The 63,682-nt window shown below is 33.8% G+C and overlaps 4 protein-coding genes across 4 annotated transcripts; 1 reads left to right on the top strand and 3 right to left on the bottom strand.

Annotated features, from left to right (window-relative positions):
* Nucleotides 1-3,539: 3,539 nt before the first annotated feature.
* LOC142626875 (loganic acid O-methyltransferase-like) lies at nucleotides 3,540-6,344 on the top strand. The gene is made up of 3 exons (XM_075800582.1): nucleotides 3,540-3,650; nucleotides 4,690-5,352; nucleotides 5,921-6,344. Exons 1-3 carry the CDS (start codon nucleotides 3,555-3,557, stop codon nucleotides 6,254-6,256), a joined length of 1,095 nt encoding a protein of 364 aa, XP_075656697.1. The 5' UTR covers nucleotides 3,540-3,554; the 3' UTR covers nucleotides 6,257-6,344.
* A 9,356-nt stretch (nucleotides 6,345-15,700) lies between these two features.
* LOC142626975 (putative RNA-dependent RNA polymerase 1) lies at nucleotides 15,701-33,560 on the bottom strand. Its single transcript, XM_075800746.1, has 5 exons — nucleotides 33,439-33,560; nucleotides 30,961-31,513; nucleotides 28,291-30,185; nucleotides 27,394-27,544; nucleotides 15,701-16,774 (listed from the first exon to the last, which is right to left on the bottom strand). The coding sequence occupies exons 2-5, from the start codon at nucleotides 31,480-31,482 to the stop codon at nucleotides 15,944-15,946; spliced, it is 3,399 nt and encodes a 1,132-aa protein (XP_075656861.1). The 5' UTR covers nucleotides 31,483-31,513; nucleotides 33,439-33,560; the 3' UTR covers nucleotides 15,701-15,943.
* A 10,586-nt stretch (nucleotides 33,561-44,146) lies between these two features.
* On the bottom strand, nucleotides 44,147-47,224 carry LOC142626853 (geranyl diphosphate phosphohydrolase-like). Its single transcript, XM_075800560.1, has 2 exons — nucleotides 47,072-47,224; nucleotides 44,147-44,564 (listed from the first exon to the last, which is right to left on the bottom strand). Exons 1-2 carry the CDS (start codon nucleotides 47,205-47,207, stop codon nucleotides 44,266-44,268), a joined length of 435 nt encoding a protein of 144 aa, XP_075656675.1. The 5' UTR covers nucleotides 47,208-47,224; the 3' UTR covers nucleotides 44,147-44,265.
* A 13,805-nt stretch (nucleotides 47,225-61,029) lies between these two features.
* LOC142627108 (geranyl diphosphate phosphohydrolase-like) lies at nucleotides 61,030-62,676 on the bottom strand. The gene is made up of 2 exons (XM_075800907.1): nucleotides 62,459-62,676; nucleotides 61,030-61,488 (listed from the first exon to the last, which is right to left on the bottom strand). The coding sequence occupies exons 1-2, from the start codon at nucleotides 62,595-62,597 to the stop codon at nucleotides 61,190-61,192; spliced, it is 438 nt and encodes a 145-aa protein (XP_075657022.1). The 5' UTR covers nucleotides 62,598-62,676; the 3' UTR covers nucleotides 61,030-61,189.
* Nucleotides 62,677-63,682: the final 1,006 nt, after the last annotated feature.

Raw genomic sequence — 63,682 nt, 5'->3', positions numbered from 1 at the left:
ATACCCTAAAACCTAACAATGACCAAAATACCCCCGAAACCAATCAAATGACCAAAACACCCCTGAAACCTAAAAATTACAAGAATACTCCTGAAAGATAGAAAATGACTAAAACACCCTTGAAACTTAAAAAATGACCAAAATACCACTGAAACCTAAAAATGACCAAAATACCCCCAAAATAAAAAAAATGTCCAAAATAGCTTTGAAACCTAAAAATTAACTGAAACTTAAAAAATGACCAAAATACCCCTAAAACCTACTTATGACCAAAATAACCCGTAAACCTTAAAATGACCAAAATATCCTTAAAACCTAAAAAATGACCAAAATACCCCAAAACCTATAAAATGACAAAAATGCCCCTTAAACCTGTAAGTCAATAAAAATACACCCTAAACCTAAAAAATTTCCAAAATCCCCCCTAAAACTAAGAAATGACCAAAATACTCCTTAAACATAACAAATGACCAAAATACCTCCTAAACCCCTATTTTGGTAATTTTAGAGGCTTTGGGTGTATTTTGTTCATCTTATAGGATTAGTGGTATGTTGGTCATTTTAGATATTTTAAGGGATATTTCGGTCGTTTTATAGGTTTAGAGGTATTTTGGTCGTTTTAGTGGTTTCAAGGTATTTTTGGTAAGTTTAGAGGTTACAAGTTGTTTGTAGCCATTTTTGAGGTTTTGGGTTTATTTGGGTCATTTCAAAGGTTTAGGGGAATTTTCGTCACTTTATAGGTTTGAGGGTACTTTGATCATTTTTTAGGTTTATGCGGTATTCTAGTCATTTTTTAGGTTTAGGGGGGGGTATTTTGGTCATTTTATAGTTTTAGGGGGGTAATTTGGTCATTTTTAGGTTTCGGGACTATTTTCCTCAATTTTTAGGCTTCGGGGGGTATTTTGGTCATTTTTAGGTTTCAAGGTTATTTTGATCACTTTTTAGGCTTCGGGTTATTTAGGCTATTTCTTAGGTTTCAAGGGTATTTTGGTCATTTTTTAGGTTTCGGGGGGTATTTTGGTTATTTTTTGGATTTCAGGGGTATTTTGGGAATTTTTAGGTTTTGGGGGTATTTTGGTCATCTTTTATGTTTCAAGGGTATTTTGGTCATTTTTTGGATGTCAGGGGTACTGTGGTAATTTTTAGGCTTTGGGGGTATTTTGGTCATTTTATCGGTTTCAGGGGTATTTCAATCAATTTTTTTTTTGTTGGCGTTTTGGGGGTATTTTGGTCATTTTTAGGTTATATTTTGGTCATTCTTTGGACTTTGGGGGTATTTTGGTCATTTTTTGGGTTTTAGGTGTATTTTTGTAATTTTTAGGTTTCGGGAGTATTTTGGTCTTTTTTTTTTTTTAGTTTAAGAGGTATTTTGTTAATTTTCTAGAAATTTAGATTTTACGTTATTTATGTAAATTTTAGATGGATTTTAGTGGGCATTAGTGGGCTTATCAATTAAGACCCATATGATTGAATAACTAAAAAAATATACTATAGGTGACCTATTCCAGCGCTTCAAAAAAGCGTTGGGATAGGTCTCTTTCCATAAGGGAATGGAGAGACCTATCCCAGCGCTTTTTGAAGCGCTAGAATAGGTAGACCCTATTCCAGCGCTTTTAAAAGCGTCGGGATAGGTCACTCCATTCCCTTACAGAGAGAAGCCTATCCCAGCGCTTTTTGAAGCGCTGGAATAGGGTCCACCTATTCCAGTGCTCCAAAAGCGCTGGGATAGGTCTCTCCATGCCCTTATGGAAAGAGGCCTATCCCAGCGCTTTTAAAAGCGCTAGGACAGGGTTCACCTATTCCAGCGCTTCAAAAAGCGCTGGGATAGGTCTATCCATCCCCTTATAGAGAGAGGCCTATCCCAGCGCTTTTTGAAGCGCTGGAATAGGTATACCCTATTACAGCGCTTTTAAAAGCGCCGGGATAGGCCTTTCCCAGAAGGGAAATCAATAACCCTATTCCAGCGCAATAGGGCATCCTGTACCAGCCTTTTTTAAAACCGCCGCTATATATAGACCTCCTATTGTAGCGATTTGTAAAACGCCGGTATTGAGCTGCTGTAATAGGGTTTTCTATACCAGCGTTTTCAAAAAACGTTGGTACAGGCTCATCTATTACGGCGGTTTTTAAAAGCGCTGGGAAAAAAACGCTGGGACAGGACGATTTTTTTGTAGTGTATAGTATACTAATAAAACCAATAAAGTAACGGTGATTTAAAATAAAATAAAAACATATAATCCCGTAGGACAATGTCTATGTAAAAGAGCCCATACTCTTAGGGTCAGATAATGATTGTACATGTTACATATTACTATAGACTACATAAGCATTATTCATAAATAAATAAATAAAAGACTACACAAGCATCGACAGTGTCAAAATGTCAGATTCCTTTCAATTACCGGGAAAAAAATTAGAAGGGGAATAAGATAATTGGAAGTTACTTTCTTCGATACTTGTAATTAAATTTGTTAGTAATTTTTTAAATAATTTACTCTTGTAATTCAAAGTTGATGTCTTGACTCATGAATATAATAATAATTTTAGGCAAAGAGACAATGTATTCATGTGGAGGTAGTATACCATGCATCGGATGTGTGTTTCCTCTTTCTCACATGAAAATAAACCTGACACGTGAGGTCCATTTCCATATGAGAGGGAAAAAACATACATCCGATGTATGATATATTTTCTTGTTTATGTGGGTGGGTCTGATGTTAAACCAATCCTTACCTTTTAGCCAAACGTGCAAATATAAATGAGAAAAATATTAATATTTTTTAATTGGGAAAGCCTGTCATTGGATTTCTGTACAATAAAATACTATGAACAAAAAAAAAATGTCTACAATTATTGCCACAAATCGTTGCGTGGCAAGATGTGAATGGTTGAGATCAAATAGTAGGTCTACACTTTTATCATTTACAACTTATAACATGGAGAATTATGTCAAAAATTATAAAATTATGGGTCCTTAACATCATTGTTCGGTAGGGTTGAGAATGCAATGAAAATTAACTACTACTTAAAGAATAATTAAAAAAAATTAGTATTAGATATTTTTTTGGGAAATGAAAACATTTGTCCTTTTGTATTTGTCATGGCTGTCATAAAAAATAAAAATAAAGAAATAAAAAATGGCCCTCTTCCATCACTTTTTTTTTTTTTTTTTAAGAATGCTCTTTGGAGTCCTTTTAGTACCACATAAAGTGACACAACAAATGTCATAACTCGTCTATGTGGTGAGTTGTGGTTGGTGGAAAGATGTCTCCACATGGACCCACTACCACCCTTCCACCAACCACAACTTGCCACATAGGTGAATTATGGCATTTATTGTATCATTTTATGTGTCATAAGACTTATTCCTTCCGTGAAGTTAAAACTTGAAAGCGCATAAAATTCTATAAAACCAGGCTACTTATTAACATTATTTCTAGGCAATGGTTATTAAATTGTTGCTGGCTAACCCAATCTCAGAGTACAATGTTAAGAATACAAAGCAAATAGCTCCTATCAGCTGGCATAACTTGGAGAGAGAGAGAGAGAGAGAGATGAAAATGAGTAACAATACAAACATAGTGCCTGAATCTTATCCAATGAACGGCGGAGATGGCAGTAATAGTTATACCAAAAACTCCTACTTCCAGGTTTCTTAAATTTTATTATCTATTTTTCTCCTATATCTTCCTCTCTTCTAATCTTTTCTGGCTAGGCATGTTGCATACTAATGTGTATATCATTTGGTAATGAATTTTTACCAGCCATATGGCTAGGCATGCTAATAAATCTCTGGGCTGCAACATGTTGCTATCAAGCCCCAAATGGAAGAAACCCCTTTTAACCAATAGAATATATTTAATTTATTTTTTTTCCAAAGTAAAAAAAAAAAAAAAAAATTATATATATCCATAGATTCAAGTAATATAATTTTAAGAAATGTTATACCTACCAATATTTTTTTAATTAGTGTGAATTTTGACAAACTCATTGTTAAATTTCATTATCTATTTTATATGCTTGCAAAATTCCAAAATGATCAAATATCAATAGTCATCTCATCAATCAATTGTTTAAATTTGAAATTTTTGTAGATTAAAATAATTCATAAAAGATGAGTTTATGGATCGAATGGTAAATAACATCTGATTGGCATGAAAATTGGCATGCATGTTAAAAACACATCAAACATGTAATTTAACGATGACATTTTTATAATATAAATTCAATAACAAATTATTGAGTGATATAATATTGTTTAGAGTTATACTATATGTAACTTGAACTCAATCCAATTATAAAATATTAAGACCTCCTTTTTCGAAAATTTATCATTTCTTCATATGTTGTGTATTCTATTAACGTGTTTTAGTCATAGTTGTCAAAAAGAAAGAGAAATGCTTCCAATAAGCCAGTGGATTCATTTACAAAATCAATTATAAGTTTATAACCACAACTTAACCATACCAATGATTCATGCTGTATACTTGTGCATATGTTAATAATGACATACTTAACTTAGTGTCCATTTAGATAAACTAATGTCCATTTGGTATATCTTATTTTTCAGTTTTTTTTTTTTTAAAATAGGATTGTTTAAAAATAGAAAAGAAAAGAAAAACTAAATATAATAAAAAGTGACATTTAAAAAAGTCGAAAACTACTATGATTGACATACCTAGTATGCAGAGGGCAGGTACAAATGCTATGAAGGCAATAATTGATGATGTAATTGCGGAGAAGCTTTATGTAGAAAAACAAATTTCTAGTTCAAAGAGCACATTCCGTATAGCAGATTTGGGATGTTCAGTTGGGCCAAATACCTTCATTGCTATGCAAAATATAATAGATGCTGTGCAACAAAAGTACCAATCCCAAGGCTTTGCTTCTCATATGCCTGAATTTCAAGTGTTCTTCAATGATCATACATCCAATGATTTTAATACCCTCTTTGCCTCTCTCCCACCAGAAAGGCCATATTTTGCAACTGGAGTGCCAGGGTCTTTCCATGGTCGGCTATTCCCTGATTTCTCTCTCGATTTTGTACATTCATCTTATGCACTCCAATGGCTCTCTAAGGTGCCAGAAGAGCTGCTAAATAAGAACTCTGCTGCATGGAACAAGGGGAGGGTTCACTATGCAAGTGCCCCAGACGAAGTAGCTCAAGCTTATACAGACCAATTTGCTAAGGACATAACAATCTTTTTAGATGGTAGGGCTAAAGAGCTTGTTGTGGGTGGACTAATGGTTCTTATTATGCCAGGAATTACAAATGGGATTCCTCATTCTTGTTCAGCAACAGGATTGATGTTTGATTTCCTGGGACACTGCCTCATGGATATGGCAAAGGAGGTAAGCTAGCAATCAGCTATTACTTTTTGGACTACAAGCTTTTTCAAGTCAAATATATCACTGCAACTAAATTTATTGAACTTACACTAAATGTCAGCATATGAACTTAGAATTTGGACCTTAAAAATACAAAATATTGTAAAACTTAAACTTTTCGATACTCATCTGATAATAGAAATTTGCTAGGACCATGGAGTACTTTAACTGGTCTATATAATGTACACGCAATTTGCCTGGCAAACAACTTAAAAAGAAAACCACTTCATGAGGATCTCTTTTGTAGGGGTTGGAGTTTGTCACATCTCCTAGTCATGCATTGTCCCAAGAATGATTTATGTTCCATATGTGTTAAAACGAAACTAATGATGTTAGAGATAATATAAATTTTGTTACACATGCTTTGCAAACTAATGTGTTTTCAAATCATAATAATTCAAATACTCATTTATTATGTTATTTAAATAGGACCAATTGCATCCACTACCACGTCAGGTTGTAGGCCTTTTCTAGTAAAATCAGAAATAATTTTAGTATTTTCTAACCAAAATGCCTACTCTTACCTTTGCAGGGATTAATTAGTGAAGTTCAGGTGGACTCCTTTAACTTGCCTGTTTATGTTGCCTCGCCCAAGGAGATGACGCAACTGGTGGAAAGAAATGGGTGTTTTAGCATTGAAAGAATGGAGATAACACAACCTTGGACAAGAGTTGATGACCTCAGTGGCCAGGCATGCACGATGCACCTAAGAGCTGGCATGGAGGGTATAATAAGCAAACATTTTGGAACTGAGATTATTGATGAACTATTTGATCGATACTATAAGAAACATGGAGAGTTTATCGGCCTATTGGAGTCAAAACGCAATGAAGGAAATCAACTATTTATTATTTTGAAACGCATATGATGCGGCTTTGGAAGCAAACATAAGACTTCTTTTTGTCACAAATTTGCATATGTATCAACACAAATTTTATTTCATTGTCACAAATAAAGGTTCATAACAATAGGGACTTAACCACTTTTTATATGTTCCAATTTTTTTTTTAAACCTCTTTTATATGAATAATGTTTAGTAAAGTCATAACTTAAAGAAGAAAAGTAACAACAATTGGATGTAATTAGATGATGTTCCGCATGATGCGCGGTGTATTTTACAATTTAATTTGAAATCATTTTTAAGTATATCAAGACCTACATATAATAGTTATGTTGTTGTATAATATTTATGTTTGCCCACAATATTGTTGAATACTTTGAAACTTGATTTTCTTAATTCATATTTTATTAACAAAAATTGGATAACCCTATAACACTATAACATATTATAGTATTTACTATTAAAAATAGATTTAATTTTTTAAACTGATTAAATGATTTTGAAATATATAAATAAGAATTGAAAGCATAAAATACTTGTACATCCTAAAATTACATAAATTTAAGCAATCTTCCAAACATTTTCTCAACCACTCTATTCTCACAACCAAATATATATGGAGACTTCAATCGCAAACATTCAATTCATTATCTCAATGAAATTAAAGAAATTATTTGTAAGTATTAATATAAAGGGAACGTGATTAAACAAAGAGAAATTGTTTTTATTAAAATTTAATTGTTTTTATTATGGCTTTCATATCCTTAAAAAATGGAAAATACTTTGAAATCATCATCGATTTTTATTTTTATTATTATGGCTCATACCGCACAAAATAGCAGTAAAAAAAGACTAACAAAGAAACCTACGAATTATGAGTTCTAACACAAAATAAATATAAAGAAAGCTAACTTCATAAATAATCAATTAGAATGTTTCTTTTTCTTTCTCTTTAACTCTAAAACAAAATATATTTATGACCTTCCCAAACCAAAATCCTAAACACCTAAAGACTCAAAGCGAATTAAAACCTTCACAAAATCCACAACGTCCAACTTCAACATCAAAATCGTAAACTGTCATCATTGAATAAAAAACGCAAGTCCCCTTCCTTGGTCATAGCCTACTCATATGGGTTAGGATCAAATGGTACCACAATGTTAAGTTCTGTAGGTATCATTGAAAGGTTGAAGGTAATTGACATCGTTTTTTTTTTTTTTTTTCTTGAGTGTTTTTGAGATGGAATAGCATGAAGGGTTGTAGGCATGTATATATAAAAGAGTAAAAGTGAAAATGTTGGATGGAAATGCAAAGAGTTTTTTGTGTGTGGGAGAGAGGAGAAGTCTTTAAACATTGAACCAAACTAAACAAATAGTAGTCTTAAAACATTAAATAAAAAATTTAACAAAAAGCAGTCTTTAAACATTGAACCAAACGAAATAAAAAGCACATATTTTTAAATTTGTTCTTATCTCTAATGTAGCTTAAAAGTATTTTAATTCTCTTCATAGAATGCGTCACATGGCAAAATCTCATGTTCTCCCACATGAGGTCTCTACTTTTACATGTATGTGTGTGTGTGTGTGTGTATATATATATATACGTTGATTGATGCTAGTGGCAAGTACAAACAATGCTCTAATATATTCAATTCATTGCATTGTAATGAAATGAATTGCACTCGAATTCACAATTCAATTCATCAATTGGTTGTGTAATTCAAAACAACTAGATGATGTCCCGCGGAGTACTATACAATTTTATTTGAAATCATTTTTATGTATATTAAGACCTACATATAATAGTTATTTTATTATATAATATTTATGTTTGCCCACAATATTGTTGAATACTTTGAAACTTGATTTTCTTAATTTATATTTTATTTAAAAAAATTATAACCCTATAAGACTATAACATATTATAATATTTACCGTTAAAAATAGATTTAATTTTTTAAACTGATTAAATGATTTTGAAATATATAAATAAGAATTTAAAGCATAAAATACTTGTACATCCTAAAATTACATAAATTTAAGCAATCATCAAACATTTTCTCAACCACTCTATTTTCACAACCAAACACCCAATTCATTATCTCAATGAAATTAAGGAAATTATTTGTAAGTATTAACATAAAGGAAACATGATTAAACAAAACGAAATTGGCTAAAAACACATCAATTTATCAAAATTTAATTGTTTTTATTAAGGCTGTCATATCCTTAAAAAAAATGGAAAATGCTTTGAAATCATCATTGATTTTTATTTTTAGGGTAAATTTCACAAACCTACCCTAAGGTTTGTGATAATACCAACTAGGTCTAAAACATTTTAAAATCTACCAATTTGATCCTCAAAAAACAACTTTGTCCCTAACATTTATTCTCTCTTTCTTTCTCTTTCTCTCTTCTTTCTTGTTCCTCTCTTTAAACTCTCTTCTTTCTTGCTCCTCTCTTTAAACTCTCTTCTCTAAGTTCTCTCTAAGATTCTCTCTCTCTCTTCTTTGAGGCCTTCAATACTTTCTTCGTTATTCATTCTAAGCCACACTCCCATCTCTCTCACCGTGCCTGTCATCAATGCCACCACATTTTTAGCCACTGCCATGTTAGGGGAAGAGACCCCTTAGGCAATGCCTTGTTTTGTACGGCCCTCATTGTTATTGGGGTTTGGCTTTGAATTACTACTCCGCAATGACTGTGTAACCTCCAAAAGGGTATTTTTTATGATCCATGTTATTTGGGGTTTTCAAAATGTAAATTCGTGTTGGGTATTTTTGTTTCAGAGTACAATTGGGATTCATTTTCCTTGTCATGTGTTTGTGTCTGTAATATTAGTTTCTATAATTTGAGGATAGGGAAATAGAAATCTGGATCATATGGTTTTTGTTGAATTGGTTGTGATAATAAGTAGACATGGCAAAACGGGTCAGAATTTTCTGACCCGACCCAAAAAATACCTTACCCGAACCCAATTTTTTCGACCCAAAGCAAAAAGGGTTAACCCATGACTTGACCTGATTTTTTTGCGGGTCAACCCGACTAGACCCGGATAACCCGTGAGCCAACCCATTAAAAAAAATCGCTAAAAAAATATTTAGACTACCTCCTGCTACTATGTGCATAAAGCACAAAGCACCAAAACCATACCAATAGTCAATAAATTATAGATATAGACTAAGACAACAGACGAGACAAGACAATAGATTCACATTCAATTTGACTATTTGAGCTTCACAACCAATAAAGTTTCATAGACATGAGAGAATGAGACAAGACAACCATTAAAAATAAAAAATAAAAATCTCATTCAATTGACTAGCTGACTAGCTTAGCTGTAGTCCAAAGCCGAAGGCACAAACGTGAAAGTGTGAAACGTGACAACCACAAGGGCCAAAACAAAAAAGCTTCCTCAGTGAGTCAGTTCCTCTACTCTAGAGACTAAGCGCACGAATTGTGCTTTTGATAAGTTCACATTAGCACCGTAGTGTTCTTTGGTGAGGAGCAAGGGAAATCCCAATTCTTTAATATTAGTGTACAATGCAAGTGCATGTTATACATGTTGGTAAATTACTTTATTGGATGTATGCATCAGTTGGTTGTACTCCATTATAGTTTGTCATTCTTTACTTGCCACGTTCATTTTCTCTTGCTACTTTGAACAGATCTAAGATTATACCAAAATTAGCTTCCAAAAAGTTGGAACAAGAATTGCACCAAATTCGGGTATCAAGTGTTTAGTGGTAATTGGTAACAGTATCGCCAGTGAGAATCTAATCACAGTTGAGGAACTTATAAACAATTGACAGATTGCATCTATTTCAAAAAAAAAACAAAAAAACAAAAAAAAAACAAAACAAAATAAAACCAAAAAAAAAAAATCTTGTTTGAAAAATACAAGTTAACCCGACCCGCCCTTTTTGCCACGTCTAATAATAAGGGTAGTATATGTTTTGTTGTGGGCCATGTGGTGTGGGTTTTGCTTTTATTGGTAGAGTTTGGTTTTTACTTTTCATCCAGTTTTTGTTGATTTGGTTGATGAAACAATATAATGGTTAAGTGAAGGGGAGAAGAACAAGACGATAGAGAAGAGAGAGTAGAGTTATGGGCAAAGTTGTCTTTTAGGGACCAAATCGGTAGGTTTCAAAATGTTTTGGACCTAGTTGGTAAGAGGGTAGGTTTGTGAAATTTACTCTTATTTTTATTATTATGGCTTATATCGCATAAAATAGCAGTAAAAAAAAATTAAAAATTAAAAAAAACTTACAAAGAAGCCTATGAATTATGAATTCTAATACAAAATAAATATAAAAAAGCTAACTTCATAAATAATCAAATAGAATGTTTCTTTTCCTTTTTCTTTAATTCTAAAACAAAATACATTTATGACCTTCCCAAACCAAAATCCTAAACACCTAAAGACTCAAAGTGAATTGAAACCTTCACAAAATCAACAACGTCCGACTTCAACATCAAAACCGTAAGCTACCGTCATTGAATAAAAAACGCAAGTCTCCTTCCTTGGTCATAGCCTACTCATATGGGTTAGGATCAAATGGTACCACAATGTTGAGTTATGTAGGCGTCATTGAAAGGTTGAAGGTAATTGACATCGCTTTTTTTTTTTTCTTTTTCTGAGTGTATTTGTGATGGAATAGCATGAAAGGCTGTAGGCATGTATATATAAAAGAGTAAAAGTGAAAATGGTGGATGGAATTGCAAAGAGTTTTTTGTGTGTAAGAGAAAGGAGAAGTCTTGAAACATTGAACCAAATTAAACAAATAGTAGTCTTAAAAAATTGAATAAAAAATTTAAGAAAAAGTAGTCTTGAAACATTGAACCAAATGAAGTAAATAGCTAATATTTTAAAATTTGTTCTTATCTCTAATGTAGCTTAAGAGTATTGCAATTCTCTTCATAGAATACGCCGCATGGCAAAATTTCATGCTCTCCCACATGAGATTTTTGCTTTTTTGTATACTAGTCGCTAACCCATGCGATGCACGAGAATAGCTACTGAATGAGTTTTAGAAGGGAAAAAAAAAAAGTAACAATGTTGCTTTATTTATTAAATTTTTTTGTGGAAAGTGATAAAAGACATAATGTTACGTCTTTAGTTTATTTTGTGTTATATATATATATATATGTGTGTGTGTGTGTGTGTGTGTGTGTGTGTGTGTGGTTGTATACAAGATATGTTATAATATATATACAAAAAGGTGTCTATTGAAAGGTCATAACCATTCAAATTGGATATACCAAAAGGTAGCTATTGAAAAGTCATAACCTTTTGTATTGGTTATGTATTAAAAGTGCATATTGAATGAAAAAAAATGTCTATTGACTGAAAATGTGCCTATTAAACAAAAATGTACATATTGAATGAAAATGTCCCTATTAACGAAAAATGCGTCTATTGAAAGGTCATAATCTTTTGGGTATAATTAGTGATTCATATATATTTGGTAATTTCTTCTCTTTCATTTTTTTTTAAAAACACAATAAACCTATGGATTTTTTTCAAAACTGCTATTTGTAAGTTTTTTTTTTGTTAAATACTAAAAAGTTCACATACCAGTAGTAGCAACAATAATACTGAAAAATTTCTTTACATACCTTACGACTGCTATTCTTCTCAAATTTCTCATTCAATTCCCTACTATTGTCTTTCGCAAAATTTTATTTGAAAATGAGAGTAGGACCTGCAATAAGTAATTTTAAGTTATTAATATGAATAGAAAATAATGTAAGATATCCAATATGACTCAACCTATTTTATAATTAAAAAAAAAACAAAACAAAACAAAACAAAGACACTTAAGAGTACGTGAGAGTGGGTAAATAGTTGGTTAAAAAAAGTTTTTTCTTGTGAGATAAGAGGTAACTTTATTGAAAATAACCAAATAATTTACAAGCAAAGAGAATACCCTGTTTAGCCACAGCCCAAATAGGGGAAAGATTACCAACATAAAAAACAAAAGAACCCATTCAAGCCGAAACTTTTTCATATCTTTTCTTTTTTTTTTCTTTTTCTTTTTTCTTTTTTTTGCAAAAACTTGGTTTGGCCGAATTTAGTTGTTCGGTTGTGAAAAGGTTTTTAAATTCCTATACTATTCAAATTTCCCAAGTTGATTCCGTTGTTCCTTCATCTTTTTTCTCCTTTTTTTTTTTTCCTTCTCCGCAGTTTATTAAACCTCTAATCTTTATCTCTTTGTTTTTTTTTTTGTACTCCTATTTTGAATTGTTCCCATCCATACATTTAACGTTTTTTACTTTCCCAAGGCCTTATCTTTTATTTTCCCAATCCTAAACAACTACATCTTCTCCGCTCTCTCTCTTCCTCATAACCTGCTTCTCTCCCCCTTCTCAGTCTCACTCACAGAAACAATAAAAATGTTACGTTTTTACAACAACAAAAAAATGACAAAACTACATTATTAATCCATGAAGTTTATCCTGTGTGCGCAATTAGTCCCTCAAGTTTAAAACGAGCACAATTAGTCCCTTAAGTTTTAAAATTAAGTTGTATTGGTCCTTTTACTAACTGCTATTAACGGTGTTACTTACATGACTAATGAAATAATAACTTGACATTTTTTTTAATGATGTGACATGTCTTTAATTAAAATCTTTTATTTTCTACAAAATCTTTCGAATTAACGATTAAAATGGGTCTAGTTGTGTAAAATCTTTTAAATACATATGGTCTCTTCTGCGAAATTGGTTTGGGCATATTTGGTTTGCCTTTGAAAATTCCTGGTTTATAACTTATAACTCTGTGTTTTCACTGTAACAGAGAGTCTCAGTCATTCATGATCGGAATGAATTATGGCCAAGTCGCCGACAATCTTCCACCACCAGCGGCAACCGCGAGTCTCCTCAAATCGACGGCGATCGGAAAGGTTTGACTCTACGGTGCCGATCAAGGCACTCGCTAGCACCGGAATCGGAATCGTTATTAGAGCCGCCAACGGCGACATTCCGACTCTGGCTTCCGATCCGAACGCGGTGACTCAGTGAGTGAACTCGAATGTGTTGCCTTACTACCCGGCCAGTAACATCACGCTCATCACCGAGATCAGCCACTTCAACCAGAAACCCCAACTGCAAGAACAAGCCTTCCCCACCACCACCGAGATCACCATCCTCTTCCTCGACCCGGTCCACCCCAACAACATGCCGTTGGGTACAGGAAACCCCAACAACCCCTCGCTTCCTTCTCTCTCGTTGTGGGTTTTTACAGCGAATTCTAGTGTCAACAACCCCATCAATTCCTTTGAATTTTGAGTTAAAGGAACAAGAAAATGTGGGAGATAGAAGAAAGAAGTGGGCACTTGTTTACCACTCAGCCTACTCTTTTCCTGGATTCTTGTCCCGATTTTTCTTTGACCAATTTATAGAAACATACTAAAAAATATTAATCCCTTTTAGTTTGTAATTTTTTAATTAAAAATATGTTTCATCGTTAAAAAAAATTAAAATCATTGTTCCGTTAGCCACGTAAATAACACTATTAATGGTAGTTAGTAAAAGGATTAATACAACTCAGTTTTAAAACTTAAGGGACTAATTGTGCTCGTTTCAAACTTAAGGGACTAATTACGCACGTAAGATAAATTTCAAGTACCGATAATGTAGTTTCGCCACAAAAAATTTTGCAGAAGCATTGGGCCAGTATTGTGCTTCTATCTTTCTCTTGTTCTTTTTTTTTTTTTGTCAAAAGATTTTGCAAAAGCATTCATCTCAACGTCTGACAGATTTCATGGAGGTTGAAGCTTTAGCAATGGTGATAAGGTGCTATCAGCCTGTAAAATACTTCTTTTTTATAAAATAAAACCCCTCCCTATTTTTTTTTCATAGAACGGCTTTTTATTTTTCCCACCATCAAATCCTTTGTCATCATTCTCTTATAGGACTGCTCTTTTCTAGGATTGTTCTTTTCTATAATGATCTAAGTATCAACATAGTAGGCATTTCAGGGGCAGAAACAATCTTTCAGGTCTTTAAAAAAATGTCAATGTATCTGTTGTCTTGGGTTTGAGATGGCCATAATTTGACTATTTCTTTAAGTGGAGTTTTTTCCTTACTCTAGAAAATAGAATCAATTGATTTTTGTAAGTGATTTTTACTTACTCCTTTGAGTTTATGATACAAATTCTATGCTACATTAATCTATACTCCACTTTTTTAATTACCATACATTTGAGGAGAGGTATCTGACCTTTAAATTTGTTTTGGAACTTTGCTGGCTGGTGTTATCAAAAAGAGAAGTCCTCTTAGAGGGAGAGAGAAGGGAAAGAAGAACGTTCGGCGAGAAAAATAAAAAAATGAAGTGATGTTTTATTTATAACTACATCCCCAAGAGTCGTGTCTCTAGTTTGTAATAATAGGCATTTTTTTTATTAAAAAAAAAAAGGTGAACGTTTAACTGAAAAGATACAATTGTTTGTGATTTTAATCATAGATATGTCAATAATTTATGTAGTCACGTGGCGTAATGAAACGCAGTCAACAAAAAGTTAAACATTTCGATTATTAGTTATTATATATATATATATATATATTGATTGTTTGAAATAAACATGAATTGAAATGGCATTCATTTTGTGTAAATAAATTACAAATACTTTTGGAAGGTGGCACAATGTAAAAGTAAATTAAGATGGATTAACATCGAATCAAATTAGAGAAAATAGGTGCGACCGGGCGACTAGAACGTGGTACAATATTTTTCACAACTACCAAAAACATTAAGCAAGTTGTGATAGGCAGGGCCAGAGCTACGTTTTCCTATGGGAGGGCCATGACCCCCCCCCCCCCCCCCCTCTCCCCCCAAAAAAAATAAAGCTACTAAAAAATAGGTTCTACAAAATTGTTTTAAGAGCTGCCCCTCCAAATGAAACTAACTAGCCTCCCATGTGTCCTTGTCTACTTGTTTCATTGAAATTTACATAATTACTTTGACTCTTTTTCAGTCTTTCCTCCATCTCTCCTCCCCCAACACATCAACAAGCCCACAACTTTTATAAGTTTTACAGGTTTACTCACTTTTACTATTAGCTTCTCTTTTTAATATGTATTTTCCAATGTTCTACTTTCCAGACCCTTCCAAAAGAACTCATCTTTCAGTGCAAATGTTCTCATAGTCTTGCACTAACTCTCCTCAATCTCTTTACAAATATTCATTAGAGCATTGATGAGTGGGTCATACATACATAAATAGAGACACATTTTTTGTGAATCAGTATGACTATTTAATCTAGACCAGCCCCCCATAGATAAATTTCTAGCTCCACCCCTGGCGATAGGTGTTGACAATTTGCCATACACGTAGACATCATGCCTCTTATCATATTCTCCTAAAGTTGGAATGAAGTAGCTGGTGTGTCATGCCATCAACCATAGCTCATAACCCTGTACTTTGATCACCAACCCTTTTCAAGTGAAGGTTCAGCCTGCAGAGTTGACTGTTGCCAAATATAATGAGGGCTTCAAAACCACTACTGTGGGTTAATAGCCTCTATAAAAGGAAGAAACCATAGATCTATATAATAAAATGATCAACTTATACACCACTAAAAGAAGCAAACATCAGGTACCAAAGTTAAATTCTGCACTTCCTGTTTACATTATTACATACACATGAGAAGAAGGAAAAGTTAAGCTATAGAGATCATCAAAAGTTCAAGAGGGGACAACAAATGCAAATTTCTCAACTCATACGCAATCCATGGCTGAACTGGAGTTCCAGAGAAGACAGAGCCATCCTTTTTCTCGCTTTTTCCTTCTTAATGTGGACCAGCTTGTCATAAACGCACCATGGAAAGCTAAGGAAATGATCTCGATCCATACCCTCATTGTAGGTACCCCAATAACTAAAATGATATGTGACATGGTACCAAGCTGAAGCTTTTGCATATACATCTTCAGCTTCAGAATCTAAATCACTTCCCCTCTCATTGAACCAGGCCCTAGCTTGCTTTCTCAAGGACTTTACAGCCATAGTAATTGCCTCTGCGTCTCTTCTCTTAGTGGAAGACTTGCCCATTCTCATGATATTCCCACTCAGTATTTCAGCCTCAGTTTTGAAGCCATAATAGTCCATCATGTTTCCCAACTTGTTATCATAATTTTCCTTGTAATAAACGGCATCATCAATGAAATCCTCAAAGCCATCAACTTCCATATCAGAGTCATATGACCGCTTTGCAACTTCAGCAGTGAAGGAGTCAAAATCACTAGTATTTGGTTTAATGTCTTTCACCTCGCGGAAAAGCTTTCCAATCACATTGTCTGATATATAGGTGGGTTTGTCAAGCTTCTCCATGAAATCTGGATATTCTTTGACATGAAGTTCATGCGGTATTTCAGCTGGTACACCAGTTTTCGGAAAGTCAACGGCAATTGAAAATAGCTTTGCAAGCTCTATGCAGGGATCACTCATTGCTTTTGTAGGCTCTTTATCTGCAAATGCTGTGTGGGCATTGGCAATAATTCCTAAGCTGTCATTGACAATGTAATTGGTAAAATACTCCTGGACTTCCTGTTACAGAAAAAATAAACACCGCTTATAATGGAATTTGTGGAAAATAGAACCTTTTTAAGTTGTAGGGCATGAGGTTAGAAATAAAATTGAGCAGAAAATTAAAATTCATTGAATTGACAATAAATTATGACATATACAGAAATGCAACTCATCAATTCAATGCTTTAAAGGATTTTCATGGAATTCCAATCATGTAATGCTGAACAAACTAAGCTACTACACAGCCAATGTTTGAGTTTCCATGCTGTTTGTATATAAAATTCTGCCTCTCTAGTACAATTTTTACTATGCTTAAATAATACATAGAAAGGCTTGTATAAAATCAAAAACCAAATAAAGTGTTAGATAGTTCTATTTTAGATGACCAAACAGACAAATCCCTCAACAGATAAATATAAGACAAATCTCTTGACCAAACCCACAACTCCACAACACAGCTTTGAAATCCCCACCACGCCAGCGCATCATTGGCAAGTATAAGGTCACTTATTAAACAAACAATTATGCATTGGCTATTAAACAAACAATTCTTTTCCTTCTTTTCTAACTCAAACATGAACCTGTGATTCTCGAGTCCTTCCTCTGCAGTAAATTGTGCCTATTAAGCATGGTTTTCAAACCGAACCATTCATTGAACCATAAAAAAAGAAGAGTTTCAAGGTTTTTGAGGTCAACCCGAGGTTGAACCGAGGTCGAACCGTGATGACTTCATAATTAATTTAATAATTATTTTAAATATAAATAAAATATTAAATTAATAAAAATAATAAAAAATTAACTAAAATAGTCTAATTTAATATAGAAATCTATCTTTCAAATATTTTTTTTATCATAACTTTTACAAGACAAATAAGAAATGGCAAATCCTAAGCAAATATAAATAAAGTATATCTTTATTTATTTACATGTTAATTAGTAAAACTTGTAATAATAATAATAATAATAATAATAATAATAATAATAATAATAATATAAGAATGAGAAGGACACTTACCTCAAATAAAATAAAATATTTAAATTATCTAATAATATAAAAATTAAAATAATAATTTAATAATTTATAATTATAAGTATATCTATTTCAAAAAAAAAATTAATATTATAGCAATACTATTATTATAATATTTCACACAACTTTTGCTACAACTCGTTATATAATAAATTGTGAGCAGTGAAAAAAACTGTGAATGTATATAAGTTTATATTTTTATCACTCACAACTTAGGACAAAAATTGTTTAAAATATTGTTAAAATATAAATTTGTTACAATACTGTAGCAATCTGGCAATAGATGTACATTATGTCTCTCAAAGGCCAAAGCTAAAAAGAAGGAATGGAGAGCTTTCACGTGGAGACCAGAGAGTTCATCTTTTATTCTAAATTTAAAAGCTTTCAAATTGAACCATTGAAAGTTTAGAATAATGGTACGATATTCTGGATTGTTGGACTAGCTGAAAGTTTCAATATTTCCAATGCTAGTGTCAATGTACTGTGGACACGTGGAGGCTTAGGAGCTTTCAATATTTCCATTTTCCAATGCTAGGCAGTAGTGTGTTGTAACAAATACAAAGAAAGAGAAAGTGAGAAATCAGACCAAGGTCATAATTATTTTACAGAACAAAGTTCAACAAAAAAAAGAGAGTGGGAGACGGACAGAGAAGAAGAAGAAGAAAAAAAAAAAAAAGAAGAAGAAGAAGAAAAGCAGAAGAAGAAGCAGTTGCTTCATGGCGCCACCCCTGCTTCGTCGCCGTCTTCTTCCTTTTCCAGTGTTTTTTTTTTTTTTTATGTTCAGATTCAATGGGAAGTAGGGAACCTTGAGGAGCGGTCTGATTACGGTTCTCAGAACCATGAGGTCCGACCGCGGTTTACACGGGTCCCTGTTTTTTTCCCATAAAGTGGTTCTTGAGGCTAAAAGAACTGCAAAAATGAACGGTTCGTGATTTTTCTGGTCGGATCGTACGGTCCGGTCCGGGTTTCAAAACCATGTTATTAAGTGGGCGGCTTTGATTGTCCCTATAAATAAAATGGTGGCGTAACTTTCAGAGAATTTTGTGTGAGAATTGCAAAACAAATCTTTGTCTATATGTTAGTATGATATTGGGGTTTTGGGTTAGTAAATGTTTATTTTGTGTTTGGGAGGTTCATAAGCATAGTTGTAATTTGTAATTCGTATCATTATAGTAGATTTTGGTTGGGGCAAGAAAAAATAATTAGTTCCGGGAAGCTAATAAATAAGAAGAAATGCAAAATCGAATTCACCAACAATCTATGACAAGTAGTGTGCATAGCAGCAGAATATTAAAGAGAGGAGATTGGGGGGGGGGGGGGGGGAATGTACCTCAATACTCAAAACATTCAATATTTTATTGATCAACTCCTCATTTGATTACAATAACACACTTTGTAAAAACCATAAATCTTAACTTCTCCTAATAGAACTAGGACTCCTACTTTGACTAGTAAATCAAACCCTAATTGACTCGGACCAGAGCACACACATAAAGGCCAACATGCCTCAATACTCAAAACTAATGCTGTTCATTTTTAAAGCTAGTAGTTACTAGTGTTTATGTTGTATGATAAGTAGTTCCTTTTACTTGTAATAGCCTTTCTCACTTGTAACAGAAAGCTAGCCGATAGGTTGTTAGTGATAAGTACACTAGCCTATTAGATAGTTAAAGAAGTTTGTTAGGCTTTGGCCAATCGCATGGCAGCCACAAGTGGGTTCTTGTAATTAACTCAGCAGCTTGCCTATGTAACTACAAGGTTGCCCACATTGTAACTAGTAGAATTTGAATCCGAGAAATCTCTACCTGTGAGGTATTATTCGAAGAGTGTGTCTTGAAGAGCTAATTTATTCATTCTTTTCTCTAAGAAACTTAAATTTCTAAAAAAGCTTTCCATTTTCACCAATTTCCTCCATCATAATTTGGTATCAGAGTTTGAAATCCATTTGGGAATTCAAGTTCTTTCTTGTCCTTTCAATTCTACACCATATAGCCTATTCAAGATTGAATCCTTGCATTCATTTTCTCATCCTCTACCAGTAAGCCTAAAGATTTGTGTGGATGACACTAGAGGGATACAATTGAATGAACAAGAGAGCTTCTGCAGCACATGAACCTGAGGTACAAGTTCATCCTAGGCAGTGGCCGCAACCAAACCAAGAAGTGGAACCCTAGGTGACATTAGAGCTAACTATAGAGTTGCTAAGGGGGCAGTTTGCTGCCTTGAATGAGGAAGTGAGAAGAAATCAGCATCATCATCCTAGAAATGATGGTGAACCTACTAAAGATGCTGAAGCTGACAGCCACAACCATAACCACTTCAATAGCCCAATTGGTCAACTTCAAGGAGGTGTTCCACGGCAAGTGCTTGGTGCTTTGAAGGGAGAACCAAAATAAGAATCCAACTTCAAGATTAAATTACATGAGTTCCATGGTAGCTTGAATCATGAAGCATTCGTGCACTGGCTTAACCAAGTGGAAAGAATATTCGATTTCCATGAGGTACCAGACTCCAAGAAAGTGAAGTTGATCTCTATCAAGCTGAAAGGGTAAGCTTCAGCTTGGTGAGAACAACTCCAAGTTCAAAGATTTAGAAGAGGCAAAAGAAATATTCAAGATTGGTCCAAGATGAAGCAGAAAATAAGAAACCAATTTCAGCCTTTCAATTATATGTAGTCCTTGTACAAACAACTATATAATTTGAAGCAACATGGCAGTGTGGGAGAGTATACCGAGGCATTTTATCAATTGGTAGCTTAAGTATACCTATATGAGAGTGAAGAAAAAATGGTTGCAAGGTTCTTAAGTGGTCTTAAACCAATAATTCAAGATCCCTTATCTTTGCACCAACTTTGGTCTGTTTCTAAAGGTTACAATAGGGCCTTGATGTTTGAGAAGCAACTTGCAAGAAAAACTTTTGTGTAGTTCCAAGCTTATGATGGTAGCAGAAGTACCCAAGTCAACACTCAAGGAAGGTCAACTACTAGCAATGCACAACCTTTCAAGATTGGTAGTGCAGGTCTACATTCAACTCCTAATGCAGTCAAACCAGCCCTTAAAGCAATATAAAGCTTTACATTTACGTGTTACAAGTGTGGAAAAGTTGGGCACAAGGCCACAAATTGCAAGAAAGGGGGAGTTAATGCTCAAAGCAAGGGTAAAGCTTGATGATTGAAGATTGTGAAGACCAAAAAGATGAAGAATTTCCAATGTATAATCCCAGCACAGAAGAAATTGTTATGGGGACTCAAATGAGGAAGAAGGTTTGGCTTTGGTCATGAAGAAGTTCCTATTAGTTCCAAAACAAGAGTATGAGGATTGGTTAAGGAGAAAAAATTTTCACACCAACTGCAATATTGGTGGCAAGATTTGCAGCTTGGTTATTGATGGGGGAAGTTGTGAAAATATGGTTTCTGAAGAAGTTGTTGATAAACTTGGATTAAAGACTAAAGTTCATCCTTACTCCTACAAACTGATATGGCTTAAGAAAGGCAGTGGCAGTGATATAAGAGTCTCTAAGAGATGCATGGTCTTCTTCTCAATTAGGAAGAAATTCCAAGATTCAGTTTGTTGTGATGTAGTGACTATGGATGCATGTCATTTACTGTTAGGAAGACCTTGGCAGTATGATAGGCCCACCAACCATGATGGAAGGAAGAACACCTACAGCCTATACAAGGATGGATAATAATACACCTTACTGCCCATGAAAGAAAAGGTGATTCTTAAAACTCCTACTACTATGCAGCCTAGTTCTTTAATTGTTGTCAAGAAATTTGCTCAAGAAACTTTAGCAACTAGTGTGATTTAAATGTTATTGACTATATTAGAGTTAGATGCTATGGTAGTTCCTCAATCTATTAGGGAATTGATCAAATCATTTGAGGATGTCTTCCCTAATGAATTATCTACTAAATTGCCTTCTATGAGAGACATACTACATGCCATTGATTTTATTTCAGGTTCTACATTTCCTAATAGGGTTGCTTATAGAATGACACCAATGGAAAAGGATGAACTTAATAGGCAAGTGTAAAACTATTGGACAAGGGATACATTAGTCCAAGTATTAGTCCATGTGTTGTACCAATCCTTTTAACCCCTAAGAAGGATGGAAGTTGGAGGATGTGTGTTGACAGTAGAGACATTAACAAGATCACAATCAAATATAGGTTTCCTATAATTAAACTAGATGATATGCTTGACTATTTAGTTGGTTCTAAAATCTTTTCCAAGTAGGTCTTAGAAGTGGCTATCATCAACTTAAAATTAGCCAGGAGATGAGTAGAAGACTACCTTTAAGACTCATGTTGTGCTATATGAGTGGTTTGTCATGCCCTTTGGTCTTACTAATGCACCTACTACTTTCACGAGGGTAATGACTCCAATGTTGAAACCTTTGCTTGGTGTATGTGCAATAGTTTACTTTGACGATAGATTGGTATATAGCAAGACTTTGAATGATCATGTGAAACATTTGCAATCTATGTTTAAGTTACTAAGAAGGAATAAGTTCTATGAAAATACCAAGAAATGTACCTTTGTAGTAAGGTACGTTTTCTTGGGTATGTGGTGACTGATAAGGGAATTGCAACAGATGAAGGGAAGGTTAAGGTCATTCTAGATTGGCTTGTTCTAAGATTAGTGGCTGAGGTAAGAAACTTCCATGGTTTAGAAACATTTTACAAGAGATTCATTAAAGGGTTTGACACAATTGCAGCACCATTCACTGTCTATTTCAAGCTGTCTACTATTGTGTGGTATGAGGCCAAGCAGCACAGTTTTGAGGCCTTAAAAGCTGCCCTTACTGCAGCACTAGTATTGCAGGCTCCTGACTTTGAAAATATCTTTGACTTAAATTGTGATGTTTCTAGCATTGGCATAGGGAGTGTTCTCAATTAAGAGCGAAAACCTATGGCCTATTTCAGTGAAAAACTTAACTCAACCAAGCTAAATTACTGCACCTATGATCAGCGTTGTTAAAAGTGCGCTTAAGCGCAAAGCACACAACGCATATGCCTTGGGGCTTTTTCCTTGTAAAGCAAGGTGCCCTCACAAAAATGCACCTTAGGTGCGCTTTTTAAAGCTTTTTTATTAAGTGCAAAACACGCTTTTCTGAGCTTTTTGTAAATTTTTTATTTAAAAAAAAAAAAAACCTGATTTGATTAACCATTAAATCTAAATATGCTTGATATAAGCCATTGATTTAATATATATATATATATATATATATATATATATATATATATATATATATATATATATTTATATAAACTAATAGTGTGGTGTGCTATGAAGCACCAATGCGGCATTTCGGCCGCCAAACTCGCGTTCAACGCGGGGTGCAGTAGGTGATACCACTGCCTGCGCGTCAATGCCATGTCCTTTTTTTTTCCTCGGTGCGATACGTGCCGATTCACACTGACTAGGCCTCGAGTCAAGCCAATGCAGGCAAAATCGGGTCGATTCGCTCCGAATTGGTCCGTATTGGCCGCAACCACCGATACCGGCGCTAAACCGGCCGATTCAGGCCGAAATTCAAAAAAAAAAAAGTGCAAAATGCACCTTTTGGACAAAACCCTATATCTTAGTTCTCATCTTCAAACTTCAGCTCTCTCTCACTCTTTGCCTCTTTGGTCTCTGTGCTCCACGCCATGGCGTCTCCCCTCTCTCACACAATCTCACTCTCAACTCACTCTCACTCTCCGTCTCCCTTGCTCTCCGTCTCCCCTCAAGTATCAATCTTAAGCTTTCAATCTTAGTTTTTCATAGCTCTCACATGCTCTAACTTTTTTCATAGCTATCACACTCTTAGTTTTTCAATCTTAGGTCTCTGTGATTTGATTTTTTTTTTTTTTTATTCAAGCTATAATGTAATAATGTTGTGACTTAGGTTTGATTTTTTATTTAGTTAATAGTTATTACTCAGTGTGATTTGTGATTGTGAATCTGTGACTTGTGGGTTGTATTTAATTTATGAACATCATGTTTTAGTTATTATCTACTGCTCTTAAATTTGGTATATGTTTATATAATGTGAAAAAAGTATGCTTAGCAATATATTAAAAAGATAAATAAAAATATTTTTAATAATTTTTTAATCGCCGCACTCGCACCCTACTTTTTCAAAAATTGCTGAGTCTCGCACTTGCACCCGCACCTGCACCTGAATCCGGAAACGCACTCGTGCTTCATAGGTGGTGTGCTACTATACACCTAATAGATGATAATAATGAGTGGTTGACTGGAAGAGTAGAAGAAGATGAATTAGATGAATTTGCTAAAGATGATCTTGTGTTTGATGATATTTTGACATGGGGTAGTGTTGGTAGAGCTTCTGGAGTTGAAGAAGAAAGATTCAACTTGAGATGAGATCAAGAATGGGGCCCTAGGGCAAGCAACAGGTTCAGGTTCTAGTTCACAACATGCTCCTTATGATGGAGATGAAGATGATGAGGAAAATGATGAGGGCTACAAATCTTGTGATGACAATGATGATGGTCCCTTACTTAATGAGGATGATGATTATGTAGATTAGGATTTTATTGCATATTTGCATTGTTTTTGTTAGGCAAATATATTTTGTTAGGCAAAGATAGCATTATTTAACATTCTAGTACTTTTTAGCCTTTGTCGTTTTCTATACTTCTATTTTGATTCAACCATGTTTTGTAATCATGACCATCAAATATCATGGTTGCACATATTTTGTAAAGTACAAGAGAATTATATAAATTATATGAAAAAATTTATTTTAATTTATATGATTAATTGATCACTTAATTGTTGTATTGACCATTAATAGTTTTTTTTTAATTTATTAATTTTTTTTTAAATGTGCGCTTCACATCGATCAAGCATGCGCTTGCGCTTAGGCTCCAGGAGATCTTTGTGCTTAAGTTCGCTTAGCACTTTTAACAACACTTCCTAAGATGCGGAATTCAATGCCATAGTACAAGAAATAAGTCATCGGGAGTATTTTTTGGGTTACAAGGAATTTACACTCTATACTAACCATGATGCTCTTAAACACCTCAACAACAAAGCAACCTTTAACAAACGGCATGCCAAATGCGCTACTTACCTACAACAGTTCAACTTTAACTTAAGGCACAAAGCTGGAGTCCTTCATAGAGTTGCAAACGGTCTTAGCAGGAGGTCTTCCATACTAGTTAAGATGCACAACATATTTGAGGGCTTTGAGGCATTTAGGAGATTTATAAGGAAGATTTCAAGCTGTTTCAGATTATGCATAATTTACAAGGCAACAGAGCTGCCCTGTCTTGGATTCAACCTGCAAGACAGCAATTTTTGCAAAGGCTTGCTCCTTTGTATTCCAAAATGTTCTCTTAGGCACATTATTCTTCTTGAAGTGCATAACCAAGGTCATTTTCAGAGAGAGAAGACCCTACAGCTCCTACAACAACAATTCTATTGGCCAGGCATGCTTAAGGATGTGGGAAGACTAGTTCAAAGATATGTGATATGTCAGCAAAGCAAAGGAAAAGCCACCAATGCTTGATTGTATCTGCCCCTTCCAATGCCCAACAAGCCTTGGACTAGCATTAGCATGAACTTTGTTCTTGGATCACCCCCTAGTGGTAGTGAGCAGATTCTCCAAGATGACCCATTTTATGACTTGCAAGAAGACTAATGATGCCTCCAATATTGCTGGTTTATTTTCAGGTAGATGTATAAGTTGCATGGAGTTCCAACCAGAATTGTGTCTGATAGGGATGCCAAGTTCCTTGCTTTTTTTGGAGGACTTTGAGGAGGAAAATTGGTGCTAACTTGCAGTATAGCACCAGTTTCCATCCTCAAATGGATGGACAGACTAAGGTGATCAATAGGAGCTTAGGTAACCTCCTAAGGTGCTTTGTAAGGGACAAACCTAAGGAATGGGAGAAAGTTTTACCTATAGCAGAGTTTGCCTACAACTCATCTACCAATAGAACAACTCAACACACTCCCTTTGAGATTGTTTATGGAATGCAACTAGCTAATGTTCTTGACTTGCCAACCATTACCCAAGGAGCATTTGAAAGCCACAAAATTAGCTAAATTTATACAACAACTTAATGCAAATATTAAGAAGAATTTTTTTTTTGATAGGTATATTAAGAAGAAAATGAAGGCCAACAATGCTAAGTACAAATTACAAGCTGATAAGAAGAAAAGGCAAGTGATTTTCAAGGAGGGTGACCTAGTATAGGTGATACTGACCTAGGAGAGGAACCCTGCTAGACCTTATACTAAGCTACAGCAAAAGAAGATTGTTCCTTGTCCTATACTACATAAGATCAATGACAATGCCTACCAAGTCAAGCAACCTGATCATCTACTCATTTCTAACAGTTTCAATGTATGTTACCTGCTACACTATCATGCACTAGATTAGCTTACAACCAACCACACTTGAGGACAAGTGTGTTCCAAAGGGGGACAGTCTTGATGCAATTCATTTTTAAAGCTAGCTATTACTATTTCTTATGATCTATGATAAGCGATTCCTTTTACTTGTAATAGCCATTATCACTTGTAACACATAATTAGTTAGTTAGCTGATAGGTTGTTAGTGATAAGTGCAGTAGCCTATCAATTAATTAGAGAATTTTTTTAGGTTTTGGCCAAACACATGGCAGCCACATGGTAGGCTCTTGTAACTAACTCAGCAGCTTGCTTATGTAACTATAAATAAGCAAGGCTACCTTCATTGTAACTGGTGGAATTTGAATCCAAGAAATCTCTATCTGTGAGGTATTATTCCAAGTGTGTGTCTCCTAAAGAGCTAGTTCTTTCTTTCTTTTCTCTAAGCAACTTAGCTTTCTAAAACAACTTTCCGTTTTCACAAATTTCCTCCATAAAAAACACTCAATATTTTATTAATCAACTCCATCTATTCTTTGAGTACATTAAGCATAAATATATGTAAGGATTCTTTCTTGTACTAGTAGTATTAAGACTCCTAATTTGAGGAGTCCTAATAAACTGTACTAGTAGTATTAAGAATCCTAGTTTGAATTTTAATAAACAAAAAACCTTATAGAGCAAAAACTAATCAAACACTAGCTTGAACTCAGAAAATAAAACTGAAGATACATAGGATCTCCAAGAAAATTCTAAACTCAACTAAACATTAACTTAAATACCATTAATTCATAGGAGTTGCAAAAGTTACAATTTTGCCTCTAAATACAAAATTAACCACAACTAGTTATATTAAACCCCAAATTAAAAAATTTTTAACCCTAAGACACATATAACTAGACTATTAAAACCACATCACTTTTGCTTCAACCACGCTATTGTTGCACCATCATTGGTGTTGCCCATGGATTTAGACATAGAATTTATGGAATTATTTGTGTATTGTGGTGCTTACTATTTTATTGCCTTGTGTGTTTGGCACAACAGTTATAATGTCATCAAGCCACACAAGAGGGGAATGGGGGAATAGAGATATCATGAATTATATCATTGAGAAGGGCAAAGAACCTAAGAGCTTGCCAAAAGCACATTAAGAGAACCTACATTTAGATTAAAACATAGGGGAAAAAAAGGGCCGCCCAGTTATTTAAACATGCTATCGTTTATCCAAGACACTATACCTCAATGGTAACGTCATGATCCAACTGCAAACTTTGTGCTGGAGAGTAATCCATTGGCTGAATTTGCTGAGGTGGAAGGAGTTCAGGATCCCAACAGACGAAGTAGATATCTCCATCCAAGTCACTACCCGAACACTCATTTGGATGAGGCCTTATAAAAATCAAATAACTGTCAGTCACAATCATCTTTAGAAAATTCCACTAAATAGCATTCAAAAGAATGAGCAACATTCTGCCACATATAAACTAACTGATCATGTTGTAGACAAAGCATATAAAATTTGATAATAATGGTTTATCTTGCCACTAAAGCCAAAATCCTAGGTGCAAAATTACATAAGACTCAAAATACACAAATAAGTTCAGGTGTATGTCAAAATGTCAATATCACATAAATCCCAAACTTTAAAACTTCAAGGGAGAGTGAAGTCCCATGTAGCATAGACACTTGATTCCCTTGTAAGAGAAAACATAAGGTAGTTAAACATTTAATTGACTCATAATTATGTTATTATTTCCCTTTTGGGGATTTTGCGGGTATAACTCTAATAGGAGGACCACAACATCCCAAACCCATATCCATGTTTTTATCATGTTTTAACAAATGACAAGCATAGTTGACAAAATCATTTGCTAATAAGAAAGAGAGGTGACTAAGCCTTGCAGTACTCAAATATAAAAATTGAAGGACTTCGTGCAAATTTATCCACTGCAGTCACAGTTGCAACATATCCTCTACAGAGAATATATTCTTGCAGTCAACAGGTAGAATCTAGCTAGCTCAATAACAAAAAGGTGCTTTCACAAAAAGATGAGAGAGACAAAAATAAAAGTTGTCACCTATAATTCAAATGACATTATTCAAGGATTTGTAGAAGTACTAGGAGATTAATTTACCTAGATCCTTTTTGGGGAAAAACAACACAGTCCACCATATGGTGCAAAGCTGACACATTAACGGCCTTCAAAACACGCACATCGCCAGGATGCAAGCAGGGGTTTTTTGCAACTACTATCTTCCCTTCAATAACAAATCGCTGATCTGATCCACTGCCGCTACTCATGCTGAAATCATTGTCTAGCTGCCTAAGCTTATTACTAGAAAGTTGCACAAATACCTGACCATATTCCAAAGTTCTAGTTTCATCTAGACATCCCATCATTGCCCTTCCATCTGGAATAAATATCCTTGTTTTAGTCCGCAAGTCCAACAACTTTGATGCCCGGAATGTCTGCAGCATCAGAGAAAGAAATGGTTCAGAATCAGGCCTATAACCACACATGATCATTTCCTTTAGAACATTGGTATTCTCTCCTGGGGACATCAAATCCAAAGCCTCCTGTACCCTCAACGGATCTATTAATATAGCATCAAGTTGTTCTACAACTTCTTTTTGTTTTTTCTCAAAAACATAATCGTCAACTCCAAGGGTAGACAAAAGGGTGATCAATTGGCGATTCAGAAAACAAGGCTGAAACTTGGTATATGCTAAAACATCTAGTTTTGTGTTTTCTGATTCATACTTGGACATGCTCTTCCTTAATGATAATTTCACAGATGAGGTTGGATCAACTGCGACGACACCTTTGTACCCACCATATCGAATCTGAAAGGCAGACGGAGTGCGTCCTTTACAACTGCATTTTAAAGCTACTTTCTCAGCAAATTCAGAAGATATTTTCCCAATTCCATCAGAGAAGACATACTTGACCCCATCCTGATCAACCTCTACGTCAGGAATAATTTCAATTTCATGCTTATCAACACTAAGAGTTTCTGTGGATGAACCAAAGGATTGACCCAATCTGGCAGCATATTTCGCCACATTTCTAATCTGATGAAAAATGCCCATCCACTCTCTGATATCATCAGCAGTACATCCATTTCTTGAAGCAAACATCCACATGGAATTTTCTCGTAATTGACTTGATGAGAATGCAAGAAATTCAAACTTTTTGTCACCGATAACTATGCCATTTCTAAGAATAGATAGAATTCTTTTGTAGATTCCAGTTCTCCTATCCTCATTACCAGAAGATGCACGTGGAGATAAATCTGTTGAATACAGTTTATCCAGTTCCTCATCAACAAAGGATACACGAAGAAAATTATCAATATCTTCATGAAAATTGCGCAGGACACGATTTGACAAATTAATTTCTGGACCACAAAAGTAAACTTTAGAAGGTGTTATTTGAACCCTACGTACATACACCAACCCAGAGTCTAACGATATAACAGGCGACTTTGGAGGACGTCGTGATGTGATGTACTTTCTATACTGCTCACCAAGCCACCTCGAAGGCTCATGACAACATTCTTTTAAATGATAGAGTTTCTCCAGGGCATATTCTATATAGGCAATATTCATTTTTCTTGGATCAACCAAACGATAAAAACTAGCATCAAGTGTTGGTCCTGCAAGACAGCCATTTTGAACCAACGAGTTAATTTTAAACAAGATATCAAATGGTAAAGTAATCCCAGGCGGAGGGCCAACAATAGGCACCAAGTCCATATTGGAAGAAAAACTAGACCCAGTTTCCAAAATATATCTTTCTTCACTTTCTTTGTAAAAAGCAAAGATCTCCCGAAAATTCGGAAGCTGGTGATCAGAAGGAAGCTCCAAACACAAAGCAGAAGATTGCCCAATATAGCATGATGGAGTGAAATCAGTTGCACGAATCCATTGGTCATCAGGAATATCCATGAAATAATTGAGATTAGGATCTTCAAATTCATTTCCTGAGATGGGCACAGCCCTCTCATAAATCCGAGGAGCGCCAAATAACTAGCAATTAAAACAAAAATAAAAAAATATTATAATACAAATAATTATAAGAATCCTTCTGTGAATGTCAACTAATAGTTAGTGTTAGAGAAAAAGTAAAGCCATTTGGTACTTACAGAGAGTACACCATGTTTTGTTAATAGCTATTGCAAGCATCAATATATAGCTAGAGTATATGCTTCTGAAGTAGTTGGTTTTCATACTAGACACAAAAATGTATCTTTACATGAACCTTGCACTAGATAACTAACTACCAAAAATATTATTTTACATTAAAAAAAAAAAATCAATTTATATATGCATCACAAGTGTTGCACTCATGAGTTCTACTGGGAGTATAGTTGTTTACTACAGAAGATGGAAAATCAAAGTTAGAACTTCTGAGTTTATGCGCAAGGATGTGATGATTAAAGAAGATAGCATCAACCCTTTTTATATTGGTAAACTACACACACCCAATAGGTATTGAACCCATTATTATGAAAGAATTGCCAGTTGAGCCATAGTTCATTGGCAGATGAACTTTTTTGAATCTATAATCCAAATATTATTTACATTTGTAATTCTTAACCCTTGTGAGGGTATATTTGTAATTTGAATATGATAAAACTGGTGTTCACATGAGTAATTTCAACAAAGTAAAACATGCAAATTGTTCAAACAAGACAATGGAGGAATCAACACTTAAATAACACTATTTGTTTAGCTAAAGAGAAGATAACCATGTATTTTTTTTTTTATATTAAAATGAACAATCAAATCAAAACAGACCAACCTGAATCAAAAGATGCTTATTAGTATCTTGACTACGTGGACGATGTAACTCAATCTGCCAAATATTCTCATCGTAAAGATCGAGTCTGTATTCCACATAATTATGGGAAAGAAAAAATTGTAATTTTCGTAATCCAATCCCAAATTTCACTGAAACATTCACCGCATTCCATAAAATTATAAATTTTTCATTTGAGATCTGACAACCAAGATGCAGTTTTATATTTTCCATGCGATGCAGAAAAGTTCTTGGCTTTGGTACAATATCACGCTCCATTTCCCGAGCCTTCAAACAAAATTTCCCATACCATAACCGCTTATTACTACCTAAGGAGATAATTAATTCAGCACATGTGGTGGTGGTGAATTGAATGATAGCATATGCCCCTAGACGCGCAACTCTGCATTGCCTAATCTTAATAGCATAAACAGTTCCTTCACCTGTACGTCGCTCCATAGACTGCTTAACTGCCGCTACAGTCACATGCGAAGGGAATCCATTCAACTTAATTGTCTTACCCATCCAATCCAATTAATTTTACCAGAACTCTTTTCTGCCACAAGTCATCAACAGAAATATATTACATGTTACTTTGCATGTGCACAATATATCATAAACCAGAAAAAAAAAAAAAAAAAAAAAGCGTAGTCTTTCTACCAAGACAGTAAAGAATTTATCCTTTCTTTCATAGAAATTAATAATTAAATAAATACCTTACTGAATGTTGCAAATCTACACTATTTTGAATAAAATTAATTTCTTGGCACTGAACTCCCACTTCTCAAATGTCGGTCCATAAGTACAAATAGTAAAACAACACTGCCTCCATTTATGCTGGAGCGGTACCCATCATTGTGGTGGGTGTATGTCATAAAAATTTATGGAGATGGTGAAGTCCGTATTGCAATAAATAGTATGAATGATAAAGGTTTTGAGAGTGATTAAACCCCAATTATTCTAGAAGTAAAATTACATAACTTAGTGAAAGTTCACAATAACTAGAAAATAAATAAATAAATAACCAAAAAAGTCTCTATCAATGCAAGAAAGGTAAGAAAATCAAGTTTAACATATACATGCAAAAGAATATTATTATACCGAAATCAAGTCCATAGTATGGATACTTCCAGACCAGACATTAAACATTTCTATGAGCATCCAAAAAGTCATATTATGAAGGAATCTCAATCTATAACTAGATGCAGTTAGAGAAAGCAAGGATTGTCTAAGAATGTAACTATCATCATAAGATCCATCACTCTCAGTCTTCCTGAAAAATTGATTTCCAATCTTAATCTATCTCTTCATTTTTGTGCATCACCTACTTGTTACATAAACGCTGCTACCTCACCAATTAGTCCTTTCATTTTTACTACATCGCCACGTGATCATGTCACACAATCAAATAAAGAAACACAAATTTAAATACGAAGCAACCACTGAGATTTTGGATGTACTTCTACTGCGACTAAACACTTAAAAAAATGTGATTCTCACTTTCAAAAGAAAATCCACTACTTCAAAAATTCTAATCAAACTCTGAATAAGAGTATGAAATCTCGGACTAGATTGTTAAACTAACTATGGTAGGATCATAGATCAAAAGCAAATCTAGTAACTCACAAATTCTAGTAATCCCAAAGCAAGAATGGTTAAATCCTGGACTAGATTGTCGAATTAACTAATGGTAGGATTATGAATCTGAGCTTTACAATAAGTCTAAACAAATCATTAGCCCCTTTCTGTATAGGTTCTCTCTTCAGTCCTTAACCTCTCTCTATTCCTGTATTTGTGACAATTTGTCGAGACTAGGCCATATGAATCTCACTCTTCCCAACAATTATGATAAGGCCACATGCTTGTGCGGGTTTTGATCTACTGTGTAGCAAATTAAAATGCTCCAGGTCCCTACCCTTCAATGTGACTGGTGAATTGATTAATCACCATGTTATTCTCCAAAGAAGAACAAGTGGAAGTACAGTGGCTTTGGCTCTTTATTGATAATATGACCCAGTATTATAAGAAGAAAGTTCATTTTTTAACTAAGTAGCAGTTTGAAAATAAGCAGAAAAAATTAAAGAACCCATAGATTATCTATGCCAACTTATAGATTATCTAGTAGGCTAAGCAAAAGAGCCAGAGAATGAGATGCAGCAAAAGAACTAACCCAAAGAATAATAATGCTCATAATCAAATTAATCAAACAAACATAGTAGTATAAAGTAACACAAGCCAACCCTCATAGGAAATAAAGCAAAGATGCATCAACCCCTTTACTACTTGAAAATTCCAACCAATTTCAACCCAGAAAAAAATAATAATAATACAAACACAAAAAATTCGACCCAGTAAAAGATATGACAAAAAGACAGTCCCTTTGAAGTTTGATCAGTTTCAGTAGACACCCATATCAATGAAACTTGCGTATGAAGAAAGAATATTACGTATAGAGGAGTCTTTAAGTGTCAAGAGTCTCACCAGAGAGAATGAAAATAACCAAAGCTCATGAAGATGGCGAGAGAACTCAAAGAGTGTCACTGTGTCAGTGTTTCTACTCTCGCTGTCTTTTGTTGTCAATCCAAAGTGAATTCCTCAGACTAAAACAAATACGTGACTTAATGAGGAAGAAAAGTAATTATTCCATGCTTCGTGAGACCCTTTTTCGATTTAAACTATTTCTGCTGACTTGTGAAGCTGATGTTTCCACGACCCAATCATTTTCACTCTTACAGCATTCATGTCAAGTGTCAAATGTCAAATTTACCCACTAAATTCTAAAAAGTTATTTTCATCAATTATTTTAAATATTATAATATTTAGCATTAATGAACCGTGCAACTTTAAATTTGAGACGACATTATTTCTAAATTGTAAAAATTATATTATTTTTTTATTCAAGTAGAGCCCACTTTTTTTTCTTAGGAAAAATGAGAAATAATAATAAAAATATGAATAAAAATATTAAAGAAAGAATATTTAAATGAAGTTGTAAAAGAAAAAAGTGTTTGATGTTTGATATATTGTAAAATGAGGTGTTAAAATTGTAAAAGTAGTGTTTTGAAATTGTAAATACTAAAATTTTTACAATTATTAATGAAAATGCTATGCTACCGACACGTTATGTTTTGATGTTTGGTTTGTTGAGGATGCAGTCTTGCTGTAGAGAGGTTCTTTGAGATAATAGTTTTAGGCCACGTAGTGAGTTTCTATGTGCACTATGTGTTTTAGGGCCTGTTTGTTATACCATTTCAAACTCACATTTTTACATTTTAAATAATATTACACATATTTTTACACACTTTTTCATCTACACGTATTTCAAAAATTACAAAAATCACGTCTCAAACTACTCTACCAAACACCCCTTAGAGTCTCTCTCATTCATTTATATTTGTAAAGGTTTCTTTTCTTTTTTTCTTTTTTTTTTTATATGACTGTATATATAATTGAATGGCTTGGAAATTTGGTGCTTGTGTGCCAATCAAGAGAAAAAGTTATCCTTGCTGCTTGTGGAAATTTGCTGCTTTTTTCTCTTAATGAAGTTCCTTGTCTTCCCATCAAGAGAGAGAGAGAGAGAGGTTATTCTGGCTTCAAAGAAGAAAAAGTTGCTCTTCATTAAAAATAAAAATAAAAAAGGGAAAAAAGAGAAAAAGAAAAAGGTATTCCTAAGAGTGAAAACTATAAATATTAGAGCATTTTAAACGGTTTGTGTATTTTCTATAAAAAAAAAATAGTTTGTGTAAAAATATTTGTTTGTTATAATATAACCTAGTTTTTTTTAATATTTGTAAATGTTTTAATTTTAATGATTGTATATATAATTAAATCGCTTAGGAATTTGCTGCTGGGTGTGACCAATCAAGAGAAAAAGTTACCCTGGCTGCTTGTAGAAATTTGCTGCTTTTTATTTCTTAATGAAGTTCCTTGTCTTCCCATCAAAAAAAGGGAAAAAGTTACTCTAGCTTCAAAAAAGAAAAAGTTGTTCTTTATTAAAAAAGAAAAAAAGAGAAAAAGAAAAAGTTATTCCTAAGAGTGAAAATTAAAAATATTAGAGCATTCAAATCAATTCGTGTATTTTCTCTTAAAAAAAAAATTAGTTCATATAAAAATATTTGTTTATTATAATATAATAACCTACTTCTTTTTATATTTGTAAATGTTTTAATTTTAATGATTGTATATATAATTAAACCTCTTGGAAATTTTCTGCTGGGTGTGACCAATCAAGAGAAAAAGTTACCCTGGCTTCTTGTGGATATTTGTTGCTCTTTTTTTTTTTTCCTTAATGAAGTTCCTTGTCTTCCATTAAAAAAAAAATAGTTACTCTGGCTTCAAAAAAGAAAAAGTTATTCCTAAGAGTGAAAATTAAAAATATTAGAGCATTAAAATCAATTAGTGTATTTTCTCAACAAAAAAAAAAAAAAATTGGTTCATGTAAAAATATTTTTTTATCATAATATAAGAACCTACTTCTTTTTATATTTGTAGATGTTTTAATTTTAATGATTGTATATATAATTAAATGGCTTGGAAATTTGTTGCTTGGTGTGACCAATCAAGAGAAAAAGTTATCCCGATTGCTTGTGGAAATTAGCTGCTTTTTTTTCTTAATGAAGTACTTTGTCTTCTAATAAAAAAAAAAACGAAAAAAAGAAAAAAGAAAAGAGAGAAAAAGTTTCTCTGGTTTCAAAAAAGAGAAAGTTGCTCTTCATTAAAAAAAGAAAAGGAAAAATAAAAAAATAAAAAAAATATTCCTATGAGTGAAAACTAAAAATGTTAGAGCACTCAAATCAGATCATGTATTCTTTCAACAACAAACAAATTTTGGCCCATATAAAAATATTTGTTTATTATAATATAAGAACCTACTTCTTTTTAATATTTGTAAATATTTTAATTTCAATAATTGTATATATAATTGAATCGCTTGGAAATTTGCTGCTTGATGGGACCAATCAAGAGAAAAAGTTGTACGGGCACTTAAGGTATGTTTAAATACCGCTTATTACTGAAAACTAAAAACGCTGTAGTAAACTAATTTTTAAATGTGTGAATAGTTCCGTGGGACTCAGTTTTAAAGTTGTTTTTGCTAAAAAAAAAAGTACTGTGGGTCCTGTGAACAGTACACGGACAACCCACTAAAAACATTGAACGCTAAACGTTGTTTCAGCAACATCCAAACATGCACTTAACGAAGTTCTATGTCTTTCCATCAGAGAGAGAGAGAGAGAGAGATAGAGAGTTACTTTCCATTAAAAAAAAAAAAATTATATGAATGGAGTGGAAACTAAAAATATTAGAGCATTCAAATCAGTTCTTTTATCTTCTCAAGAAAAAAAAATCAATTCGTGTAAAAGTATTTGTTTAGTATAATATAAGAAGCTACATTTTTATTTTACATAACTACTTTTCAAAAATACCCATATCAAATTATCTATTTTTAACTCAATTTTATTAAATACCAATTTTTATTAAATTTTTTTATTGTTTCTCTTTTTTTATACAACAACTAATATCTATTATCTTTTTTATAATAAAAAATTAAATGCAAAATAAATAATATCAGTATAAATTTTATACAGTTACTACAATAATTTTACAAATTTACACTTCTTTAACTTAACTAATATAAATAATTTTGGGAATTAAATATATATAAAATTAGGCTTTTTTTTCCTATTTTTCACTGTCTCATACAAAGTTCTTATATCACTCAACTTTTCAATAATTGGCAGGGACACACTTTTTTTTTTTTTGAGAAACTAGTAGGGATACACTTAATTGCATATCTAAATTTATATATATATATATATATATATAGAAGAATTTAACTTTATAATTTGTAGAAACTTTTATGAACAAACAACCTTTCGTCAACCAATAAAATAATAGCAAACAAGTCATCAATTAATAAAAATGGGTGTGAGAGTATATTTGTCCTTGGTGTTGCTCAACTTTCTTTCCTGACAATTTTATTTATTTATTTTATTTTATTTTATTTTTTTGGAGATATTCTTTCCTGACGATTGATTAATAGCTTTTCTAAAGTGTCCGTACAGTGGGTGGGTCATGGACTCATGGGCGGTTCACGAGCAGAGTATATAATCAAAAACTAAAAAGTAATACTAAGAATATAACTTTTTTCACAATTTGCCCAAAAAGTTATTAGGGATGAAGTTGTAAATTCACTATTTTTACCCAAACACTTACAACTTATGGCATGAGTGAATTCTAGTAAAAATTATAGTTCTAACATTTTCTTAAAGTAAATGCGGTACAAAAGCAATTATGGATGACTTGAGTGAAGGACCAATCAGGTGTGACCACGTCAGATGACCTTTAGAGAATGAGCTCAACTTGCATTGACACGTCACTTGCTCATGGTCAATTTCTCATTTGGAAAAAAGAGGGTATTGGATAATCAACATGACTACTCTTCCTTAAGCATACAGTCAAGGATAAGTCTTTTAGGCAACAGTGTAAAAAGATACATAAGCGAATGGTTGATGATTACAAAAGCAATATTGAGGATTGTTTTTTTTTTTTTTTTGAAAGGAATATTGAGGATTGTTAAAACTGTTAATACGAGTAATGCAATTGAGATATCAAATAATCCACAACAATATCACAAACATTCTAAAATTAGCATGTCAACTCACACATGAGTCTATCCTAATTTTCAGTTTAATTTTTATTTAGTAATATAGCATACTAATTTGAAAATATTATAAAATTATTGCTACTTTTTGTTGTGTCTGTTATTAATCTTCAAAAGATTATGTAAATATATTGAAGGCAAATGAGCATACATACTTTTTTTTTTTAATCTGGTGATCATACATACTAAAAATATAAAATACAAAAAAATTCTTAGGACTGAAACAAATTGGATAAAACAAAATCATGAATAAAATTTGCCAAACATGAATAGGAAAAAGCATCTCCAAAGTTAGGTAGGTAGTTAACTCTAAAAATTGAAAGGAGTGCATGCTTTATATGTTAGGCCTATCCTAGGGAGCTCATGAGTTATAATTTCGAAATCCCATTCCCATACTTTAATAATTCAAGCCTTAGCCTTAGCCTTAGCCTTAGCCTTAGCCTTGTTCAAGCCAAAAGTACCATTAAGTGTGGTTCCTCATCTATGCCTAGTAATGCCCTAATGGGCAATAAGGGAGTGAGGACTAAAATATGCTTACCCAACTCCAACTCTTAGGCCCAATGGGCAATCAGATTCAGTATCAATCCCACCATTGGATTTGGAGCTCACAAATTAGTATGGACTATGGATCCCTCTTTTTAGTTACTAAAGCTAAATTGAAAATCTTATGGAAATAAAATAAAATAAAAATCAATGAATAAAAAATCAATGTGGTGGATCCTTTCTATGAAAGAGACTGTCACAAATTACCATTCTTTTTTTTTTCCTCAAATCTTATTATGATAATATATATTAGCATGAGATGAGATAGATAGTGAGATCCTTTACAAGAACTTAATAATGTGTTTATTGAGAGTAAACCATATTATGCTGCTATTCTTGTGGATATCAAATCAAAGGTCTGATCAAGAGAGACATTGCGCCTCAAGTTCTAAGGCACCTTTTGTCTCCTTCAACTTATAAGTCTTATTTTTGCTACTTTGTTATATACTTTGGATTACTACTCCGAGGTAAGTTAACTACTTTGTCAACAAAATCAAAATGTAACTTGGTATACCATACCAATTTTTTGTACTATCTTCTTTAAAATCTTGTTTTTTGGTGAATCGTTTAGTTCATTTTTACTAATTCATGATTATTATGTTATCAAGTGGCATACAAGCAATAGTTATTTAGGTCCATATGGTTTGTACTTTGTCCTATTGGTAAAATTATTTGTAAATGTTATATTTTTCATTTTAACACTTCTCAAGTCAATTTGATATTTGATTGGGCTTTAAACTGGTCTTGGGTCTTAGAGTTTGGGCATCATTGGGGAATGGGGGTCTAAGTTGTAAGGGGTACAAAATGTATTGTCTATAATAACCGCATGTCACCATGCAGCTATGTGAGAGTGTTGCACAACGCCTCACATAGCGTCTCCTCTTTTCCCCTCCAAGTTGTCCTATTTTGTCTTTTTCCTGATTCTGCAACACTTTTCTTGAAAAACTCATTTCTCTCAATCTGTGGTAGATATCGCTGAGCCCTTTTTATGGAAGATAGTTATAACATCATACTTCAATCTTGTTCAAGCATATTACTCCAATTGTTGCTCAGTTGGTATAGTTTTTTTACACAAAACAGCCCCAAAAACAGATCTTTTTAACCTAAAAATAGTGAAAAATTAATTAGGTTTTTTGTATTTTATTGATATCTCATCCATTTTGACTCCAATTTTGGCCCGTAAATTGTCATTTCAAAGGGAGAAATATGATCTACAAGATTGTCCAAAATTTATCCCGATCAGACAATCGAATTAAAAAGTCAAAATTTTGACCTTCCTTGGTTAGGGTTTTTGGTCTAATTCTTGCCAAAAATGGCAAAATTGACTTTGAATCTTTGCTTCATTGTCCGATTAGGGTAAATTAAGTTGCTTTAATTTATTCCTCATTTTTTGCTTTGAAAATCATGGTTTTCACCCTTTTTGAGTTTTAAAAACATTATTTTGACACTTTAATTACGTTTGGAAAAAATATGGTATCAATAATCCCTATGTTCAATAGGCTCCTAGACTTGCAAATTTGGCAACCCACACTCCTAGCTATGTGGTCTCTTAATTGTAAAGTTTCTGACTCTTTTGATTTGGTAGCTATCTTCCCTGTTTTGTTTATTTTATCATGGATGATGCTGGTTGTTTCTTGTAGTTTCTTCTCATTTGAATAAAGTCTTTATTCATCAAAAAATATGTATATATAGCAAGACAAGATTAAAAAAAAATCTGAAAGATGGGTAAGTTGATCAACTTCTCTATTCAAGTGCTCTTCCACATAATACTATATCTTTTCAATTAGGGGTCGGTCCGGGTCGGGTTTGTGCCCAACCCGAAACCTACCCGCTCACATCGGGTGGAAGGTTGAACAACCCGCCACCAACCACGGATAACCTTAGGTCAAGTCAGATCGGTCTTCAGTGGACAACGGTCAGGTTGTCGAAGTTAGAGTGAGTTTCAACCACTAGATATTCACTGAATCTTTGTTGGATCTTCGCCGAATTTGTTGATTTTTAGTCGGATTTGTGTGACGACCACAGGATCGAAGCAAAAACCACCACCTCAAGCCCAGATTTGAGCAAAAACTTCCATCTCATTGTCGAATCTAACCAAAAACTACCAAATCTTCACCAATTTGAGGGGATCTAGGTAGATCCAGCCTTCTTTCATGGGTTTAGTTGGTCGGATCGAGTTCATCGGGTTTTGGAGAAGAAAACCCACCATCCGACCCACTTAAGTTGGTTTTTGGTGGCGTCAACCCGTCGCCGACTGTCACCGGCGTTGGGTCGGCCCTTACAGTTTGGACGAGTGGGTCGGTTTTCAATGAATAGCCCTATTTTCAATATACATGTACATGAACGACCTCTCTTACAATTGAGTCTTATATATGTATTTATTGTTGGAAAATTGCCTCAAATTCCAATTGTGGCTTGGAAAGTCAATTAGGTTTCCTAGTTGAAGAATGAAAAATTAATATGAATTTCCTTTATGTGGAAGGAAAGACTATTCATTGGTATGGAACGAAAATCTATTCCTTATTAAAGAAGTAAGGTATTATTTATCCAAAAGGGAATATGAAAAGAGTCTTATAAATAGACAATGTTACAATAAATTTGATGGCTTTGGCCCAAGGGTTCTCCCTGTGGGGAGAGGAAAAATAGAGCGTGAAACCAAGAGAGAAAAAAGATATTTCCACTTGGAGATAGCCAAGGAGGAGAGAGTAAAGTATTGCCACCTTCAAGGAGATAGCCAAGGAGGAGAGAGCAAAGTGTTGCCATCTTCGAAAACATAACCAAGGAGGAGAGAGGAAAATGTTTCCGCCTTCGAGGAGATAACCAAGGAGGGGAGAGCAAAAGGTTGCCACCTTTGAGAAGAGAGCCAAGGTGAGCTATATGGAAAAGCGAAAGAAGAAGAAAAGAAAACTAGAGAGGAGAGAGCAAAGTGTTACCGCCCTCCAGACAAATAATTCATGTGTGTGAGAGTAAAGAAATATAATAAGATTTTTCTTTAACCGTGAGAAATATACAAGAGATATTGTAATTGATTTAAGAATAGTGAAATTGATTCAAAGTTTGTCCCGTAGTTTTTTCCTTCAAGGAGAAAAGGGTTTTCACGTAAATATTTGTGCTTTTGTGTGTGATTGCTATTTGGAATTGGTAATATTGGTGATAATATTATTCATAACCCAAAATTTATATCCCTCAAAGTTGGTTAAGGGTTTAGAGTATTGCCAAGGGTGGAGCTACGAATTTATGTTTGGGCGCGGGGGGGGGGGGGGGGGCGGAAGTTGTAGAACTAATATATTTATCAAGACAACCCCCCCTCCCCACACACACACAAACATAAAAATATATACACACTTTTTTATTTGATAAGTTATATATATATATACACACACCCAACAAAAAAAAAGAGCTTAGCATTTTCAATCAAGATTATGTTTAATGATGATCTTTCATAAAATAAAATTCATTTTAATCATTTTCTTAGTGAAATTCTTTAAAAAAATCAATTTCAATACAAATTTTTCAAATTTTATACTAAAATAAGTAAAAAAATCTTTCAATTGAACTAAGGAAATTTTCAAAAACATGAATGATCCAAAACTTAGAGGAATAAGTTATGCTCCAAACATATTTGAAGCTACCTTATTCTAATTCATTATGTGACAACTAAAGAGACATTTCATGTGTAGTTTTAGGGTACGTTTGATAAATTGTAACAGTAATTAAATAGGAATATGAGTAAGTATTATATGGAATATAGGATGTAATATAATACTTATTACTATTCAATTATTTGGTGTAATAATAGAACCCTAGAGACAATGGAATGACAACATTTTAAATCAAATTTAAGATATATTTTAGAAAATATCTTACTCATATAATTATATTTCCTTAAAAATAATATTTTTTAAATTTGAAAGAGAGATTAGTTTTTTATGATTTTTTATTTTTATAATTGTTATGTGCATATAGAAAGTTTGTTTATTTGGAATATATTAATTTTAGAAATTAATACACCTACTAAGAAATAGCTGTAACAGGTCTTTTAGGGATGAATAATTATTCCTCATTTTAAAAAATAACTATTCATATGAAATGATTATTCCCTATAATAAAAACATAACCAAACTACTGAATAACTAAACCATAGGAATAACTATTACATTACAATATCTATTATAGTCTATCAAACATACCCTTAGTGACAAGATTCTTTTAATGAGTTAATGACTTGTTAATCGCTACATAATGGGTTGAAAAAGATAGATCCAAACATATTGGATTTCAAACTTTATCAAATATTTAATAGATATAAAAGTACATTTTACAATTAAAAAAAATTGCAAAAAAAAAAAATTATCTCCATAACTATTGTAAGTGCACAATTGCACCGGACCCCAAAGACAACTACGAGCTCAGGCCCAATAAGTCTTAAACAATCAAATTTGTAGAGTGTGGGCTTGAAATCTAGGTTAGAGGTACTGAGAACTTGATAACAGGCTAAGAGTTACAAACACTTGTAAATAACAAATAATAATTGCAAATAGGCCTCCTCGGACATAAGCCGAGGACTACTTCTGTATTATTTCTCTTTCTTTCTTAAAAGTTATAATTCTTAATTTCTTTCTTAGCTACAGAACCCCCCTTCTTTGGTGTTCATCCCCCTTAAATACTTCTTTTCCTGATGTTTTATCCACGTGTTGCTCCAACCCCCTCCCTCCTAGATATTTCTTTTCTTAGTGCCTTTGAATAGTGACCAGAAGTTTCAGTTCTACTGTTCAAGGGTCACTTCCTCATTAATGCGGCCAGGGAGGTAGGTGCAGAGTCTTTAATGTGGAGGTGGTAGCCTTTGCTTTTGGTATTTTTCTAACACCGGTGTACCTCGAAGGTTCAAGGTTTCCCCCCTTTAACCAACAGTCTTTCCGGAATATTGCCTTGACCTTCATAGTGAAGCTTTGAGTTCTCCTGGGTCTATCCGAGGAGAAACTTATTCTCGGATGTGTCCTCGGACCCTCGGCGTATGGGCCGATTCGCAGTACTAACAAATTCTTAGCTCAAGAGCAGGTCGGCCCTCCTTGCTACAGCCCAAAGGCCCATATGCCCACTTGGGTCCTCTTACTCCCCACAACTATTTAACCAATTATTATTTTTAAGAGCATCATTAAACTAATTCAAATATTTGGAGGGGTCAAATCTTATTTTTTAGGCTACATTATGAAAACATTAAAATAATTATATAAATATGCATGTACGTATGTATTAAGGAAAATTTCATTTTTCAGGGGAGGGGGGATGGCTTTGCCACTGAGTAGGGCTATAAATGAGTCAAACTTAGTCGAGTAGTGAATGTTCAAGATCAGATCGACAACAAAAGTAAAATGTTTAAGCTCAGTTTGAGCTCGAATCAAGCCTACAAAACAATGTTTAGGCTCAAGCTAAAATCAAGCCTACAAATAATGTTCAAGCTCAAGCTTGTCTTAACACCCAAAAGCTTCAACTCGGCTAGGTCCCTTAGTCAAAACAAGCTCGAGCCATATTAAGCTCAAACTCAATATCAAACTTTAATTAATTTTAAGATAACTAATTTTTATTGAACTATATTAGGATTTATTTAGTTGAGATTTGATTAATTTTTACAAATTCATATAAGTCCTTGTGGGCTCAATCTCGTTTTTGCCAAACTATACCTCAATAGGGTTCTTATAATTACGAGTATTTTAAAATTTCACAACAATTGACTAATATTTTCTTCTTAAATATTCTCTCCAAATATATATATATAGTTCAAATTTTGGAAATCTCCATTAGATATGTCAGGAAGTGTAAATTAACCTAAAAATCATTGGTTGAGAATCTTGTTTAATACAGGTAATTACATTTGCAAAATAATATTACATTTTAAGGCTTTTATTTATTTATTTATTTATTTTATGTATAATACAAGTACAGTTTAAGGCCTTAATAAGCAAAGTATACAAAAACGTTGGGGAGGGGGCTAAGTAGACTATTATTACTTTGGATGAGTAATTGTTGGCTTGGATGCCACTACCAGTTAGAGATACAAAGAGAAGACTGAATCACAAAAGTTGAAATTGCCAACAAAAATATCCTTAGGCAATTGGGAAGGGATTAAAGCCGGCTTGCACCATTTTTTCTAATGGCCAAAAGAGCGGCTTAGGAAGGTTATCCCACCCATACCAATCCCACCCATCACACCTGTGCGGCTCAAGATTTTGGGGGACTTGCTCTGGATTTGCCAAGACTGCACGCATGAAGATGGTGACGTAATGGGCTGGCTCTGGTTCCTTAAGGAAAAGGTGGTTTTTGACCGTTAATACCTCCATTTGCTTGATGTCCAATCCAGTTTCCTCCTTTAATTCTCTGCTAGCACATTCCTCAAAGCTTTCCCCTGAAAGTGAAACAAATATATTAAATAAAGAATATATTGATGTAATGGATGTTCAATTACACTACACTTGTTTGGATGGTACTAAAGAGGCAAATAAACAAATGCTGCTTTAATCGATAATAAAAATTTTAAAAAAAAAACTCAATTTTAACCGATGTATTTTAGCACTTATTAATATATCTTGTTTAATATTTTTAAATTTTTCTAAAAGTATAATCATTTTTACAAATTGATATGTTACAAAATATTATATGTTTTTTAAATAGATTTATTATCTTTATTGTCAAATCAGTTTGCAACAAAAAAAAAACACATTTTTCTTTAAAAACAATGAATTTTAAAAAATAAAAATAAATAAAAGTATCCATTGCAATATGAAAACATACTTTTCTCCCAATTTTAATAACACAATTTTCTTTAAAAGGCAAAGCCAAACACCTTTTTCTTTTTCATTTTACGTTTTCATTTAAAATTGCTCTTTTTCTCTACAATATCTAAGTTTGGGTTAGAAACATGTCTGACTAAAGCGGATTGTGCAACTTATGACCCTTATCTAAACTTTAACTTGATATATTACTTTCACGTATAAACAATAAAAATAAGTAATAAATAAATTTGAACATATTATTTTTCTTCTTTTTAATACGAATAAGTGAACAAAAAAATTAAAATATACTAAAAAATAAATTTTAAATAATACATAAAGTCTTAAGTTTTTAATCCAAAGTTTATTACTCTAATAATTTGATAAAAAAAACCAGATACCATTACCAAATTTGAATTTTAGGTGCACTTGTTGTAGTATACAAAATGTGAAATAAAGTTTTTTTTATTATTATTTTTTATACAAGATAGAATTCTACTCTAGCATAATCTAAGTGTATATATGTGTGAAGCTCCCTCCTGAAAACTTGAATCCCAGCTCTTGCCCCCCACACCCCACAAGCACTTATACTTGTAGAGTGACTATCGCACCAAGGGTGTGCGGTGGTAAATGTGAAATAAAGTTAATAAAATAATAGCGAAAATTTTATATTTTATCCGAAAATGCAAAATTATGGTTGTTACGGTCTTTTTTTAACCCAATTAATTTAAAGAATTAATATAAAAAAAAGTTTGAAAAGAGAATAATATCTCATATCTCATTGAAAATAATTAAGAGGAAAAATATATTACACAATTTTTTTATAAAAATAACTTTGTTAGATTTAATTTATTTAATACTTTTCTAACAATTTTTATGTATTATAGATGACTAAAACATTTAATATAAAATTGAAAACAAATAAAATAAATGAGTAATTGAATATTCTTGCTTTTTTCTTTTTAAATAAATTATTGTTTCTTTTGCAAGCAAAGTTAGATTTTAAAAAAAAAGGATACATGGACATATTTTGATCATCCTAAAAAATCGGCTATCTTGACACAACCTACCATTTTAGCAAGTCAGGTGAGTTTGACCCATTTTTCATAGGTCCAAAAATCCTCAGCTTCATCCATATACATTTTTATTCTTCAAATTTGCCAGAGTAAGGAGTCCAAATCTTCTTCTTCTTTTTCTCTTTTTCTTTATTTTTTGGTGGAAGAAACATGGTTTTTAAAACTCTTCAAGTATGTAACTATTCTCTCAAGTATGTGTAGTTTCCTTTCTCACATTAAATTATTACATAAAGGAATCTCTTAAGGGTGAAGCCAAGATACATCAACCATATAGCTTGTTGGCAATAATTGTTAAAACAAAGGTTTTTTATTTTATTTTTTTACATATACATTATATAAATTCTACTCTAGCCTAATTTAAATGTATATGTGTGTGAAGTTTCCTCCTAGAGACTTGAAACTTGGTCATTGCCCTCCACACCCCACAAGCATTTATACTTGTAGAGTGATCATCCCAATAAGGATGTATGATGATAATAAAAATGTTATTACAATGGATATATATATATATATATATATATATATATATATATATATATAGATAGATAGATAGATATATATATATATATATATATATATATATATATTTCTTGTAATAGATATGATTTATGATGGTGTTATGATAATTATTATTATTCTTATTTTTTGATAAGTCAATAATTGAACTATAAAATTTTTGCCATTACATTACATGAATACTCTTTTTTTTTCTTTTTCTCTTTTGATAGGTACATGAATACTCTTTATCATTAAATTATGAGTCATAAAATTTTAATATATGCAAAATTTAAATGCAACTACTTTATTCAATCATAAGTTGGGTTAAGTCACAAGTGGAACCCTGGCAGGAGAGAGATGTTTAATGGGTTCCATGACAAGGAAGGTTAATCTTCCAAGATGCATTGTGGGCATTATAACAAAAGAGTATCCTGTCAACTTTTTTTTTTTTGAGAAGAAGATCCCCCAGCAACTTGAAAAAAAAAAATAATAGTAGGAAAATTTATATAGTTTAATAAACAAAAAAATTAAACAAAAAATTAAATAAATAAAAAAGAAGAGAGAGAGACCAAACTCAAGATGGCCGCCTGGAAGAGAAAAAGTGGAGTGACCAACAGAGGAGCAGCGGCACCCAAGGAGGACCTTTTTCCCCCTCAACAAGAAAACCACCACTGCTACTTCCACTGCACCATTGTTATTCTCCATTTTTTAAAATGTTTTGAACAACACAACACAACACTCTGCACTCCATTTACAATTGGAATGAGTATTATATATACATTATGAACCACTACATGACAAAAAAAAAAAAAAAGCTTGTTCAATAATATATTCAATATATTACAGCACAGTCCACACTCCTACCATATAAGCTACCCTACTACTTGTGGGTTCCAATTAGCTCAATTGGTAAAATTTATGATGGTTGTATAAGAGATTTGGGATTCAATTCCTGCCTACATAAAAAACTGATTGATGTCTTAATCTGATGATAAAGAGCTGTCATCAGGAGCGTACGTCATAGGTTGAAACTCTAAAAAAAAAAATTAAAAAATTAAAAAAAAAGCTACACTACTATTTTGTATTTTCTTGTTATTTCAACTACTATGAGTCCCAGGATGATGCCAATCCCAATCCCGTTCATAATAAAACATTTCGGAATTTCTCTCAACTCTCAACTAAAAAAAAAACCTATAATACATTCATGTACACGTCCTGATGTTTGAAACATTAAACCACGAAATCCCTTTTTTACCCTTAGCCGTGTAATAGGTTATAAAAATGAATAAAAATATAATTCCTAATAACCCAAGCAAAACAGCCGACCAGCCCCTTGTGAATTAAAAAACTATACTTTCATTCTCATCTCATAACCATTTTAGTTCTTCTTCAATTTTTTGTCCCCCAGTATTCTCACTCTTGATTCTGTAATCTGTTTTTAATTAGGGTCATATTAAAGGATGCCACAATAGTTAATAATCTATTTCAAAGAATTTTTGACATCGTGAGAAATAAAAAAAATTATTAAATTATTTTAATATTTTTTTTTCATAAAAACTTTTTTAAATTAAATTATTAATTTTAACCCTAAAATCCTTAACATTTTCCTTTTAATCTCACTTCTAAACCCTTGGTCAACGGGCGTCACATCATAATGATATGAAAAGACATTCTAGAATATTATACAATTTCTACCTTTTTTGTCAAAAAAGAATATTATACAATTTAGTTTTATTTTTTAAGAATCTAATATTATTTTAGTGTTTTTTTATATGTATATTCCTGTGATTTTTTTTTTTTTGGAGTTGAAACTAGTATATTATTGTAAAATGTGATCCCTTTTTTTTAATGTTTATTAAGATATTAATTAAAAACTTAACAATATTAATGATATAATTGTTGGAACTTTTGGACAAGTTTACTACAAACCAATAACTAGACCATCCACTAAAAAAAATTAATACGAGCATATATTTTGAAATTTTAAATTAATAAATTGAAAAAATGTATATAATATAAAAGATTATAATATTTTAATATAAGATTTCAAATCATTTCATCAACATGACATGTTTGCTCATGGTAATTGTGGCCAATTAAGAAGTCTCATATGTACTAGTACTAGCTAGTGCATTTGAGACTTTTTAATTAGCTAGTTGTAAATATGAACGAGTCACATATACCTAGTCCATTTTCCTCAAGCATACCCATTATATTATATTATATCAAAATATTTAACAAGTAGATTACATATTTTTTATGTTCTTAATACACATGTCAAATTTCGTGCCAATTAGATATTATTTACTATATGATCCATAAAATTAATTTTTATGCATAATTTTAGATTACAAAAATTTAAAATTTAAACATTTAATTAATTACATATTTATTGATCTTTAATCTTTTGAAAATTTTACAAATATTAGGAATATAAGAAGAATATATAATCCAATGGTAAATTTGTTAAAAGTTACATAAAATAAAATATATTGAGTGAATTTGTAACCAAAGTTTTTCCTAATTTATTTCAGTTTATAGGTAATAAAATACTAAGTGTCTTTTTGCCTCTAGATTATTCAACAAGGTTTTAGATTTTAACTTTTATATACAGTATTTTAAAACCTTATTTTTTCTTACTTTTTCAAAATATAAATATACTTTAGTATATTTTAGTAAAAAAACAATTTGCAAAAAGTTAGATAAGTTGATACTATACACCTTTAAAGTCTGACTCATAAAAAGTATATATATATTTTTTTTTTTCAAAATAGTAGTTAAGGAAGTTTGATTAAAATATAATGTCATCCCAATTTTTACCTCGTTTAAAAGAAATAACTCCAAACCATGCAATAACCTGAAAATGTTAATTTTTTCTCCAATTTTTTTTCTCCTTTTTTCATCCCCTTAGAGTCTCCTCATCCAAACAAACAAGACCTTGGAAGTTGGAAGGTACCAACTGGAGTTGTGTTGTTTGGGCATTCGCGCATTGCAATTTGCTAGTGCTGGTCTCATAATTCCATTTTCCTTTTTTGACTATTTTCAGCCCCTACTTAATTAATTAATTAATTTTTTAAATGTCCTGCTTGGGCTGCTCTTGCAGAAGTTGCACCGGCCCTCCAGTGTTGACTGAGAGAAGTCCACTCATTACCAAAGAAATTGTGAAGTCCACTCTGGTGGCACCTCCGCTACCTAATTCAACTTTCCCCGTTAATTAATATATATTATATATTTAATTCAAATAATACGGTGGCATGATTGATTTAGACCCGTCTGACTCTGTAATTATTTGTTTCAACTTTCAAACATTGCAACGCCGCTCGCGCCGTTCCTATGGGACCCATCACACACATTCTCATAAATATAAAGCAGTAGTTTCTCAAATAAATAAATAAATAAATATATAAATATATATATATAATAGAAAATACTAACAAATTTTTTTAGAGTATTAATTAATAATCCTAACAAAAAAGAGTTTTTGAAGGGGAATAAAAATGAATGTGATGGGTTTATTTGAATGGATGTGACGGTATGAGGATGACAAGTTTATAGTTGACGGATCCAAGGAGTACGGACCCATAGTGGACGGACATAAGCAACACATAGCAGTCATCTTTCCAGATTTGGCTCCACAGGATTCCTAAATGAAATTGACTTACGTCTCACGTTAAGTCTGATTTGACTTTGCTTGATCTTCACGCAAACGTGTATAAAGAGAGTTCTTGCACCACACGCTTAACCCTAATCAAAAGACTCCTATAAGGAAAAGAACTCTAGGAGATATGCAAAATCAAAGAGGTTCTATCCTAAAAGGAAATGACTTTGTGGCCAAGGCATGAATGTTAATCCTACACTATTATAAGTATCCCAAAATAAGTGGACGAGCAAAAGTGATGGTAATAAAGAAGAGAAACAGACGGCACGAAAAGAACTTACGACTACGGATTCGATTGTTGTATTGACTAGCAGCGTTGGAAGGTTCAAGACCGTCGTAGTACCAGTGTAAAGTATCCAACGTAACCAACTTAACCCACATTCTCTCCGACAACTTGGTAGTCTAGAAGATTCTCTCCAAAAAACCAAATTGATCGGTAGTAATTGGTGGATGGTCCCGAGCTACAAAAAGACAACGGTCAGGATATTTACAAAAAAACTAACCAACGCTTCTAACAAACGGACGCATACCGGACGGAGGCATTATACCCCAAGTCTTGTCCTTAGGCATATATTCCTGGTCGTCAAGGTGGCACATCCAATTGTTACCTTGAAGAAAAAAATAACGACCCTTCTAGTTCCGATTGGAGTCCGGGGTCTCACATACCAACCGGAGCACTGGGCTTCTCGGCAAAAACTGTACATACCCCTTGATTGGGTAATCTCTGAAGGACAGTAACAATGAAAGAACTCTTCCATTGTTAACCGTCTTGTATCGTTGGACATCACACCATATAAGACCTCAACGCTTAGAAAAACCCTCCAGGCATTTGGTGAAATTTGGGTGAAGGCCAAACCAAGGTACTGAAGGAGACGACGATGCAAAGCACTTAAGGGGAATCGTAGGCCCGCTTTGAGCATCTACTCATATACACCAACATCTTCAAAACCCTTGTAATAACACTTCTCGAACTTGAAGGGCAGACGGATGGGAATGTTATTAGATATCTGATACTTCTGCCTAAGTGTATTGAAGTGTGGTTGTTTGATGGAGGAAATGAAGTCGTTCACTGTCCACAAAGGTAGTAGGACAAATTCCTTGAAACCGTCAGGACCTATGACAGATTGGATTGGAGGATCTATACCGTCTAAATCATCGTTCGAGTCATACTATGACCTGTCCTCATCCTGCCCTTCATCTTTCACGTTGGAAGGAGAGCTGGCGAACAGTTCCCTCTCCTCGCTGGAGGTGTCCTAGTCTGCCTGACCCGACGGAAACACCTCTTTGTGGCCCGCTCCCTCATGGACAAAAGACTGACCACTTGACGCCTCACTAGACATCTGCCACCTACAGATGACAAGTAAAGGAAACCTAAGACTCTAGATCTATACCAATGATGGACTAGCATGCGAAATAAAGGACAGAAGTTAATGTGCAAAGAAGGTACTTACAGCTAGACGGTACGAAGGAAGCGACGGACGAACTGAAAGGACGATAAGAAGCAACTTCTTGAGGCGACGAATCACACAAAGTGGACGGTTGCGCTCTGATTAGCCAAATTTTTTTCCAAAATGTAAAAATGAAAGGGATGGACAGTATATATAGAAGGAACGGCACGGAAGACGAAGGGATGCCTCGATTCCAACAAACCATCAATCAAGTTCCGCCATGTGTCCCTAATGCATTTATAACTCTGCTCCAGCCTGTCAATCAAGACACACCTATCAAGGAACAAAACTAACTGTCATTCCATGAGCTCATAGAAGATAGGTGACGGATTCATGAAATGAGGGGGCAACTGAAAGGGAATAAAAATGAATGTGACGGGTCTATTTGAATGAATGTGACGGTATGAGGATGATAGGTTTATAGTTGGCGGATTCAAGGAACACGGACCCATAGTGGACGGATGCAAGCGACACGTAGCAATCATCTTTCCAAAGTTGGCTCCAAAGGATTCCTAAATGAAATTGACTTGCGTCTCACGTTAAGTCTGATGTGACTTTGCTTGATCTCTACACAAACGTGTATAAAAAAAGTTCTAGCGCCACACGCTTAACCCTAATCAAAAGACTCCTATAAGGAAAAGAACTCTAGGAGATATGCAAAATCGAAGAGGTTCTATCCTAGAAGGAAAGGACTTCGTGGCCAAGGCATGAATGTTAACCCTACACTACTATAAGTACCCAAAAACCCTCACAAATCAAGGTACACATTATTCACTCAACTCTGGCATTATAGGATTGCGAAAAAGTTCTAACTTGACTTTCGGAGGGTTTTTGGCCGGCACTACACTAGTGCTCTCTATTGGGTCTTTTCTTTTTGTTGTGCAAGTGTTGTTTTAGCCTTGTGAGTAACGTGTGGCTTACTGGTGATTTTTCGGCATCATCAGTTTTTATAGAAAAAAAAATTAATATTTTGACAATTTTTTTCATTTCCCATAAAAGTTGTGTCAAAACTTTTTTAAAAATGATTGTTAATTAATGCCCTATATATATATAGAGAGAGAGAGAGAGAGAGAGAGCGAGAAAGAGAGAGAGAGAGAGAGAGAGAGAGAGAGAGAGTAGTAAAAAAATGATGGCAAAAATGGAAAACTGACCCTCTAACTTTTAGCTTTTGTCATTTTAGTCCTCCAACTTACAATTTTGTCATTTCAGTCTTCTAAATTTCAATTTTTGTCAATGTAGTATTCTGTTAGGTTTCAGTTACTGCTAATGTTAAGTTTGACTTTTAAAAAAAAAAAAAATTGTAATTAAAAGAAAATTTAAAAAAAAAGCTTGAAAAAAAAAACATGGAACTTAAAATGAGTTCAATCATGGAACAGAACAGAAGAAATACAAATGCGAAACAGAAAGAGAAAATCAAACCCAACGTTATCCTAAATCACATTATCCTTTTCTCTTCTATATCAGCGATCGAGTTCAACCAACTCTTGCCTTGCCTTACACTGTCAGTAGTACTCTTTCAGCAACTCCAACACCCTTGTCGGCGTCAGTTTCAGCCGCGATTGACTCTATCCAGCAATCACTCTCTGAGCTCTGCCCCAACGAGGACCACCAACCTCGGTTCTACTTCGACAACCCTCGGCGTTTCTGCTCCTTCACAAGTCGTCTCCAGTTCATTCTCCAACAGTTCCTCCGCTCGTCCCCTTCACCTGAGTCTCTTGCCACCGCTGCACTCACTGCACTTAAAGGAATCGTTGCCGATCTCTCTGTAGCCGTTGATACGGCTTCGCTTTACTCCAAGCGCAGCAAGATCTTCCTCCTCGTCAATTGCCAATCGCTCTGCGATTCTCTCCAAGAGCGCACTTCAGCCATAGCTAATTGGCTTGCTTTGCTCGACTCCAACCTCCCCAATCTCCACAAAAAGATCACCGATCTCTCCCGAGATATGAAACAAACTCAATTCACTGTAATTTTCTCTCTCTTTCTCTCGTTCGCTCTAAATTTTTTTGCCATGGCTGTTGATTTTGATTTTGGTAGGTAACAGAGAATGAGGAGAGAGTGCATTGTACACTACAGAAAGAGGGGCAAGGAAGACGAACAAGCAAAGTAGTATTAAGCGCCATAATCATGGACTTAGCGCAAGCTCTAGGGATTGAATCCGATAACTATTCCGAGTTATCGAAGCAAGTCAAGCTCTTCAAAGACAACCTAACGCATTCCAATTCGATATCTGAGAGGAAGATTTTGGTGTCTCTGGAGAGACCAAAATGTTCTGTTAGTATTCTATCTTCTTTTTCTTTTTTTCTTTTTTTCCAAGCTTTTTTTTTTTAAATTTTCTTTTAATTACAAATATATATATATATATTTTTTAAATGTCAAACTTAACGGTAGCAGTAACTGAAACCTAACAGAATATTATATTGACAAAAATTGAAACTTAGAGGACTAAAATGACAAAAGTTAAAAGTTAGAGGGTCAGTTTTGCATTTTTGCCAAAAATAATTATACGAAAGGGTGTAATTGTATCAAACAAAAAAAGGAAAGGGTGTGATCACAGGTATTATATACCATATTCATGGCAATAATAGTTTATAGTTATTGGTTATTAATAACCCATAAAAGCCTAATAACTATATTATCCATTATTTCTTATAGTTGCTCAACGGCTATTTTACTCATAAATTCCCAATGACTACAAAAAAAATAATAATAAAGTGTTTGAAACACACACTTATACCAGCAATCTACCACATATTACAAACACAAAATAGGAAAAGCAAGCAATTAAAGAAAGCATGCATGAATATGTTTTGCTATTTATGTTGATGTTTTATGTTTTTGTTTTAGATTAGTTTAGTTTTTTAGGGTTTCTAACATGCTTGTTTGATCTCACATGTTATATCTTTGTTTGATTAAATCTCTAAAAATGTAGTTTTTTCGAATCTATATTAAAAGCTGTGTACGAATACTTGAGTACACATATGCATATTTCATATTTGCGTACACATACTTGAGTATGCGCACGCATCATGAATTCAGGTTAGGGTAAAGTCTTGTTTTTCTTAACTTTGATCATTTTCCATAAGTTATTTGATTCTGTTTGACTTTGTTTTAGGTTAATTATATAGGTTTAATTGTTTTCCATGTTTTTTTGAATCTTTTGCCATGTTTAGGGTTTGTTTGGGATCCGCTTATTTTACTAAAACTGAAAACTTTTTGCTGAATGTACTGTAAATAAAGGTAAATGTTAGTTGAAATTGTATAGTGATATTCATAAATAGTATCAAAAAGTGCAGTAAGATACATGAATAGTAGCAAAAAGTGTAGTAAGACCCATGTTTTAATTGTTATCTTCTTCCTTTTTAGTATAATATGTTTGACTTGTGTTTTATTTGTTTCCTTTTATATTTTGGTGTAATATTTAATTATTGGTGCCTTATTATTTTCCATGTTGTTTGAGTATTTTTTGTCATGTTTAGTTTATTTGATTTTCTTTCTTTGTGTGTTTTATTTAATTGTTAACTTGCCATAATTATTTGTGTTTGATTTGTTTCCTTTTATATTATGTTTCTAGCATGTTATGTGTGTTATATCCTTATGTGCATGATGTATGTTTAGGATAAGGATTAGAGTTCTCTCAATAAACTCTTCAATTAAATACGGCCTAGCAACACATAATAGAGGTCGACCAACAAGCTGGGCAGTTTTGTATGCCTAACACCTTACCGAGTCGTACCCAAACTCAAGACCAATAATTTGGTACGTGGACCCATGTGTGTAAGTGATTTGCCCAAAAGACCCAATATGGTTCTTAGACCTAATCTAGGTGGCAACTCCATCATGTTCGCAGATTTCTTGAGGACCTTAGGTTTTGCAATACTACAATCTGCTCCAGGTTAACCTTAATCCCTCGGTAAGTAACCAAATAACCAAGAAACTTTCCGAGCTGACTCCAAAGGCACATTTAAAGCCATTCAACTTCAGTCGGTGCTTCCGCAGAGTCTCGAAGGTTTCAACGAGGTTGGAAAGGTGATCCTCTACGACCTTACTCTTCACCATCATATCATCTATATAAGCCTCCATAGTCCTTCCCAATTGCTTTTTAAACACTTTGGTAATAATTCTTTGATATGTGGACCCTACATTTTTTAACCCGAATGGCAGGACTTTGTAATGGAAATTACCTGTAGGGGTAATAAATGAGGTTTTCTCTTAATCCTTGGGAGCCAAGACTATCTGATGGTATCTTTGAAAAGTATCAAGAAAACTAATTCTAGGGTGTCCAAAAGTCGCATCAACAAGTTGATCTATCTTAGGTACTGGGAAAGAGTCTTTTGGGCATACTTTGTTTAGATCTATGAAATCTACACATACTCGTCACTTTCTATTCTTCTTTTTCACTACTACGTTGGCTAGCCATTCGGGATAGTAGATCTTTTTTATTGCCCCAACTTCTTTAAGCCTATCCACTTCTTCTTTCATTGCTCTAGCATGGAAATTAGAGGACCTATAGGGTCTCTGTTTCTTTGAAGGGGCATCAAGGGTCGACATTAAGTTGATGACCGATGAACTCTGGATCTACTCCCAGCGCCTCATACGGGCTCTATGCGAACACGTCCAAATTGTTTATTAAAAGCAATATTAGTTCCACTTTCTTTGAGATCAAGAGTCTCTCTCCTACTTGGAAGTACTTGTCTCCAAGGTTGACGAGTATCTTTTTCAATCGTTCACATATGTCCTTGGGTGGAGACTGTAACTACTATAACGAATTCGCTAATTCTACCTCGTCCTTTTGTTTCTTCCCCACGACGACTATCTGGCACATCCATGTCATACTTTGATCTCTGCGGATCTTGGCAATGCCTTGCTCAGTTGGGAATTTTACTTTTTGATGCAAAGATGAGGGTACTGCACACATAGAATGAATCTAAGGGCGTCCGAGAATTACTGTATAAGGGGAATAAGAATGTAACACTATAAAGTCAATTAGCTCTTTCCTTCCTCCAACCTCTACGGGCAATGTCACTTGTCTCGCTGGTGTGACTACGGTTCCATCAAAGGCTACCAAGGGACTGGCATACTTGATTTAGTCATCAGAGGTAAGGCCTAATCCTTCATATAGATCAGGATACATTATTCCCACCCCGCTTCCCTAATCTATCATAACTCTTCTAACATTAAAGCTAGTGTCACCACTGGTGCATCTTCAAGGGGCTGAATAGTACCTTCCAGTGTTGGAAAAATACAGGAAAATACTTATTTGTATCTCATGCAAACATGCGTAGCGGAAAAAATTAATGGATCTACTTCATTCGCAATTGATAACATGTACTATATAAGTTTCAAAATTAGAGAACAAGAAAGCGTACCTTGGTGCGGTGAAATTCAAAACCGAAGATCAGAAGCACTTGGGAATACTTTTAATCTTCACTCCAATTCCACTTAATGCCTAAGATGTGTGGTCTCTCAATCAGTTTTCATCAAAGAGAGAATAGGAGAGTGTCCAACACTCATATACAAACCATTTCATTCCTTGTATGAAAACACTTATGAAAAAGTCTCATGAAAACCTTCTTGGAAATTCTGTATGTTTCTCTCCTTATATATAACTGATTATCTAATTGGACTAGCCTTTTGGGCCATTCCAATTGGGCTCTTGTGTGTGGCTCGGAGTGGGACCAAAAGGGACCAATAAGACACTAGCTCCAATGGGCCTTGGGCTTTTCTGTCAACTTTTGACAAGTTCAAAGTTACCATTAACTATATTTAATACCACTATATAAATATAGTTGCACTCTAGGCCTTATCTACAAATTATATCCCAAGACTTTATTGTACATGCAACTCTTTCATAAAATATTCGTAGTAATACAAAGTCATGAATATAAACTGCTACTTTAAAAATTACTACATCTTAATCCTTGAGTACCCGGTTTAATCCTTTATGTTATTCATTATATATTTATGAAATCCAATTCCATAAATATATACTTTAGTAACTCCTTACTAAAGTGGTTGGACTCAACTCTTTGAATAACCAAACCCATTAAACTTATTTCAAGGGAATATTTTATATCTCCGTTAAGAGACTATGAATTTCATCTTGAGAATACATGTTTCATCAACACTAAATGAGGCTGCCTAGCATACTGAGGTTTTGACCGTAACCAATAGATCTCACTCCTGATATATCAAAGCAACCTACATCTCATGATCATGTCCATTATTCTCTCAGGATTTAGAGTTGATGTAAATAGAAGTTGTGAGATTTATTATTCATTTGACAGTTGTTAGAAGAATAATAAATCTCACAGCGGTCCAGTTCAATATGTCTTAACTTTTAAAACATATCAACATACCAACTAGAAATCTCCATTTCCATGATCAAGACAAATCATCTTAGTTGATATGTTATAGTCTTCGCAGATGAAATGCCCAATTTCATCACCGACTACGGACTAAACTTCTGAGTTTACAAAGAACTTGTGATTTACATCTTCTATGACTAAATCACATACAATGCATCTCATGGACTAAGATAATGTCCCACTAGTTCATTTATAGATAGTCTCATATAATTAAACAATTTAATTATTACTGACATGCCAATAAATTGGATTTTAGTGCATAAACCCCAACATCCAGGTCCTTCCATGTAAAACCAATGCTTTCATCTTCCCACCGTCCATTTTTAAGGGTGGGCAAACCCGCTTCTGGATTTGAGACTAAAGATATGGCCATGATTCGGGATCAATTTTATGTAGTCTCAACTTGTTTCTTGGCTGCATGAATCACCTTTATGGTCCCCCGTGATAGAACCTACGTTCTTGAGATGCTCCCCCCTTTAGGATCTTGAGGCCGAGGATCTTCCCGTACTATGAATTCTTTCAAGTACCCTACCTTCTTGAGCTAGTTCAAATGATCATTTAGGGTTCGGCAATCCTCGGTTGTGTGCCCTCGGTCCCGATGATATGAACAGTAAAAACTTTGGTTCCTTCTTATAACATCCCCACTCATCTTGTTTGGCCAACGAAAATAAGACTCATTCTTTATCTTCTCTACAATTCGAAATTTCTAAACCTGGGGGAAAAAGTCCCTTTGGGGTCGAGGAGCTTGATCTGTTTTAACCTCTTTCTTCTCCGTAGCAGGGACTTTAGTTTTAGCTTTATCCTGCAACTGATCATCTTCTAATCTCTTGTATTCCTCTACTCACTCCATTAACTTGTCCATATCCGTGACTAGCTTCAAGGTTAATAATGCTCTTAGGTCGGAGTCAATATGGAGCTCCACTTTGAATGTGCTAGCTACAATCCCTCTGTTATCTCCACTAATCTCATTATATAACCCCCAATAACGATCTGAGTAGGCCTTGAAGGTTTCCCCCTCCTTTATAGACATAGTAAGGAGTGAGTCAAATGGCTTCAAGGTTCTACTACATGTTACAAATCGCGCCCCAAACACTCTAATTAACTCATCATACCCTCGAATGGATCATTTTTCCAATCCATCATATCATCTCATTGCGGTTGGTCCCAAGTTGGAAGAGAATATCTTACACATTAGAGCTTCATTCCTAAAGTATATGATCATGTTTGATTGTAATGGCTGACATACTCCACAGGATCGGTCTTATCGTCATATGTTGTGAAGGTTGGCCTTGTGAATCTGCGCAGCAGATCTGTCCTTTCAATTTCTTCTGAAAATGGGGATTGAGATATCTGCTACAAGGCTTTGCCAGTACCAGAGGCTTGAGATGTAACAGGATCTCGAGGATTAGGAAACGTTAAGGGCTGAGAGATTGGCCCTTTAGACTTCTCCTTACCTTGCTTTTCCCTTCTGTTTCTCTTGTGGGGAAGGGGGGGGGGGGAGGGAGAGATCGTCCTTTCCCTATGAGGAGATTGCTTCCTATCCCCATGAGGAGGGAGTTGCCTCTCGTTTCTTGTGCCACTCCTACACTGCGCTTGTCTCCTCGAGAGTGACTTTGCACGGGGCTTAGTCCCCTTTTATGAAGAAGCTCTTCGTCCTTTCTCCTAAGAAGCTCCTTGTTTCTTTCAGCTTCCTGCTACAACATCACTACTTTCTCCCTCAATCTTTCCACCTCCCTATCCCTACTAAAGTAAGAGGGGCCTACTGTATTGGTGGCTGACCTTTCTTCCTGCAGGTGTGGGTCAAGTTGTCTTTGAGTCTTTTTATGAACTTCGGATCACAAGTGCTTCGGAAATGCTTGGACGAGATAGATGGGAAAGCCCTCTTCAGGATCGATTTGCCATGACTAAAAAGAAAATAAACTCTTAAGCCTACTGCTTGGTAGAGTATTCCCACAAACAGCACCAATTGTAGGTGTCAAAAACCAACTAGGATAAGGATACCGAATGGATCCACGAGGTGGGGTTTAATTGATTGACACAATTTATTTATATAAAAGAAAAACAGGAAAAAAACACTCCATAGTGTGAAACTCAAGCAATTGATTTTATAAATACCATATATTTCTGATGAACTTATGTATTATAAGAGAAAAAATTCTACTTCCCGCGATGTTACACTATATCAATTGGGTCTCTCTCTCTCTTTCTCTCTCTCTCTCTCTCTCTCTCTGTTACTTGTCTCTAAGCTTTGTTTTTCAACCCTCTTCTATTTGCCTGCCTCCTCCCTTATATAGGCATATCTTTTATTCTTATTCCTACAATTGTCTTGTCGGTAGCTAAGTTTTCAATGATATTTTTCTCTCTTTTATTGGTTTCCTCCCTTCTATTATCTTGAAATTTTGACTTTTAGAGATGTTTGTATTGTTCAAGTTGTCTCATATGTATTCAATGCGGTAAAGGTTAGGTGGAAGTCCCCTCATTAATGTGGAGGTGAAGATCTTTACCCTTCTTACATATTTTGAAAGATTCCCTAAGGTTCTAGATACCAGCTGGAAGTAAGATGAAGATCATTCGTGCACTTAGCTTACTACCTGCCTCACGGGAACAATATGCAAGGAATCCTATCTCCCCAGATGCTCGAGACAATTTTATTCCCTTCCACCAGATCTTATAAGCTATTGGGCCCTTCCATGAGCATGTCTCTGGCCCATTCTACTCCACAAGTACCCATAGGTATTTGGGCTTTAAGCCTAGATAAGGACTCTTCCACTCCCCACAATAATAACAATAATAGAATTTGCAATTATTCCTAATAAATGAAGTGTCCTTTTACCACAAGCTTTTTCTTTTAGCTTTTAATTTATTTTGTTTTAATTTTTCCAACTTTTTTGAAGTGTAAGTATACTTTAACCTACTCTTAGAAAAAAGCAATCAAGAAAAAGCAAATAAGTCATTGCCAAATGAAATTGCCAACAAAGTAATAAAGAAAAATCACAATCACTGGCCTAAGGGGAAAAAGAAGGGCATGATTAATGAAAAGGAGGAAAGGAAAAACATTTTAAACCAACTTGATGATAAGATTGAAATCCTTAACTTTCTGATTGGTCCAACAGCTAAAAATATTACATAAGTGATTATTCTTTCTCATCAATAGAGAGAGAGAGAGAAAGAAAGAGTAGAATTAGCAAACATAATACTATCCGAATGAATTCTAATCTAACCAATTGGGAAGGGATCAAATCCATCCTGCACCATTTTCTCTAATGGCCAAAAGAGCGGTTTAGGAAGGTTATCCCAGTCATACCAATCCCATCCATCACACTTGTGTGGCTCAAGATTTTGGGGAACTTGCTGAGGATCTTTCAAGACAGCACGCATGAAGACAGTGACATAATGGGATGGTTTTGGCTCCTCTAGAAAGAGGTTGTTTGTGACAGTTAATAACTCTACTTGAGCTATGTCCAATCCCGTTTCCTCCTTCAACTCTCTACTACCACATTCCTCAAAACTTTCCCCTGCAACAAAACATCTTTTAAATAATGTCACCTTTCCATTTTCCATATTTTGTTGTTGTAAAGTGTCTTGAAATTCTTCAAAACACATACAAAGTATAATAAATCTTCAACATGTGACTAATTGTAGATCTAAACATTACGCATGCTCTTTCATTGTTCACTATCAATTAATCAAATCTCATCCAATCCATGTAAGATGCCGTGTGAATCCATTTTTTTTTCCTTCGATTCTCTTTAAGGTCATCTTTCTTAAAATTGCTATTATAAATGCTCAATTTAGATTTCCCTTTTTTTTTTAATATAAAACTTATAATATATATTTTTTAACTACTCAAAATAATAATATCTGACTAATTTAGTTTTATAAGAAAAAAAAAAGTATCTAAACAGATCATATGATGTTAAAAAAAAATTGAATTAAGAAATTTTATGTAATTTTAGTTTAGTATTTCTCGTGCATATACAACGGCTTGTGTGTATATATATACATTCTTTTTTATTTTATGTTTATGGAATATAAACATTCATTTTTGGTCCCAGAAATTAGCCCCTATAAAAATATTTCTGATTCCGTGTCCCTGTGCCTGTGCAAGTAGTGCAACACAAAACAATAAATCATATACCATGGTAGATACCTTTCTCAGTTGTCACTCTCACATGGTATGGGTTTCATTTGCAGTTACTCTACTCAACATGAAAGGGAAGTCTAGTACATAAATTAACGATCAAACTGCCCCATTTATTTTATATCAGCAAGTAGTTCATAATTGCGTAATATTATTGAACAAAACATAAATCTTAAATTGGAATGAACGAAAAAGTAAGACAGTAAATCCAAGAAATAAAACAAACTCAGAAAGTGCGTACGAGTTATATAATTCAGATAAAAAAAAATTACAAAAAAAAAAAATCAAACTACCCAAATTTAATAAGGAGAGAAAATTGCAAAAGATAATAGGGAAAATAATACCAAACTCAAGATGGCCGCCAGGGAGAGCAAAAGTAGAGTGACCAATGGAGGATCGACGACGCCCCAACAGGACTGCTTTCCCCTTTACCAAAAATACGCATACTCCCACTCTGGGCACTGCCCCTGCCTCTTTCTCCATTTCAATCCAACTTCCTTTTTTTTTTTTTTTTTCCACTCACCGTCCGCCGTTCACAACTTTTATATTCTCTTTTTACTAGGCTCCCATTCCCATTCATCATTTTTTTTTTTTTTGGGGTAGATTGGGCTCCAGTGTTACTTGTGTTACTAATGTTTCCGTCTTTTCCCAATTAAACGTTGACACGTCAAGAATTTAGATAGGTCAAACAACAAAATGACATTTTTGCTCTTACAGAATAAATACGGTTGGTCATTTGCATTGCATTTGCCTGATTGTCTCGTTGGCTAATGATGCTGATTAAAAGCCTATTCAATGTTGGCCTGTTTGGATGTTTAAAAAAAAGAGGAGTGTAGAGTAGAGGGAGAGAAAGTAATTCAATTACCTTATTTGGAAGTTTTTTAAGATAGGAGGGGGAGGAGTTTGGAGGGGTTTCAACTACCTCTAACCTCTTATTTTTAATTCTCCAAATTGAAGAGATTTGGAAAGAGAATAGAGTAGATAAATTATTGACCAAATGAATTCTCCAATTTACCCTTTCTAAATTAACAAAATTACAAACTCTCTCACACAACTTCTTCAAGCATCAAACATGATCATCCAAAATATAATCCTAATATTTTCCTCCCAATTTTCTCAGCAACCAAACAGATTATAAACCTCAAATTACACTCATTCTTCAAGCATTAACATTAAAAAAATTCATCACAATACAAGCCAAACATAACAACACAACATTATGTTGGTTATAGCCAACTTTTCCACACGTAATCACAGAGCTTAGTGGAGATTGAGAAAACGTACGTACTGGAGAAAAGAGTTTGGATCGTATGGATTTCCTAGTTCAGCTTTTTGATTATGTTCAGCCAATCGAGATCGTATCGGACCATACCAAAAAAAAGAGATCAGATCGTATCAGACCGTCTTTTCTTTTTCCTTTTTGATGTCTTTTGCTGTAATGGTGGCTGAGGAGTATTTTATATAAAAATAATAATTATAAATCAAAGCAATACTCAAAATTCAATATTTTGTTGATTTTTTCAGTAAACAAACAAACCAATTTTTTTTCTTATTTTAATTATTATCAA

This window comes from Castanea sativa, chromosome 3, assembly GCF_040712315.1.
Source record: "Castanea sativa cultivar Marrone di Chiusa Pesio chromosome 3, ASM4071231v1".
NCBI lineage: Eukaryota > Viridiplantae > Streptophyta > Magnoliopsida > Fagales > Fagaceae > Castanea > Castanea sativa.
This window is presented reverse-complemented; position numbering and strand designations above follow the sequence as displayed.

Coding starts and splice junctions, on each gene's coding strand:
- LOC142626853 (XM_075800560.1), bottom strand. CDS start 47,207: ATGGAGAATAACAATGGTGCAGTGGAAGTAGCAGTGGTGGTTTTCTTG. Junction 44,565..47,071: donor AGGCGGCCATCTTGAGTTTG/GTCTCTCTCTCT, acceptor TTTCACTTTCAG/GGGAAAGCTTTGAGGAATGT.
- LOC142626975 (XM_075800746.1), bottom strand. CDS start 31,482: ATGGGTAAGACAATTAAGTTGAATGGATTCCCTTCGCATGTGACTGTA. Junction 30,186..30,960: donor ATAAGCATCTTTTGATTCAG/GTTGGTCTGTTT, acceptor TTTAATTGCTAG/TTATTTGGCGCTCCTCGGAT. Junction 16,775..27,393: donor ATCATGACGTTACCATTGAG/GTATAGTGTCTT, acceptor TTTCTGTAACAG/GAAGTCCAGGAGTATTTTAC.
- LOC142626875 (XM_075800582.1), top strand. CDS start 3,555: ATGAAAATGAGTAACAATACAAACATAGTGCCTGAATCTTATCCAATG. Junction 3,651..4,689: donor CCAAAAACTCCTACTTCCAG/GTTTCTTAAATT, acceptor CCTAGTATGCAG/AGGGCAGGTACAAATGCTAT. Junction 5,353..5,920: donor TCATGGATATGGCAAAGGAG/GTAAGCTAGCAA, acceptor TTACCTTTGCAG/GGATTAATTAGTGAAGTTCA.
- LOC142627108 (XM_075800907.1), bottom strand. CDS start 62,597: ATGGAGAAAGAGGCAGGGGCAGTGCCCAGAGTGGGAGTATGCGTATTT. Junction 61,489..62,458: donor TGGCGGCCATCTTGAGTTTG/GTATTATTTTCC, acceptor GTTTTGTTGCAG/GGGAAAGTTTTGAGGAATGT.